At 45.6% G+C, this 72,089-nt stretch overlaps 1 protein-coding gene across 1 annotated transcript; it reads right to left on the bottom strand.

The window, feature by feature from the left end:
- Positions 1-46,774: 46,774 nt before the first annotated feature.
- Positions 46,775-50,853, bottom strand: hey1 (hes-related family bHLH transcription factor with YRPW motif 1). The gene is made up of 5 exons (XM_070875082.1): positions 50,278-50,853; positions 49,882-49,957; positions 49,677-49,760; positions 49,359-49,440; positions 46,775-48,510 (listed from the first exon to the last, which is right to left on the bottom strand). Exons 1-5 carry the CDS (start codon positions 50,361-50,363, stop codon positions 47,930-47,932), a joined length of 909 nt encoding a protein of 302 aa, XP_070731183.1. The 5' UTR covers positions 50,364-50,853; the 3' UTR covers positions 46,775-47,929.
- Between the last annotated feature and the right edge of the window lie 21,236 nt (positions 50,854-72,089).

Genomic DNA, 72,089 nt, shown 5'->3' with positions numbered 1-72,089 from the left:
CCAAGCAAATAATCCACACAGTCTCGAACCCGGCAGGCACTGTCCACAGGGTAGCGCCCACCATGGACAAAACTGCAGAACGTGGCTCTGCCCGGGGCAGAGAGCACGGACCTCGGGATCCTGGAGCTCAGAGTCCGCTGAGGGGGGCCAATCAAGCAGCACCATGCTGGCGCTGTGGAGGAAGCCATGGGGCTCACCGGTGCAGGTTTGCGGAGTACACGTGCAATACCTGCCACGTTAAGGGCCACCTTCAGCGTATGTGTAAAAGAGATCAGACTCACCATGTCGCTGAGGAGATGGGGGATGATCCACTGTTCAGCGAGGAGCAAGTAGAAGAAGATGAGGTGCTTGGACTGTATACGTGCACCGACGATTCACCCCCAGTGATAAGTGAAGTAAAAATCAACGGAGTCCCAGTGAGTATGGAAGTGGAAACGGGCTCGGGTCCGTCGTTGATGAGTCGGAGAACTTTTGATAAACTATGGATTAACCCAGCTGCACGACCCAAGCTGGTCCCGGTCACGGCGAAGCTGCGTACCTACACCAGGGAACTAATACCTGTTCTCGGCAGAGCGATGGTGCAGGTATCCCACGGGGACGAGACGCACGCTTTACCTTTGTGGGTCGTTGCAGGCGATGGGCCGACACTCCTCGGCCGGAGGTGGATGGGGGCGGTCTGTAGGAGCTGGGAAGACTTCATCACTCCACAGGCTGCTGCTCCCCGGGGTGCTGCCGTGCCCCGGGTTCCCAGAGAGCAGCTGGAGCTGCAGCCTCAATCCCCCCACAGGCAAGTCCCAGGCCCGGACCTCACACAGAGACCCTGCAGCCTTAATCCCCACAGGCAAGTCCCAGGCCCGGACCTCGCACAGAGACCCTGCAGCCTTAATCCCCACAGGCAAGTCCCAGGCCTGGATCTCACACAGAGACCCTGCAGCCTTAATCCCCACAGGCAAGTCCCAGGCCCTGACCTCAGGCCCCAGAGACCCTGCAGCCTCAGCCCCCACAGGCAAGCAGCCCTGCACAGAGGGGCCCAAGGGGGGGTGGGAGTTGAGCCGGCGGGGCGCTGCGGGCGGGGTGCTGAGGGATCCAGGGGCCGGCGGTTCGCAAGAGCCCCGCAGAGGAGCTGTTAGCGTCGGGCGGCGGCAGCAGGTGGAGGTCGAGGGCTACGGAGGCCGCGGGGGACGCGGCAACTGCGGCCGCTGGACAGGCCACGACGGCCGCAGGAAAGGCGGCAAGTCAGGTGGCAGCGGAGGGGAGCGGAGGCTGCGGCGGCGGAGAAGAAGATGGCGGCGGCATCGTGTCGGAGCTGCAGAGCATCAAAGATGGCGGCGCCCAAGGAGAAGCCTCGTGGAATCCTCCTGCATCAAAGATGGCGCCTTAAAGAGGAAATGCACCTGGGAGTCTTAAAAGGGCCTTACAAAGAGGTGGTCCCCACAAAGGACTTCTGTTTCGCAGAGCGAGTCTAAAATGAGCTATGTTAATGTGAGATAGTGAATTTATAATAAGAATTACTTTTTTTTATGCTGAATGGCCACTGTATTTGTGTAAAATAATGGATGAAGTACAATTAATGATAACGGCTAACAAGGAAATCAAGGTTCCGCTACCAGTCAATAACCAGTTAATGTACCAGATAAAATGTACCATACTAACGCACTGTCTATGCCCACCTGCCTTCCGTTGGACAAGTGTGATGTTATGTAATGATGGTGTATCGTTGTCCTGCGTCGAGGTGGACGGGGGGAAGGTGATGTTATGTAATGATGTGTGTATCGTTCCAGTACCTTAAATGTATTGTAAGTACTATGCCACAACACAGAGGGCGCTGCGGTGGGAAACCCTGGTAGTACCTGTAACAGGTGCTATATAAGGCTGACCACCACACCTGAGAGGCACTCTGGAGCTGAACAATAAAGGACGAAGGTCACAGCAGTTAGACTTACACCAGACCTTGTGGAGTCAGTGATTTGTGTGCTACATACACCACAAAGACCACTGCTCATTAAACCTATCCCACCCTGACAAAGTACAACCTACACACACCATTAACCCTTCACAGTCACACAATCTCTTGGGAGAGGCAAAAAGCAAAACAAACTTTCGACTAATTCAGGAAAAACTCCCCCAAATACAATCAAAAAAATTCCTAGAGAGAGTGGTGACTGATATCACTAGTCCCAGTTAACCCTCTATAACTTGAGATGTCTTCTACTTGCAGGAACCTATCCTTTTGGTTGACCTCCATCGAATCCACACGCACTATATACTGGCACCATATTCCAGAGGCCGACAATTGTCTGCGAAAAGAAGTACTTCTTGGCATGTAACTTTAAGCTTTCCCAACTTGCACTAAGGAACCCTTGTGGTCCACAATCTATTGAGTTCAAATCACAAAGCCATTTCAACAGAATCTAATCCTTTCATTATTTTAAAGATCTTAATCATATCCCATTGAAGTCAAAGCTTTTCTAATAGAAAGATAGTCGAGTTTTCTAACCCTGTCTGGATAAATAAGGGCCCTTAACCAATTCTGAGGCCCTCTTCTGAACCTATTCCACAGCCTCAATATCCTCCACCATGTGAGGGAACCAAAACTGGGCACAGTATTATACAAGTGGCTGAACCAAGGCATTATGCAAAGTAAGGATTATGCTTTGAGCTTGTCCTTAGTTATCAGGACAGACTTAGAAAAGTGTTTTTTTATGCTACTGAAGCTTAGACTTCGAGAGGATATGATTGAGAGCTTTAAAATAATGAAGGTAGTGGATTCTGTCCAAACGGATATGTGATTTGAGCTGAATTTGAGACTGGGGACCATGAGGGAACATCAGCGCAAGTAACAGCTTATTTGCTTGCACTATGACCTCGCAACACTGGTCATGGATCTTCAATGATTCAGGAGCTACAACCCACCAGGTCCTTCTCCCATTCAGCAGCCTTGAGCACACAACACTGCATGGCTTTTGCACAACCTCATCCAGTTCTTCAGCAGGCCTCTGACCTGCCATTTTATCCACTCTGGGGGGGTCAATTTTCCCCAATGACATTTTTTGGCGTATTGCCAGAGTGACGCCTGTTTATGTGAGTTGGCCGCAACTACTTCAAAAAAAAAGTAGCAAGTTTCCCCGCTTTTTTTTTAATTGGCACCGCGCAGCCTGTCCTGTAGCTTCGGGGGTGGAGCCTAATGTCTGACCCGAGAAAACGATACCGCGCCTTCTGTACACGCGCAAAAAAAAAGGACGTTTTTGACGAGATTGCTATGAACGCGTATGCCCAGTACAGCTCCCGGTCTGCATTCGGCCATTTCTAATGAGCCAGCTATGTGTGAGAACTTTAATTCTCATTGGAAAAATCAGAGCTGCAATACAAGATGCAACGTGGCGCAAGGACCAAGTATTTCTTACAGGATGAAGTGGAGGCACTAGTTACTGTAATTGAGAGCAGATGGCATGAGCTGGACACCAGCAGAGGTCACATAAAAGTTCCACCAAAAGAAATTAAGAAATGCTGGAACCAACGTTACTGTGCAATGGTGCCCACCCTGAGTTCTGGAAGCCAGTGCAAAAAGAAATGGCAGGACCTTGGTCAAGTCGTTAGTGTAAGTAGTATTTTCATTTATTCAATGGAATTGCAATTGTAAATTTGACCAGCTGTATATGTCCCACCCAGCAGAAAGACACCCTCTCTAAAAAGTTATGTTTTCATCTTTGCAGAGGAAAGTGGCACACAACAAATGAGAAAGAACTCGAACAGGAGGAGGCCCGGCAAATCTGCACCCACTGACACACTTGAAAGAGAGGGTCACTGCTTTGATGGGTCCTGCCTGGAGAAAAGCAATCACCACTGCACAAGCTGGGCCCACACTCGAGGGAGAGGGTAAGTCCTGCAAATTCCACAATCTGGTTTTGCTAAATGTTAAGTACTGTGCGGGCTAGCCAGGCTTCGGTTCCTGGGGATGTCTCCATCAGCTACGCTTCAGTTGATGCAATGTGCTATCATTCATCGTGGTCCTTCAAATCAACCTGCTGCCTGGCCTGTGTGAACCTACTCATGCCACCCACCCTGCCCTCTCCTCTGCTGCTAACCATTTGTCTGTTCCGTTATATTTTGCAGAACTCGAGGCCAACCCTAACGATGCAGAAGAAGATTCAGACACAGCCAACCTTGAATAGGAGAACATCTTCCATTCCCACCTTCTTGACCAAGAGCATGGGGGTGAGGAGGAGGGGGAGGGGGAGGGGATGGATGAAGACCCCACTGTTGTACTCACTCTGGAGGAGGTGCAGGTACCGCCCATTGAGGTGCCAGCCCCTTCCCTGAGTGGTTGAGTGTTGCTGGGACATTCCATGGTTTCCCACTGTCCAAGGCTGCGGGTCCCAGTGGGGTGCAGCGAGGCACACCCAGGGCCCCACCATCCGAGGCTGCGGGTCCCAGTGGGATGCAGCAAGGCAGACCTCGGGCCCCACCGTCCAAGGCTGCGGGTCCCAGTGGGGTGCAGCGAGGCACACCCAGGGCCCCACCGTCCAAGGCTGCGGGTCCCAGTGGGATGCAGCGAGGCACACCCAGGGCCCCACCATCCGAGGCTGCGGGTCCCAGTGGGATGCAGCAAGGCAGACCTCGGGCCCCACCGTCCAAGGCTGCGGGTCCCAGTGGGGTGCAGCGAGGCACACCCAGGGCCCCACCGTCCAAGGCTGCGGGTCCCAGTGGGGTGCAGCGAGGCACACCCAGGGCCCCACCATCCGAAGCTGGGGATTCCAGTGGGGCGCAGCGAGGCACATCCAGGGCCCCACCGTCCGAGGCTGCGGGTCCCAGTGGGATGCAGCAAGGCAGACCTCGGGCCCCACCGTCCAAGGCTGCGGGTCCCAGTGGGGTGCAGCGAGGCACACCCAGGGTGAGGAGGGGAAGGAGAACTCGACAGCGCTCTCCTGAGGTGCAGGATCTAACAGATGTGATTCAGGTGATGGCAATGAGTGCGGAGAGCATTGACCTTACCCGATCACTCCTGGACACCATCAGTGGGGTGGGTGATGAGGTATCGGGACTGTTGGGAGAAGTAACAACATTCTCACGAGAAATGGGAATGCTGTCCGGGCACATGACGGAGGGAATGTCTCAGTCAGCAAATACAATGTTGGAGCACGAGGGAGGGAATGTCGCAGGCATTTGATACGCTGTCATTGAACACGAGGGAGGGAATGTTTCAAGTAGTTTAAACAGTCAATGAACATGAGGGAGGGAATGTTGCAGGTAGTTGACACACTGTCGGGACACATGAGGGAGGGAATGTCAGAATTAGCTGCTGCAATAAGAGAACACGCCCAGACTCCGCGCCCATTGACAGAATCAACTGCCACTGCCACTTCAATCCCCAGACCAGCCTCTGAAGAGGCCTAAGTCGGGCCCTCCACATTACCGCCTGACACCCCCTGCTCCCCCCCCCCCCCCAATCAAGAAGTGCGTATTACCCGAGATGTTCAAAAGAATAAGCTTGGTACCAACCCGAGAAACACTGCGCCACCGCCTGCGGGCAGGGGTGGAGTCACCAAGACCAAGCGCAGTGGGCGATCTTAGAATAAGGTAGAGGAGAGATGGGTGCAGCCTTTCTTTACTGTTGTTGTTGTCATTATTATTGTTGTTACTGTTGTAACTGTTCTCAAATTAAAAGTTTTTTAAGTTCTGTAAATTTACAAGTTTTTAACTGATCTTAGAGTTTGTAAGTGATCCTAACTGAAAACTTTAAAGTTTGATACAAGAATATTTTTATTAAAGTTAAGTACAAACAAATATTTGGTAAATTTTGAATAAAATATATTTTACTTTATAACTGAATCATTTACATTATTTGTTCCATTATTAACAACTTTTTGAACTAAAGAAGAATCATTTCCATTATTTGTTCTATTATTAACACAACTTTTTGAAGTAAATGAGAATCATTTCCATCATTAGTTCTATTAACACAACACATTACAGAACAGCTCCAAACAGTAAACATGGTCCATTTGGAATAGTTGTTGCTGAGCCTTCAGGCAGTAAAGCATTCACAGATGAGCTGCTGGCGCAAGGCTCAAGCAATCGTTAAAGGGGCACGATGGCCCGCCCTCCTCTGCAGTCATGCTCCAGGTTCAGGTACTTGCATGACTTCTTCGTCCTCATCATCTGCATCTTCTGCATCATCATCAGCCACTCTCACCTCAGGTGGGTCTTCTACTACCAGCTGCTGCTGCCTCATGATGGCTAAGTTATGCAGCATGCAGCACACAACAGTGAACTGACTGACAATCTCAGGGGTGTATTGCAAGTAGCCTCTGAAATGGTCCAGACATCGGAAACACTGTTTCAAGATGCCAATGGTCCTCTCTATTATGCTGCGTGTCGCAATGTGTGATATGTTGTATTCCCGGTCAGCTTCCGTCCGAGTTACACTTAGGGGCGTCATGAGCCAGATGGCGAGATCATACCCTTTGTCTCCCAGTAGCCAGCTCTGCCCTTCTGACCGCTGCTGAATCATGGCAGATATAATGCTCTCATGTAGGATGAACGCATCATTGGTGCTCCCAGGGTATCTTGCATCAACTGATATGATTCAATGCATGTCGTCACACACGAGCTGCACATTAATGGAGTGGAAGCCTTTTCTGTTCCTGTACATCTCGGAATCCTCCAAAGGTGCTCGCAAGACGATGTGGGTACAATCAATGCAGCCCTGTACCTTTGGGAAGCCAGCAATCCTGGAGAAGCCCACAGTCCTTTCACGCATTGCCTGGGTAGTCATTGGGAACTTTATGTGGTCATTCCTCCGGGCATTTAGTGCAGCAGTCACCTGCTGAATGCAGATATATGTTGCATGTTGAGAAATGGCGCACACATCCCTAGTTGTAGCCTGGAACGAACCAGATGCATAGAATGAAAGTGCAGCTGTAACCTTCACTTCAACTGACAAAGCAGTCCTCCTGATGCTTCTAGGTTACAGGTCTGCTTTTACTAACTCACAGATCTCAATTAAAACTTCATTGTGGAAACGCAGCCTTCTGACAGTTTGCATCATTCAGGTGCAGGTACGAACGCCTGTCTCAATATACCCGATGTGGGTAAGGCCTCCTGCCCATCACTCTACGTGCTCTGAGGTTCCTCATGTGATGACATTGAATCAATTGTCTCCTCCGCAGCACCATTATGTAGAAGGCTTGCACAAGGTATGGCATTGTCAGTATTGCCCCCATGATTAAATTCTAACTTTGCAAGTAGCTCATAACGGTAGGCAGGACAAGGTTCTTTGTTCTCTCTCCCCAAGGTCGACGCCCTAGTATGGACCACACTCAGGTCTGAGCAGGCACAATGATCAGGAAACCCCGGGCTTCATTTGATGCATGCCTTCCGTTCGCCTTCCACAGCCCCCCACCCCACCTGGGTTTCTTTTCAAGCCAAGCCCTGAGCCCTGTGTTCGGGTGAGGGACCAATTCTGCCGGCCGATGCTCCAACCCTCGAGCCCGGTTTGGAGACGGTCGGTGGTGGCGTGTCAGTTTTTAAAAAAAAGAAAACTGAAAGAATTCCATTAAACTTCCATTTCCTGTGTTTTAAGTTTTAAATATTTAAGCTTGATTTATGGATATTTATGTGTTCTTGACTCCTTCCAAAATTTCGCATAAAAACAATGGCGTCTTTCTGTGCCAATTTTTTAATGTGCGCTGGTTTCTCTTAAGTGCCCAGAAGGTTTTTCGGGAGTGGTCACATACGTCGTCCTAGGAGAAATTAAAATTGGCCAAACTTCTGTAATTGTGAAAAACTGGCGCAGACATCAGGTTACGCCCCCTATGACACAAAAAAAACGAACCTAAAAAAATCATAACTAGCTGAGTTACACTGGCACACAAAGATTGGGGAAACTTAGATTTTTAAATTTAGGCCAAAAAAAGCTGTGTGCGTCAAAAAGACGGCGCAAATCACTGGGGATAATTGAGCCCCAAGTATCATCATAGACAGTCCCTCGAAATCGAGGAAGACATGCTTCCACACTAAAAGTGAGTTCTCAGGTGACTGTTAAGTCCGATATGGGAATTACAGTCTCTGTCACAGGTGGGAAAGACAGTGGATGAAGGAAAGGGTGGGTGGGGAGTCTGGTTTGCCCTCCCGGATGCTCTTCCTCTACTTAGGGCGGTCTTAGGTGTTAGATCTCTTAATTTCCAATGAAATACGATTGTAGTTTTAACTTCTTTATTTCTGGCAGAGAGCAACAACAAGCTTCTTGGCTTTAAGCCAGGTCTTTGTCCTTCTGGGACCACATGGTCAAAATGGCCGTACTTATACCTGGATCAATTTACAGAAAAGAACTCGCCTTCTTTGACCTTATTGGCTCAATTAATAGTCTTTTAACCTTTTAATTGGCTCGCTACCCAAGGGTCCTAAAATGTCAAGTTGATTGATGACTTAATGCAACATGCTGAACTGCATTTAGCAGCCTTGACTTGGGGGTCTGTGAATTTTCACAGTCTGTCTAAATGCAGCCTGTTTGAATTCTCTATCAATCCCCCCTTTGATTCTTTCACAAACTGAATCATAAAACATCAGGTATCACTGGTTAAACATTCTACAAAATAATTTCATACATGTTAATAGAGTTTCCTTCTAAAATTTGTTGATGTGTTTCGCCACATGTCCGGACTAGTAGCTTCCACACAAATTTACACCAACCCGAGTAGGTTAATTAACCTTATTCCAATTTAATCCAAATCAATATCTTAGTTCAACCAGTAAACAACCTTTCCTTAAGCATAACATACCCCTGTGCCATGTACAGACGGTCTGCTAGGACCTGCAAGGTGTCTCACATGCGGGACAGCAGCTACAGCCGCCTGGTCGCAACAACATTTAATCAACATAAACAAACAATATAAAAGTAAAACAATTACAACAAATATAATTAAACCTTCCACCAATGAAGCTCCTATTGAACCTAGCCATTCAGTGACTCCACTCCACAAAGTGAATGATGGGGGTTGCTTAAGTTTTTCTACCTCCTTTTGGACATGCGAGTAGGGCACAAGTAACTCCCTTTTCAGCCAGGGTGTAGTCAAGGGCCAGTCTATTCTGTCGGGCTACTGTGCGGATTGCTACCATTTCTGCATTGATTTTAACTAGGGCCTCTGAGGTATCATTGGCTACCCATTCCACAACGGATGCCATGTTAATGGATTCCCTTGCCAGTCTGGCAGTCCCACACCTGGGGATCAGAATGTCAAAGAACCTCTCCGTTTCTGTGATAGCTCTCTTAGGACGGTGTAAATGTTCCGACAGTGACTTTATATGATACATATAAGGCACAATGTGGGCTAAATAGCTGGATCCCATCCAATTCTGGGGCAGCCAAGGGTAGGCCTTGTGGCCACACACCCAATAGGTGCCATTATATGCAATGAATGTTAGTTGTTTCTTTGTCAGCAACACTCCGGGGCCTGTCCAGGCTTTTCCATCTGTTTTATTCAGAATCCCCGTTACGTTAAAAATTCCCACATCGGCCCAGTTTGGACGGTTCCGTGGCTTGATTATATTATAATTCTGGGAGCAGTTACTATACCCCATATTTTGGCCTCCTTTGATGTTTCTAATCAGACAGACCGATTCCCCCGGTCTTCCTATTCCCGTTGTATTAGTGATAACAAAAAATGGGGGCCGTTTGGAATTATTGTAGCACGGTTGGTATCCCCCTTCAAAGGTAGTCAGATTGTAACCTCCTGACTTCCATTTACGTGCCCAGTTTTCCGTATCCTGAAACGCATTGCCTGTTTTGTTTTGATGAATTATCCACTCAGCCATTTCCGAGATATTCAAGGGAACTGGCCTCAAGGGAATCCCTCCCTTTGAGTGAATAGGAATATGCGCACACACCCAACAACGAGAAATGTTACCTTGTTTGGCATAAATGTATGACATATATAAAAAGGTATTTACATGTAATTCCCTTGTTACCCTACTATTTCCCTTTGGTGCAGAAGGTCGGCTAGTAAGAAGTAGGCCTACGCTTAGAATACCTACAATCAATAATTCAGTAAATTTATACATTTTCGCAAAAAGTAATTGTCCTTATTAGATTTCAGCTTCAGTTATGGGTGCTCGTTTAACGTGTGAAGCGTGGATCCAGGCTTTCTTTCCTTGGACTTTGACAGCTGCCTGGGTGGTCAATAACACTTGATAAGGTCCCTCCCACTTGGCACCCAAAGGTTCTTTATGTAACTTTTTCACATACACCCAGACTCCCAGGATGATGTCGTGTCCTCCTTCGGGTGGATTACCCCAAGCTGCCAATACCTGTCGGGAAACAGAACTAATAGCATTGGTTAAGTTCTGACAGGATGATAACAAAGTGTCACTCATTAAGTGAACATCAGCTTTCCGTAAATCAATAGTTCCTGGCAGCGACATGGGTCTTCCTGTTTTAATTTCAAATGGGCTTAGACCTGTAGTTCTGTCTGGGGTTGCCCTAATGCTACATAGCACTATTGATAGTGCCTGGGGCCATGGTGTTCCTTCTTGGTGATATTTGGCAAGCCGTTGTTTCAGAGTTCGATTCATTCATTCTACTTGTCCTGATGATTGTAGATGATCAGGACAGTGTAAATCCCTCGTAACATTCAGCAACCTACAGACTTCTTGGCAGACAGCACCTGTGAAGTGTGTTCCCTGATCTGAGTCAATGCTACTCGGGACTCCTCATCGGGGAATGTAATCCTTACACAAGACCTTTGCAGTGTGATTGGCTGTGGCTCTTTTAGTTGGGACAGCTTCTACCCATCTAAAGAATCTGTCGACCATGACAAGAATGTTAGTGTATCCTTGGCATGGAGGGAGAGATATATAATCAACCTGCAGATGCTGGAATGGTCCGACAGTGGCAGGGGGCCTCAGTTGGGGCATTACCGTGATGGGTCCAGAATTATTTTTCTGGCAGACCACACAGCGGTCTGTTACCAGCTGGGCATGTTTTTTTAAATCCCTGACCCCACCAGCTTTTCTGGAACCGTGTCGTCATCTATTGTGAGGCCAAGTGTCCCCACGAGTGGATCTGTTGGGCTAAAAAAGGCATAAGCGCTTGTGGCGCGATTGGCTTGTTGGTAACTCTTTGTCTCCAGACACCATCTTCACATAGCTTAATTCCTGCCTCAATCCATGTCCATTTTTCCTCTCGGGAGCACTCGCCTTGCATTGTTTGAAGGTCTTGTGTCAGAGTCCTGAGTGCTTTCAATCTGCACATCTGTGTTGGTTTTTCTGGAGGAACGCCCTGTGAGGCGGCATCTTTAGCTGCCTGGTCGGCTAAGGCATTTCCCAGTGCTTCTGTGGTATTTTCCTTGATATGGGCCTTACACTTCAGGATGGACACTTCCTGAGGTAATTGTATGGCCTCCAGTAAGTCTCGGACTTCTTTTCCATTTCGGATAGGTGTACCAACAGCAGTGAGGAATCCTCTTTTCCGCCATAACATACCAAAGTCGTGAGCGACTCCAAAAGCATAACGCGAATCTGTGTAGACATTAGCTGTCTGTCCTTCAGCTATTCGACATGCTTCTGACAGGGCCCATAACCCGGCCTGTTGTGCTGACGTTCCTGAGGGTAAACATCCTTTTGCCACGACCTCATATAAGCTTGTAACTGCCCATCCTGCTTTTCTGGTACCATTGTCAACAAAGGAGGAACCATCTGTAAACAGGATGAGGTCTGGGTTGTGCAGAGGCTCCTCTGCTGCTAAGGCTGCTTCTTCTGTTTCTTTTAAAATCTCCACGCAGTCATGCTCTTCACATTCTCCCCCCTCTTGCTCCCTCGATTCTGACATCAGGAGCATAGTTGCGGGATTAACCGGGCTGGCCCGGACGATATGGAGATTAGGAGCTTCCAAAACTGCTGTCCAGCGGGTCCATCTAGCTGCCGTCACCTGAGACATTCTATTCATTGACAGCATAGCGTGTACGGTGTGGGGACACTTGACAATCAGCTTTTGGTCGAGGACTAGACCCGCAGTGGTCATTACCGCTCGACATGTAGCTTCCATGGCCCTTAGGCAACTTCCCCATCCGAGGGCTACCGCATCCAGTTTTGCCGAATAATAGCCAATAGATCTTTGCCGATCCCCATTTTCTTGAGTCAGTATAGCTGTCATATATCCGTCTTTCTCATGGACAAACAGGGTAAATGGCTTACCACTGTCGGGGATTCCCAGAGCCGGTGCCGAACACAAAGCCATTTTCAAACTCAGGAAGGTCTCTTGCTGTTCTTTCGTGAGGGTGACGTCTTCTTTAGAGGCATATTTCCCCTTTAAAATATCATTCAGTGGCTGAGCAAGCTGTGTGAAGGAGTCAATCCAATTTCTGTTAAAGTTACACAATCCCAAAAAAGACCTTAGTTCCTGAATAGTGGTGGGTTTTTTAGCAGTCGGAATGGCTGCAGTTCTATCCTGGGTAAGTTCTCTCTTTCCTTGTGAAATCCTTTGTCCCAGGTATACAACCTCTTCTTGGGATATTTGTGCTTTGTCGATGCTGGCTTTATGTCCTTTCAGCCGAAGGTGGTCCAGCAAAGCTCATAAATCTTGTTCATGCTGTTCCTCCGTGTTTGAAGCTAGCAAGATATCATCCACATATTGGATGACTGTGGATGACAGGGGAGGTAATTCTCGCAAATGGCTTTGTAAAGCCATGTGGAATACTGTAGGGCTGTTGTGGAAACCCTGCGGTAACCAGGTCCAAGTATACTGTTGTCCTTGGACCGTGAAAGCAAACCACTGTCGAACCTCCGGTGCCAGAGGCATCGACCAAAATCCATTGGCCATATCTATAACCGAGAAATATTTATGTTCCGGTTTGAGGGCATTAAAAATGGTGGAGGGATCTGCGACCAAAGGAGCTTTTTGACCAATACACTGGTTAGCTTTCCTATAATCGACAGTCAAACGCCAAGTCTCATTAGATTTCTGTACCAGCCACACGGGGCTATTGGAGGAGCTATGCGTTTTAATAAGCATCCCTTGTTTCTCCAATTGCTGAATAACCGGTAAGATTCCCACGATGGCAGTTGGACTGATGGGATACTGCTTAGTGCATGGAGGCTTGGTCCCGGTAAATGACACAGGCTCCATCTGGAGTAGGCCACAATCGTTCTTATCTTTAGCCCATATTGGGTGTTCCTTCAATTCTTCTTTCTTCAAAGTTCTAATTGACCATGTCACCCGACCATCCTCGAAATGCAACGGTGAATCTACTTGGATTAGAACGTCCATTCCCAAAAGGGGTTGATCTACTAGACCTATCCAGACCGGCGTGGTTAGTTCATGTGGATCCAGCCCTATAAGTACCGGTGTTGTCCTTTTAATTTCCATTTTATGGCCCCCAACTCCATAGGCTGTACGTGCCCGACCATCCAATGGCAAAAAGTCTCCATATTGTAGGGGTAAGCATGTTAATTCCGCCCCTGTGTCTAAAAGACAGTCCACATCCTTATCGCCCACCCTCACAGTTACATATAGCCCATCTCCCCTTTGTTGTATTAGTGCGAGGAGGGGGGCCAGGGTGGGCTCTAATCGTTTTTTGCTATCCCAAGTAACTCCTTCTGTTGTTGTATTGTCAGTCGCTTAAATGCTTCTATGAGGTCGTTATCTTGTGACAAGCCTGGCTTGTTGGCTGAATTGTATCCCTGGCTGCGTCCTCTTCCCCAGCCATGACCTTTCTGTTTTGCCCTGCATGTCTTGGCCCAGTGACCTTCTTTCCCACAATAATGACATTTTCCGGGTCATTTTCCTAATGACTGTTTATCGGAATCCTGGGATTTCCATCCCATAGCCTGTACAGCTCGGACATTAGCTCCCATATCCTGATCTAATTGGTTACATCGATCCACCAATGCTGCAAAGGTAGTTCCTCTACCTTCCCAGTCCGTTAACACTACCTTAAACATTTTGGACAGTTCTGGCTTTAGACCTGCCACGAAAGCTGCTTTCAGGGGTCCAAATACTTGTTAATCCATTTCCTCATCCGTATTATTCATACCCGAATGTTCTAGCCATGTGCATCTAAACCGCTCATCATACTCCAGGACCTCCTCTGTTCCTTTCTGTTGGCAGGCTGCAATTTTTCCCCAGTCTGTCTTAGCTGGACTGAAGGCTTGCAGCCAGTGTTTAATCGCCTCCCATCCTGCATCTAAATCTTGCTCATCCTGCCCCAAAGCTTCTTCTACCTTGTCGTGCAATTTTCTTCCCTGTGTTTTTGGCACCATTATGGTTAAAATTTGCACTCCGTCCCAGGGATGAAGTTGATATATATTTCTTAAGCGGTCCAATTGGTCCCACGTTTTTACTCCCCCTTTCTTTGGATTGGACAATTCCTTGGACCATTTATCAATTTTCTCTGGGATGCCCGATGATGAAATAAGTATTCTGCATACACCCTTTCCTTTGTTTTTTTGGTTCCGCCCTCTTCCACAGTCTCTTCTGATTTGACTACAACTCGTCTTTTTTTAAACGGGGTAAAGCGCACACCTAATTCTTCATCCTCCGACACTGTATTGTCGGAGAATTCAGAATCCGTATCTATTCCTCGGTCGTGTCTTCGGGTTTGCGCTTTTAATTTATCCAAACATGGGTACCCTGGGAATTGACCAATACATTTTTATTTTCCTATTACTGTCTCTTGACCTAATGATTTTTTCCATTCTTTAATTTCACCTTTAAGATCTTTAACTTCCGCTTCCAGCTTTTCAAGTTCAAGCTTTTTCTGTCGCAGCTGTGCACAAACAGCTTGCAATTGATCCTTTGTACTGGTCAGTTCTCGATCATGTTGGAAACGCATTATAATTTCATTTTGCTTTCAAATCTGGCCCATAACCGCTAGGGACCATCTAGTTTGCTCTTTATTTTTCATACGGGTCGTTTTTCCCCAGACCCTTTTAATCTCGTCCAAGGACCATTGTCCTTTGGAGGTTCCGTACTTTTGTTCGATCTTAATACAGGTTTTAGATAAATTGAATTGTTGCTCTATGTATTCTTTCAACTGTTCGAGAATTAAATCTAGCGAAACTTCAGGTGGTGCCCGCCCACCTTTAACAGTTGTAGGCAATTCTTTGCTCTTATCTCCTGCTGCCATAATACTGATTTCTTTACTGGGGTCTCGAGTCGTAGACTTTCTAGCCGATCAATAGGTTGGTGATTAATTAACTAACACACCGCCGAAGTTTAGACATCTATGGGACCTCGAGCCGACTACCAACCGGAGGGTTCGCAAACCGGAGGCTTTCGGAATCGCGTAGAAGGAGAGGCGAATTTAGACTTTTAAAAAAAGAGGTGTCCTTACCTCAGTATGTAGGTCCGATGTCCAAAATTCAGTTTCTTTCCTCAGCGATCCTGTTCGTGACACCAAAATTGTTAGATCTCTTAATTTCCAATGAAATACGAACTCCGATTGTAGTTTTAACTTCTTTATTTCTGGCAGAGAGCAACATCAAGCTTCTTGGCTTTAAGCCAGGTCTTTGTCCTTCTGGGACCACATGGTCAAAATGGCTGTACTTATACCTGGATCAATTTACAGAAAAGAACTCGCCTTCTTTGACCTTATTGGCTCAATTAATAGTCTTTTAACCTTTTAATTGGCTCGCTACCCAAGGGTCCTAAAATGTCAAGTTGATTGATGACTTAATGCAACATGCTGAACTGCATGTAGCAGCCTTGACTTGGGGGTCTGTGAATTTTCACAGTCTGTCTAAATGCAGCCTGTTTGAATTCTCTATCAATGGCCAGGGATTCCCAGGTGTCGGTGGGGATGTTCCACTTTATCAAAGAGGCTTTGAGGGTGTCCTTGAAATGTTTCCTCAGCGGGAGCCCTGAGTAATGGTTGATTTCAATAGCTGTGTCGTACACTAGCTCTGACTTCATTGGTGACAGGGCTTTGTCAGCAATGATAATCACAATTCAGTGCTGAGTTTATTTATTTTTTTCTGGAACCAAATACCCAGTGTTCAGCCACTTTGGAGACACTTTAGACGAATAGTTCTACCATTTCTCCCACTTTCTGACTGCTGAATAGCAGCTCCTTCATAAATTAAGTTGCGTTTTGAAACAAAATAATCATTGAATTTTTGCAGCAGTGTCACTTAATTTTCTGATATTCCAAAAAGTTTTACAAATATGCTCTGTTTCTGGTCTGTACCATACACAAGAACACTAACTTGTATGTCATCCTCGTTGTGAAGCTTTATTGCAGTCCTGAACTGTGGAAATCTTTTTTTTCATTCTGACCAGAGTAATTGCTGGTTGAAGTTATAATTTTCTTGTGCATTGAATTTAGAATCTGAGGGCTAGATTTTCCACTTTTGTGCAGATCACCCAAAAATGGGGGTTATTTCCGGCTTGGGCGGTAAATCTGGGTTTTTAGATAGCCGGATTATCGCCCATTTTCAAACCTCCTAGTTTCCATTTTTAAAAATGGGCGCTACCGCGAGCGATCTGAAATAGTCGTTAGCATTAAATCTTTCTGACCTTCTGCTGTAAAATGTCGCCGTCCTTAGCAACAGCATGGCAATGCTCATTTCCCACGATTCAGGAGGTCAGGGGTCATCATTACATGCGCAGAAGAGGAAACAGAGAGAGGGAGCAGAGAGGGATTGAAAGTGTGTGTGGGTGTGGTGTGTGCTTGTTTGGCTGTTGTGGGAGGCACAAGGGAGATTCACCAGCAGCAAAAAGCCTACTAAGCACCAAGTACATAGTTGGCTCCGAGTTTTTGTCCAACAAATAATATATAACATGGAAGGGATGGAGGAGGCCTTGGAGTTGTTAGCCAGGAACACTGGTGGCAGAGGGCTCCCAGAGCGCGGCACTGTACCCCAAGGTGCGGCACTCCCATTGCCAACGACACATGAGAACCAGAAGGAAGATCTTGCTTCTGGCTTGGAGCACATTCATAAGAACATAAGAACATAAGAATTAGAAACAGGAGTAGGCCATCTAGCCCCTCGAGCCTGCTCCACCATTCAACAAGATCATGGCTGATCTGGCCGTGGACTCAGCTCCACTTACCCGCCCGCTCCCCGTAACCCTTAATTCCCTTATTGGTTAAAAATCTATCTATCTGTGATTTGAATACATTCAATGAGCTAGCCTCAACTGCTTCCTTGGGCAGAGAATTCCACAGATTCACAACCCTCTGGGAGAAGAAATTCCTTCTCAACTCGGTTTTAAATTGGCTCCCCCATATTTTGAGGCTGTGCCCCCTAGTTCTAGTCTCCCCGACCAGTGGAAACAACCTCTCTGCCTCTATCTTGTCTATCCCTTTCATTATTTTAAATGTTTCTATAAGATCACCCCTCATCCTTCTGAACTCCAACGAGTAAAGACTCAGTCTACTCAATCTATCATCATAAGGTAACCCCCTCATCTCCGGAATCAGCCTAGTGAATCGTCTCTGTACCCCCTCCAAAGCTAGTATATACTTCCTTAAGTAAGGTGACCAAAACTGCACGCAGTACTCCAGGTGCAGCCTCACCAATACCCTATACAGTTGCAGCAGGACCTCCCTGCTTTTGTACTCCATCCCTCTCGCAATGAAGGCCAACATTCCATTCGCCTTCCTGATTACCTGCTGCACCTGCAAACTAAAGACCGTCCTCTCTCATATCTGTCCAAGCAGCGGTTCTGCTGTCATCCTCCCCAACGAAGCAGCACCTGAAGAGCTCCTCGGCCAGGCGGCTTGGAGTCAGGAGGGGAAGGCGAAGGGGTAGAGGTGGGGAGGAGAAGTGGGGGGGGGGGGGGGGGAGAAGGAAAGTGAGGTGCATGGCCGCAGGTATTGTCTGGGGCATATTTTTATGTTGTTGGTGCTATTTTGGTGGGAGGGTCGGGGCAAGGGGCGAGGGGGTTACCTTGTTGGTTTGCATTTGTGATCTGTTTTGCGGGAAATGGGGACCATTGTAATTATGTAAATGTGATAAATTTGTTGTGGGTGGGGTGTTTTTTTTAAGATATACTTATGATTTCAGAGAAATGGTCGCGTTAAATGTTTTTTATTTAATATAACCTTGTTGCGCATTGTCTCAGATAGCTGCACCGTTACACACTGGTGATTCCTTAACATGAATGGGTATAATTAAACTTAACTTGAATCAACTTAAACTTTAACTGTCACCAAGGTGATGCACACCATTGAAGTATGACCTGCACACCCAGCAGTGTTGCAGCTTTGTAAATACCACCAAAGTTTTTTCAAGCAAAGCGCTCATTTATGAGCTGCTGACGTAAGAGTCTTGCAGCTATGTGGCCACCACAGGCCCTTTCCTGCAGTCTAGACGGGGGCGGGGGCATGGTTTCAGCGTCATCCTGATTGTCTGGCCCGAGGTCCTCCTCTTCCTCTCTCTCGTGAGGTGGACTGTCAGACCCTTCTGGCAATTCTTGTCCCCTCCTGATAGCCAAGTTGTGCAGCATGGAGCACACCACCACGAATTGAGCTACCTGCTCAGGGTGGTATTGGAGTGGTCCAGGCATCTAAAGCGCTGTTTAAGCATTCCAATGGTTTTCTCGACGATATTGCGAGTGGATCAGTGGCTCTCATTGTATCGCTTCTCGGCTTCGGTATGGGTGTCACGCAGGGGAGTCATCAGCCAGCTGGCGAGGCCATATCCTTTGTCACCAACATCCAGCATTGACCTTGTGGCTGATTGGTAAACATGACAGATACAGTGCTCTCACACAGGATGTGAGCATCATGGATGCTGCCCGGAAATTTAGCATTCACTGCCATAATAATTTGCTGGTGGTCGACAACGAGTTGCACATTCAGGGACTGGAATCCCTTGCGGTTCCTAAAAACCTCTGTATCCTGAAAAGGTGCCCACATTGCAATGTGCGTACAGTCTATTGCTTCCTGCACCGTGGGGAAGTTAGCAATTCGGTAGAATGCTAAAGCCCTCTCAGTCTAAGCCTCCCTGGTCATAGGGAAGCTAATAAAGTCTATCCTGCGTGCATACAGGGCTTCGGTGACCTGTCTAATGGAGCAATGTGTGGCATGCTGAGATATGCCGCAAATGTCGCCAGCTGAGGCCTGAAAGGAACCCGACGCATAGAACGAAAGTGCCGCGGTCACCTTGACCGCGACGGACGGTGCGGTCTTGATGGTGCTGGCAGGCTGCAGATCTCCACTGATGAGCTGGCATATCTCACTGATAACCTCTTTGCGGAAGTGCAGTCTCCGAAGTCAGGTGGTGTCGCACAAGTTGAGGTAAGACTGCTTCTCCCTGTAAGTGCAGGGGATGTAACGTCTGGTCCTCCTCATCAATCTGGCATGTCTTACATTGGGTACATGATGCTGTCGAATGTACCTTCTGCCATCTTTAGTCTGCATGTGCGTGGTCATTAAGAGAGGCTGAGTAATGACAGACCCCATTCCAATAGCTATCTCTATTACACCGATTGTTCACTAACAATGAATGTCCCCACTAAGACACCTAAAGTAAATCCAATCGTCCACAGTATGATAAGATGTTTGTTCAGATGTTAACATCACCTCAAAACAGCTCCAGAGAACATCCAAACTCCCCCGAAGTTGAAGCAGAGCAGCCTTTTAAATGATGCAACCGGAGAAAATGACGTCCATACCGCTATGAGTAGTTCTGGTCAGTTCAACTTTTTCACAGCGGTTTTCTCGGTGAGCGATATTGTCAACGAGATGTGTGCCAGGTGCCGAAAGTAAGGATGGGCAATTTTCTGGGCGTTAATTTCGGCAAATGTGATCTTTACGACAAAAAACAGTGGGCATTAATTTTTATCAGCGTTACTTACATGCCGAAAGTAACGCTCAGCGATAAGTGACTGAGTAATGGACATTGCTTTCCATTTTGTGCCTAAATGGCCGCTATATGAGCGTTACACCTCATTTCAGCGTTAAAATGGACGTTAAGTGGGTGGTATGCAAGCAAAAATAATGGAAATTCTAGCCCTGAGAGATTTTGTTTTCTATGAGTACTACATTGTTTTTGTTTACTTCTGACATATATCACTAGGCCTGAGCCTTGCAAGAACACAACAACAACAACAACTTGTATTTATATAGCACCTTTACCAGGAGTATTATGAAACAAAACATTGGGCACCAAGCCACACAAGGAGAAATTAAGGCAGGTGACCAAAAGCTTGATCAAAGAGGTAGGTTTTAAGAAGCGTCTTGAAAGGGGAAAGAGAGGTTTAGCCAGGGAATTCCACAGCTTAGGGCCGAGGCAACAGGAGGCACGGCCACCAATGGTTGAGCGATTATAATCAGGGATGCTTAAGAAGGCAGAATTAGAGGAGCGCAGACATCTCCTGGTGTTGTGGGGCTGGAGGAGATTGCAGAGATAGGGAGGAATGTGAAAACAAGGATGAGAATTTTGAAATCGAGGCATTGCTTAACCGGGAGCCAATGTAGGTCAGCAAGCACAGGGGTGATGGGTGAGCAGGACTTGGTGCGAGTTAGGTCACGGGTAGCCGAGTTTTGTATCACCTCTAGTTTATATAGGATAGAATGTGGGAAGCAAGCCAGGAGTGTGTTGGAATAGTCAAGTATAGAGATAACAAAGGCACGGATGAGGGCTTCAGCAGCGGAGGAGCTGAGGCAAAGGCGGAGATGGGCAATGTTATGGAGGTGAAAATAGACCGTCTTAGGTTATGCTGTGGATATGTGGCCAAAAGCCAATTTCAGGGTCAAATATGACACCAAAGTTGCGAGCAGTCTGGTTCAGCCTCAGACAGAATGTCGGGGAGAGGGATGGAGTCAGTGGCTAGGGAACGGACTTTGTGGTGGGGACCGAAAAGAATGGCTTCGGTCTTCCCAATATTCAATTGGAGAAAATTTCTGCTCATCCAAAACTGGGTGTTAGACAAGCAGTCTGACAATTTAGAGACCGAGGAGTCGAGAGAAGTGGTAGTGAGGTAGAGCTGGGTGTTATCAGTGTATATATGGAAATTGATGCTGTGTTTTTGGATGATGTTGCCAAAGGGCAACATGTAGATGAGAAATAAGAGGGGGCCAAGGATAGATCCTTGGGGGACACCAGAGGTAAAGATGCGGGAGTGGGAAGAAAAGCCATTGCAGGTGATTCTCTGGCTACAATTAGATAGATAAGAATGGAACCAGGCGAGTGCAGTTCCACCCAGCTGGACGACAGTGAATAGGTGTTGGAGAAGGATAGAGTGGTCAACCGTGTCAAAGGCTGCAGACTAGTCAAGAAGGATGAGGAGAGATAATTTGGCTTTGTCACAGTCACAAAGGATGTAATTTGTGAGTTTGATGAGAGCGTTTCGGCGCGGAAATCGGATGGGAGGGATTCAAACATGGAATTGCGGGAAAGACGGGCATGGATTTGGAAGGCGACAACACATTCAAGGAGAATTAGGAGCAGGAGTAGGCCATACGGCCCCTTGAACCTGCTCCGCCATTCAAAAAGATCATGGCTGATCTTCGACCTCAACTTCACTTTCCGGCCCGATCCCCATATCCCTTGATTCCTCTTGAGTCCAAAAACCTATCTAAGCCTTGAATATGACTCAACATCCATAGCCCATGCAGGTAGAGAATTTCAAATATTCACAACCCTCTGAGTGAAGAAATTCCTCCTCATCTCAATCTTAAATGGTCAACCCCATATCCTGAGACCATGACCCCTAGTTCTAGACTCTCCAGCCAGGAGAAGCACCCTCTCTGCATTTACCCTGTCATTCCCCTTCAGAATTTTATATGTTTCAATAAGATCACCTCTCATTCTTCTAAACACCAGAGACTATACACCCAATCTACTCAATCCCGCCTGATAGGACAATCCTCTCATCCTAGGAATTAATCTAGTGAACCTTCGTTCCCAGGCCTCTAAAGCAAGATAAGGAGACCAAAACTGTGCAAACTACTCCAGGTGTGGTCTCACCAAAACCCTGTACAATTGTAGTAAGACTTCCTTCCTCTTATACTCCAACCCCCTTGCAATAAAGACCAACATGCCATATGTCTTCCTAATTGCTTGCTGTACCTGTATGCTAAATTTCTGTGTTTCCTGTACGAGGACATCTAAATTTCTCTGAACACCAACATTTAATAGTTTCTCACCATTTAAAAATATTCTGTTTTTCTATTATTCCTACCAAAGTGAATAACCTCACATTTTTCCACATTATACTCAATCTTCCACTTTATTGCCCACTCACTTAACCTGTCTATATCCCTTTGCTGGCGTTCTGTATCCTCCTCAAAGCTTACCTTCCCACCTATCTTTGTATTGTCAGCAAACTTGAATACACTGTACTCGGTCCCTTCATCTAAGCCATTAATCTAGATTGTAAATAGCTGAGACCCCAGCACACTAGTTACAGCCTGCCAATCGGAAAATGACCTGTTTATCCCTACTCTTTGTTTTCTGTCCGTTAACCAATCCTCTATTCATGCTAATATATTACCCCCAACCCCATGAGCCCTTATCTTGTATAGCAATCTTTTATGTGGCACTGTATCAAATGTCTTTTGGAAATCTAAATATACTACATCCACTGGTCCCCCTTTATTTACCCTGCTAATTACATCCTTAAAAAAACTCTAATAAATTTGTTAAACATAATTTCCCTTTCATAAAACCAAGTTGACTCTGTCTATTATTATTTTCTAAGTGCCCTGATACCAGTTCTTTAATAATTGATTCCAGCATTTTCCTGACCACTGATGTCAGGCTAACTGGCCTATAGTTCCCTGTTTTTTCTCTCCCTCCTTTCTTGAATAGCAGGGTTATATTTGCTACCTTCAAATCTGCTGGGACCGTTCTAGAATGTAAGGAATTTTGAAAGATCACAACCAATGCATCCACTATTTCTGCAACCACCTCTTTTAGATCCTAGGATGTAGGCTGTCCAGTCCAGGGGATGTGTTGGCTTTTAGTCTCATTAGCTTCTCAAGTATTTTTTCTCTACTGATATTAATTATTTTAAGTTCCTCACTCTTATTAGCCCCTTGGTTCCCCACTATTTTTGGCAGGAAAAAAAAATATTTGATTAAAATCTCTGCCATTTCCTTAATCCCCACTATAATTTCACCTGTTTCAGCCTCTGAGGGACCAATGCTTACTTTTGCTATTCTCTTCCTTTTTACATTCTGGTAAAAGCTCTTACAATCTGTTTTTATATTTCTTGCTAGTTTACTCTCATATTCTATTTTCTCCCTTTTTATAAGTTTTTTGGTCATCCTTTGCTGGTTTCTAAACCTCTCCTAATCCTTAGGCTTACTACTATTCTTCACAACATGATAAGTCTCTTTTAATCGAATACAATGCTTGACTTCTTTAATTAGCCACGGATGGATCACTTTTCCCATGGAGTTTTTGGTGCCGAAATTGCCCCCCTCCTTAAGCTCCATTACCACCTCGAAGAGAGAAATTGCCCCGCCGGAGCAACGCTGCCGCCGGACGGTGTCACTGACAGCTTTCCCCACTGGAAAGCTCTGCCCTTAAAGGGAATGACACACTGCCGGCACCTCCATTTTCTTTTAATTGTCGGGCCGACTCCAAGGTCAGCCTGACAGTGGTGGCCACGGGTTCGGCCAGGCCGTCAACAGGCAGCCCGGTACTTCCTCTTGGGTATTAGGCCTCTGCCAAAACCCTCCCTGGTGGCCCAGTGGGCCTAACTAAACCCCATGCAGAGTTCGCAGCGGCCCTCGCCTTTAATCGAAGAAGAGGGACGTTGTGATGCGTCTGCGCGATGCGGCACGTCCACGTTGTGCTGACGTCAACAGCGACACATAGAAAACATAGAAACATAGAAAATAGGTGCAGGAGTAGGCCATTCGGCCCTTCGAGCCTGCACCGCCATTCAATGAGTTCATGCCTGAACATGCAACTTCAGTACCCCATTCCTGCTTTCTCGCCATACCCCTTGATCCCCCTAGTAGTAAGGACTACAACTAACTCCTTTTTGAATATATTTAGTGAATTGGCCTCAACAACTTTCTGTGGTAGAGAATTGCACAGGTTCACCACTCTCTGGGTGAAGAAGTTTCTCCTCATCTCGGTCCTAAATGGCTTACCCCTTATCCTTAGACTGTGACCCCTGGTTCTGGACTTCCCCAACATTGGGAACATTCTTCCTACATCTAATCTGTCTAAACCCGTCAGAATTTTAAACGTTTCTATGAGATCCCCTGTCATTCTTCTGAACTCCAGTGAATACAAGCCCAGTTGATCCAGTCTTTCTTGATAGGTCAGTCCTGCCATCCCGGGAATCAGTCTGGTGAACCTTCGCTGCACTCTCTCAATAGCAAGAATGTCCTTCCTCAAGTTAGGAGACCAAAACTGTACACAATACTCCAGGTGTGGCTTCACCAAGGCTCTGTACAACTGTAGTAACACCTCCCTGCCCCTGTATTCAAATCCCCTCGCTATGAAGGCCAACATACCATTTGCTTTCTTAACCGCCTGCTGTACCTGTATGCTAACCTTCAATGACTGATGTACCATGACACCCAGGTCTCGTTGCACCTTCCCTTTTCCTAATCTGTCACCATTCAGATAATAGTCTGTCTCTCTGTTTTTATCACCAAAGTGGATAACCTCACATTTATCCACATTATACTTCATCTGCCATGCATTTGCCCACTCACCTAACCTATCCAAGTCACTCTGCAGCCTCATAGCATCCTCCTCGCAGCTCACACTGCCACCCAACTTAGTGTCATCCGCAAATTTGGAGATACTACATTTAATCCCCTCGTCCAAATCATTAATGTACAATGTAAACAGCTGGGGGCCCAGCACAGAAACTAGTCACTGCCTGCCATTCTGAAAAGTACCCATTTACTCCTACTCTTTGCTTCCTGCCTGACAACCAGTTCTCAATCCATGTCAGCACACTACCCCCAATCCCATGTGCTTTAACTTTGCACATTAATCTCTTGTGTGGGACACACTGATGTCATCAGCAACACTCTGATGATTCGTTAGGATGGCCGACCTGCTGCAAGGGCACTACCGCCTCTCAACACTGTCCCAATTGGAAATGCAGAACAAAGCCCTGAAGATCCGCCATATGGATTGGGGTGGAGAAAATCTTCAAGATCGGTAAGTTTGCTTACTTTTTGGTTGGGGATCAATGTTTATTTCTTTATTTCTCAATGGAATATATATTTGTTGAGAATTTTGGAATATTTATTTAAATGTTTGCCACTGTTTATCTAACCATTTAATCTAATTTACCAATCTACCATAACCAACTTGCCCCTCACACCTATGTAATTGTCTTGGTTGTGAACAAATTTATGTTGAGAATAATTTAGCAACTGTAGAGTAAACAGTAAGCATGCCAGTTTTAGTCACATGACTTTTTTAAACGAATTCTCTGAAAGTGGAATTAGATTTTCATCACTCAATGATTGGATCACATGCGATTCCCCCTCCATCGGTTGGATAATCTGTGGCCACTTGGTTGAGGTATTGGGGAACCACTGGCAATTGTGTGACCATATGTGAAAATGAGATAGTGTCTCAGAAGGGGAGGGGAGAAAATCAGAGGAGAAAAATCATCAGGAACATCAGGTAGCTGATGCATCACCAAACAATTTCAGATTTAAAAGAGATGAATATCCTGTATGTATATACACATGTTTCCAGGTCCAAAGAACCTTTGAAGGACTTCTTTTCTTTTCCAGTCTGTGACTGGGAAAGGAAATAGCCTCTTACACTCCTTGCACAGTATTAGGTCACTTCTTAATGCAACTCAGGCACGATTAGCGTGGCACCGAGATTGAAAGCACATTAGAAATATAGTTAAATTACCAAATCAATATTACTGAACAGTGTTAAATAAAATAGCCATTAAACAGCATAGACTAAGGCCCCAAGTTTCCACACGCGGCAAAACAGGCGCCCCTCCGAGCTGGGCGCCCGTTTTTCGCGCCGAAAACGGCGCCTGAAAAAAAACGCACTATTCTCAAGCGCTTTGCAGCTCGATGTCAGCTTGGCGCGGCGCCCAGGGGGCGGAGCCTACCACTCGCGCCGATTTTGTAAGTAGGAGGGGGCGGGTACCATTTAAATCGTTTTTTTTCATGCCGGCAACCCTGCGCATGCGCGTTGGAGCGTTCGCGCACACGCAGTGTGAAGGAAACATTGGCACTCGCCCATTTTTGTAGTTCTTTGTAGCTGTTCAATTTTTAACATTTTTTAATAAAACCACATTGCCCTTCCATGATCAGCACTGAGGCTTCTTGCAGCAGTGAGAAGGCTGCAGGAAGCCTCAGAAGTTGAGGCAGCTGTTTCCCGACTGGCCCGACTGACGGCAGGGGAGCCTCCCCCCCCCCCCCGCCATCGGGAATGGCTGCCTCAACTTCTGAGGCTTCCTGCAGCCTTCTCACTGCCTCCCCCCTGTTGCCTCCCCCCCTCCTGCCGTCGGGAATGGCTGCCTCCTCCCTGCCTCCCCCCCGCTGCCGTTGGTCGGGTCCTTACTGCCTCCCCTCCCCCCCGCCGTCGGGAACGGCTGCTGCTGTCGGTCGGGCCCTTACTGCCTTCCCCCCCTGCCGTCGGGAACGGCTGCCTCAACTTGTGAGGCTTCCTGCAGCCTTCTCCCTGCCTGAAGCACTTTCACACAGGTAGGAACATGGTTTTTTTAATCTTTTCTTTGCTTATAAATTTTTATTCAGGTTGGAATTATTTGTATAATATTTGTATAAGTATAACTAAGGATTTATTGTAGAATGTAATGACTTCCCTTCCCCCGCCCCCCCCCCCCACCTCGTTCCGGACGCCTAATTTGTAACCTGCGCCTGATTTTTTAATGTGTAGACAAGGTTTTTCAGGCCTACAAAAATCTTCACTTGCTCCATTCTAAGTTAGTTTGGAGTACATTTTCACTGTGGAAACTTTCAAATCAGGCGTCAGTGGCCGGACACGCCCCCTTTTGAAAAAAAATTCTGTTCAAAAGTGAAACTGTTCTACCTGACTAGAACTGCAGAAAACGTGGAGAATTGCGATTTCTAAGATACTCCGTTCTCCACCAGTTGCTCCTAAAACTCAGGAGCAAATCATGTGGAAACTTGGGGCCTATGTGACTATACTTCGTACCAGCATTTACACTAGCACAAAAAGCACAAATATGCCTCACCATTCCACAAAGCAACTCTTTACCTCACCGCACCACCTAGTCAAGATGTGAATTTAAATCTAGCCATAGAGAATTTTTAATTCTTGATTGGAGAACAACTTACTGTGAAGAATCTTTTGGACAAACATTAGAATCAAAACAGTATCAGCTAAGTTTCTGAATGACTTCATTATTGTAGCTTCCCATGTGTAACAGGACAAACATTTAATCAATTGCTTGTCTACAAAGTACAGGATATCCTCTTTGTCTTTGATAGTTTCCTAACATCATAGGATAAAAGTTAACTGTAAAATATTTCCAAAGGACGGTTCCAGAAATTGGAGGTCAGACGAGTTACTTGAGACAAAATGCTTTGATTTCTGTGCTGATGCCCTTCCATTTGTTAGATAACCTGTTACATGTAGTTGTAAAATATGTGGGGGCCAATTTTTGATTTGGCAAACACCGGGCAGATGGCGAGTGAAGGGTGCCTGCTGCCCGCCGTCGATGCCACCGACAAGAGGCCCAACCAACTTTCATGGTCGAGCGTCAATACCATCCCGTCGGCGAGCTGCCCACGTGTTTAGAATGCTGATAAACAGCTCGCCGATCTGGGGGTGGGAAGGGGGAGGGAGGGGGTCCAAGTGAACCGACAGCTCCTCCACAGAGCCACGTCTGCAGAATTTATTAAAGGGCGAAGGGGAAGGATGAGGTGGAGGGGGAAGGTGGAGGGGTAGGGAGCAGAGAAGGGAGCAAGGAAGGGGGCAGAGGGAGAAAGATATGGAACTGGGGCAGAGAATAAGAGTGAGCTGAGGCAGGTCAGTGCAGCAAACTCTCACGTCAGGGGGCAGGGGTGGAGTTATACTCTCTTAGGGGGGGTGAGGGAGGGGGTTAGGTTGGCCTTCCAAAACACGCCCTGGCAGATTAAAGTGAAGTGTGCAGGACACCAAAAGGGGATACTATGTTGGCAATCTGGCAGTGGGATACAGCACTGTGAACAGTGGCACAATATATCGCCAGAGATAAGCGATTGGGAAGGAGGTGAAGGAATGTGAGGAGGAAAAGCAGGCAAGGGAGTTAATGGGGAACATAGGACTAGGAGTAGGCCATTTAGCCCCTCGAGCCTGTTCTGCCATTCAATGAGATGTGCGACCTAACTCCATATACCTGCCTTCGGCCTTTAATACCTTTGGTTAACAGAAATCTATCAATCTCAGATTTAAAATTAACAATTGATCTAGCATTAATTGACGTTTGCGGAAGAGAGTTCCAAACTTCTACCACTTTTGTGTGTAGAAGTGTTTCCTAATTTCACTACTGAAAGGTCTGGCTTTAATTTTTAGACTATGCCACATAGTCCGAGATTCCCCAACCAGCAGAAATAGTCTCACAACAGGGGATTTCAGAACACAGGGAGAGACCAGGCCAACTACATTGAACTTTTTGTAGTCAAGGACCTCAGAGTGGGCCCAGAGGCCAAAGGAAGAAACTGAACCCAAGGAGCAATATTGAGCTTAGAGGGAAAATGGCCAAAAGCTAAACTGGGTGAGGCAAAATTTTACAAAATAGGTTTAAACTTACATTTACAATTTGTGGTATCACCACCTTCTCAGAGCAACTAGGGTAGCGTTGCCAACCCTCCAGGATTGTCATGGAGTCTCCAGATATTAAAGATTAATCTCCAGGATAGTGCTGCGAGCAATCCAAGTGAAAAATCATTGGGGCATTAAAACAAATGCGGGTTTTTTTTTCATTTTATTTGAACACTTTTGTTTATTAGTCATAATAATATTGCAATGGGAAAAATGGCTGTTTGACTGTCAGTCAAGATTCATCCAATCATAGGATTGATAGACAACAAGGGAGTTTGGCAGTGCTAAATGGTATATACTTCAATGCAAGGAATCTAGGGAATAAGATAGATGAGTTGAGGGCAAAGATAGACATGTGGAAGTATGATATTACAGCTATTACTGAGCCATGGCTGAAAGAAGGGCAGGAATGGCAGCTCAACATTCCTGGTTACAGAGTTTTCAGAAGGGATAGAGAGGGGAATATAAAAGGAGGGGGGTCGCAGTATTGATTCTTCATCATCATCATAGGCGGTCTCTCAAATGAGGATGACTTGCTTCCACAAGAATTCACAAATGTTTCAATGAAGGACCCGATGTTCCAGTCCTAAACTTCAATTGAGGGGGTGGAAGATGCCTGTGCGTGGATCTTTTTAATGTGTGGTGACCGTTGCACATCAGCCACCACACGGGCTTGACAGAGCTAGGCCTTTATTCAGTGGCAAGATTTGAACCAGGACGACTGGAGACCCGTCATGCTACACCTTACATCACCTGCAGCAAACAGCATATTATACCCGCAGAGTCACTTATCTGTGTGTTTTGTTTCTGATTGTACTCCTAAATAAATATTAATTAAAGAAACAATCACAGCTGTGAGGAGGGATGATATGTGAGAAGCATCATAAAATGAGGCCATATGGATTGAACTGAAGAACAAAAAAGGAGCAATCACACTGCTGGGAGTGTACTATAGACCCCCAAACAATCAGAGGGAGATAGAAGAGCAAATATGTAAGCACATTTCTGTGAAGTGCAAAAACTATAGGACTGTAATGGTATGGGATTTCAATTACCCTAATTTTTAACTGGAATAGAAATAGTATGAAAGGTATAGAGGGTGCAGAATTCCTAAAAAGCATTTGGGAGAACTTTTTAAGTCAGTATGTAGTAAGCCCAACAAGGGAGGGGGTGGTTTTGGACTTTATTTTAGGGAATGAAGCTGGGCAGATGGAAGGGGTATCAGTGGGAGAGCATCTTGGTACTAGTGATCATACTTCAGTTAGATTTAGGGTAGTTATGGAAAAGGACAAAGATAGACCAGGAATAAAAGTTCTCAATTGGGGAAAAGCCAATTTTATTAAGCTGAGGTGTGATTTAGCCAAAGTGGACTGGAAATAACTACTTGAAGGTAAATCAATGTCAGAGCAGTGGGAGGCATTCAAGGAGGAGATCCTGAGGGTTCCGAGCAAGTACGTTCCCTTAAAGAAAATAGATGGGACTAACAAATCTGGAGCCCCCTGGATGTCAAGGGGCATACAGGGTAGGATAAAGAAAAAAAGGCAGGCTTATGACAGATACCGAGGGCTCAATACTGTCGAAACTCTAGAGGAGTATAGAAAGTGCAGGAGTGAAATTAAAAAGGAAATTAGGAAAGCAATGAAAGAGCATGAAAACATTTTGACAAGTAAAATCAGGGAAAACCCAAAGATGTTTTATAAATACATTAAGAGCAAAAAGATAATTAAAGAAAGAGTATGGCCTGTTAGACATGATAAATCTGTGTGGAGGCTGAAGACATGGGTATGGTTCTTAATGAATACTTTGCGTCTGTTTTCACAAAAGAGAAAGAGGCGATGCAGATATTGTAATCAGGGAGGCGGAGTGTGAAATGTTAGGTGTAATAAACATAGAGAGAGAGGAAGTTTTAAGGCGTTTAGCATCTCTGAAAGTGGATAACTCCCCAGGTCCAGATGAAATGTATCCCAAACTGTTAAGAGAAGCAAGAAAATTGCACGACAAGGTAGATGAAGCTTTGGGGCAGAATGAGCAAGAATTAGACGCAGGATGGGAGGCGATTAAACACTGGCTGCAAGCCTTCAGTCCAGCTAAGACAGACTGGGGGAAAATTGCAGCTTGCCAACAGAAAGGAACAGAGGAGGTCCTGGAGTATGACGAGCGGTTTAGATGCACGTGGCTAGAACATTCGGGTATGAATAATACGGATGAGGAAATGGATGAACAAGTGTTTGGACCCTTGAAAGCAGCTTTCGTGGCAGGTCTAAAGCCAGAACTGTCCAAAATGTTTAAGGTAGTGTTACCGGACTGGGAAGGTAGAGGAACCACCTTTGCAGCATTGGTGGATCGATGTAACCAATTAGATCGCGATATGGGAGCTAAAGTCCGAGCTGTACAGGCTATGGGATGGAAATCCCAGGATTCCTATAAACAGTCATTAGGAAAATTACCGGAAAATGTCATTATTGTGGGAAAGAAAGTCACTGGGCCAAGACGTGCAGGGCAAAACAGCAAGGTCGTGGCTGGGGAAGAGGACGCAGCCAGGGATACAATTCAGCCAATAAACCAGGCTTGTCACAAGATAACGACCTCATAGAAGTATTTAAGCGACTGACAATACAACAACAGAAGGAGTTACTTGGGATAGCAAAAAACGATTGGAGCCCACCCTGGCCCCCCTCCTCGCACTAATACAACAAAGGGGAGATGGGCTATATGTAACTGTGAGGGTGGGCGATAAGGATGTGGACTGTCTTTTAGACACAGGGGCGGAATTAACATGCTTACCCCTACAATATGGAGACTTTTTGCCGTTGGGTGGTAGGGTACGTACAGCCTATGGAGTTGGGGGCCATAAAATGGAAATTAAAAGGACAACACCGGTACTTATAGGGCTGGGTCCACATGAACTAACCACGCCGGTCTGGATAGGCCCAGTAGATCAACCCCTTTTGGGAATGGACGTTCTAATCCAAATAGATTCATCGTTGCATTTCGAGGATGGTCGGGTGACATAGTCAATTAGAACTTTGAAGAAAGAAGAATTGAAGGAACACCCGATATGGGCTAAAGATAAGAACGATTGTGGCCTACTCCAGATGGAACCTGCGTCATTTACAGGGACCAAGCCTCAATGCATTAAACAGTATCCCATCAGTCCAACTGCCATCGCGGGAATCTTACTGGTTATTCAGCAATTGGAGAAACAAGGGATGCTTATTAAAATGCATAGCTCCTCCAATAGCCCCGTGTGGCCGGTACAGAAATCTAATGAGACTTGGCGTTTGACTGTCGATTATAGGAAAGTTAACCAGTGTATTGGTCAAAAAGCTCCTTTGGTCGCAGATCCCTCCACCATTTTTAATGCCCTCAAACCGGAACATAAATATTTCTCGGTTATAGATATGGCCAACGGATTTTGGTCGGTGCCTCTGGCACCGGAGGTTCGACAGTGGTTTGCTTTCATGGTCCAAGGACAACAGTATACTTGGACCCGGTTACCGCAGAGTTTCCACAACAGCCCTACGGTATTCCACATGGCTTTACAAAGCCATTTGCGAGAATTACCTCCCCTGTCATCCACAGTCATCCAATATGTAGACGATATCCTGCTAGTTTCAAACACGGAAGAACAGCATGAACAAGATTTACGAGCTTTGCTGGATCACCTTCGGCTGAAAGGACATAAAGCCAGCATCGACAAAGCACAAATATCCCAAGAAGAGGTTGTATACCTGGGACAAAAGATTTCATAAGGAAAGAGAGAACTTACCCAGGATAGAACTGCAGCCATTCGGGCTGCTAAAAAACCCACCACTATTCAGGAACTAAGGTCTTTTTTGGGATTGTGTAACTTTAACAGAAATTGGATTGACTCCTTCACACAGCTTGCTCAGCCACTGAATGATATTTTAAAGGGGAAACGTGCCTCTAAAGAAGCCATCACCCTCACGAAAGAACAGCAAGAGGCCTTCCTGAGTTTGAAAAAGGCTTTGTGTTCGGCACCGGCTCTGGGAATCCCCGACAGTGGTAAGCCATTTACCCTGTTTGTCCATGAGAAAGAAGGATATATGACAGCTATACTGACACAAGAATATGGAGATCGGCAAAGACCTATTGGCTATTATTCGGCAAAACTGGATGCGGTAGCCCTCGGATAGGGAAGTTGCCTAAGGGCCATGGAAGCTACATGTCGAGCGGTAATGACCAAAAGCTGATTGTCAAGTGTCCCCACACCGTACACGCTTTGCTGTCTATGAATAGAATGTCTCAGGTGACAGCAGCAAGATGGACCCGCTGGACAGCAGTTTTGGAAGCTCCTAATCTCCATATCGTCCGGGCCAGCCCGGTTAATCCCGCAACTATGCTCCCAATGTCAGAATCGAGGGAGCAAGAGGGGGGAGAATGTGAAGAGCATGACTGCGTGGAGATTTTAAAAGAAAAAGAAGAAGCAGCCTTAGCAGCAGAGGAGCCTCTGCACAACCCAGACCTCATCCTGTTTACAGATGGTTCCTCCTTTGTTGACAATGGTACCAGAAAAGCAGGATGGGCAGTTACAACCTTATATGAGGTCGTGGCAAAACGATGTTTACCCTCAGGAACGTCAGCACAACAGGTCGAGTTACGGGCCCTGTCAGAAGCATGTCGAATAGCAGAAGGACAGACAGCTAATGTCTACAAAGATTCGCGTTATGCTTTTGGAGTCGCTCACGACTTTGGTATGTTATGGCGGAAAAGAGGATTCCTCACTGCTGCTGGTACACCTATCCGAAATGGAAAAGAAGTCCGAGACTTACTGGAGGCCATACAATTACATCAGGAAGTGTCCATCCTGAAGTGTAAGGCCCATATCAAGGAAAATACCACAGAAGCACAGGGAAATGCCCTAGCCGACCAGGCAGCTAAAGATGCCGTCTCACAGGGCGTTCCTCCAGAAGAACCAACACAGATGTGCAGATTGAAAGCACTCAGGACTCTGACACGAGACCTTCAAACAATGCAAGGCGAGTGCTCCCGAGAGGAAAAATGGACATGGATCGAGGCAGGAATTAAGCTATGCGAAGATGGTGTCTGGAGACAAAGAGTTACCGACAAGCCAGTCGCGCCACAAGCGCTTATGCCTTTTTTAGCCCAACAGATCCACTTGTGGGGACACTTGGCCTCACAACAGATGACGGCACGGTTCCAGAAAAGCTGGTGGGGTTGGGGATTTAAAAAACATGCCCAGCTGGTAACAGACCGCTGTGTGGTCTGCCAGAAAAATAATTCTGGACCCATCACGGTAATGCCCCAACTGAGGACCCCTGCCCCTGTCGGACCATTCCAGCATCTGCAGGTTGATTATATATCTCTCCCTTCATGCCAAGGATACACTAACATTCTTGTCATGGTCGACAGATTCTCTCGATGGGTAGAAGCTGTCCCAACTAAAAGAGCCACAGCTAATCACACTGCAAAGGTCTTGTGTAAGGATTACATTCCCCGATGGGGAGTCTCGAGTAGTATTGACTCAGATCAGGGAACACACTTCACAGGTGCTGTCTGCCAAGAAGTCTGTAGGTTACTGAACATTACGTGGGATTTACACTGTCCTTATCATCCACAATCATCAGGACAAGTAGAGCGAATGAATCGAACTTTGAAACAACAGCTTGCCAAATATCACCAAGAAGGAACACCATGGCCCCAGGCACTACCAATAGTGCTATGTAGCATTAGTGCAACCCCGGACAGAACTACAGGTCTAAGCCCATTTGAAATTATAACAGGAAGACCCATGTCGCTGCCAGGAACTATCGATTTACGGAAAGCTGATGTTCACTTAATGAGTGACACTCTGTCATCATACTGTCAGAACCTAACCAATGCTATTAGTTCTGTTTCCCGACAGGTATCGGCAGCTTGGGGTAATCCACGCGAAGGAGGACACGACATCATCCCGGGAGTCTGGGTGTATGTGAAAAAGTTGCATAAAGAACCTTTGGGTGCCAAGTGGGAGGGACCTTATCAAGTGTTATTGACTACCCAGGCAGCTGTTAAAGTCCAAGGAAAGAAAGCCTGGATCCACGCTTCACACGTTAAACGAGCACCCGTAACTGAAGCTGAAATCTAATAAGGACAATTACTTTTTGCGAAAATGTATAAATTTACTGTATTATTGATTGTAGGTATTCTAGGCATAGGCCTACTTCTTACTAGCCGACCCTCTGCACCAAAGGGAAATAGTAGGGTAGCAAGGAAATTACATGTAAAAACTTTTTTATATATGTCATACATTTATGGCAAACAAGGTAAAATTTCTAGTTGTTGGGTATGTGCGCATATTCAGCGTTGTAAGAAGACCTGATGTCATTACGTGACTTCACGTAATCATCTGGAAAAAAAAAGTCTTTGTGCTTTCAAACTTGCTTAGAAATTAGGAATCCGTTAAAACTCCAATGTTTTCTTAACTTCTAATTCAAGTACTTGCCAAAGAAATCTTTTTTTTTAAATTGATATAAAACGAGACCACACATTTCTAATAGCAATATTGTTTACTGAAATTAAATTTTTTTTTAAATTTCTCTCTTTCTCCTCGTTATCTTCAAAACCCTCCTGCTTGTTTAGACTGTTCGGGACTTTTCTTGATAAACACTGTCCATTTTGGAAATCTTTTCAAACTGCATTGAAACTTTCTCATAATTTAAAATCATTTTGTTTTTTTCAAAGTGGCGTCTTTATCTTTTTTTTTTCTCCATAATTGGAATGGAGTCCTGCTTTGAGGGTTTGAGGGCTGCTTTTCGTTATCTCAAAATGCTCCAGTTTCAAAGTCGTTACTAAAGCTTGCTGTTTTTAACATTTTCCAAAAGTCCCTTTTACACCTTCGCAGATAGCTCGCCACTTGCCCAGGAGTTTGACCTGATCAGATTTAATTTAATAATAATAATTTTTTTTTTTTTTAATCCACCTCAGTATTTTCTGTGCATTCTCTGAATATCTCAAAATCCCAATTCAAACTTTGTAATTTCAATCTTTATTTAAAACCTTTTTTTGTTTTGAGCTAGAAGCTTTCTTAAAAGGCATTCTTTATCTCATTCTTTATCTCAAGACTAAATTTATGTCTTTCAATCCAATGTAATCAATCATTGCACGTTTTCTTTCGACAAGTAAATTCTTTTTTTTTAACCACCGGGACCATGTATTTATTATGTTTTACTCAACAAACCTATCCTTTGTACATTTCCTAGCTCCGTAACTTATCATCCGAATAAATCCACACCTGCGTTTCTAACTTAAAATGTCTTAAAACTTCCCACATACAGGACAACACTACAAAGGGTTAGCTAAAATAAACAGACACTTACATTCCTCTTCCAACCAGGCTTTCAGAAAAATTAATTCCGCAGTCACAAAATCACACAGGGACTCTCACTCAACGACCAGACATTTACAACAGTCTCTCTTCTTTCCTATAAATTTTTGGATCCATTGAAACTTTCAGGGAATTCGTAGTTTTATCTAAATAATTCCTCACATAACTTTTGTAGTGGACTACCGGTATTGTTTTTTTTTTCGTTCCTTCACCCACCATTCCCATTGGGCTGCTGGCAGGTCCCACCCTGCTCTAATCATTTTCTCCATTAGTTTATTTTGCTTTTCCGCCAGATGGCGGGTAATGGATCCTTCTGATCCCCACTCGAGTTTACTTGCTTTCATGGCCATTCCTGGGTAGGACTAGAACCGTTAGGAATCTACTCTCAGAGGTTTGCCTTTTACCTCGCACAACTTGTAGTGGACCGTGTCTGGGCTGCTGTCAGGTCACAAGTTCTGCTGTTACACAAACTTATACAATTCTTAAAATGCGTTTAAGCAATTCCCGCAGTGCTCTACGTATCCTTAACGACTAACTACCACCGCTCTGCCCGTTGGTCCGACCCTGTTCACAGGTTTGGATTCCGTTAGCCGCTGTACACCGCTTGGTTCTACCCCGGGGTATATTTCAAATTACACTACTGGGTCCGGAAGATGTCTCTCGGTATCACGATCCCACGGTCTAAGTGTGTTCCCTACGCCTACTTGGTTCCTGGCCGTCACGTGGGACAAAAGTCCTCTTAATTCAGGCTCAGGCTAGGCGTTTGAAATATTAGACCGTCTCCTCGTGTCGATCAACCAGCTTCCACCTTCCGCACCCTTTATACTTAAAAATCGTTTTTTGATACTCACCCGGGTTTTTCCAAGGGCGTCCAGCGACTCCGGGGAATCCTGCCGACTACGCCACTGATGGCGTGAATGTTTTCTCAGAAGAATCACTCAACACTCAGAGTCGGTTCCAATGCCAGTGTGGCCTTTATTAAAGCTCAGCGGGGAGGAAGTCACAGGACTGGATCGAGGCTTCTCTCCGCTGAACAAAGGGTTTCATGGATCTTTATATGTTTTACAACAGTTTACTACAGTTACATACAACAGTTTACTACAGTTACATTAGACCAATAGCGTTAGTCTCTAAACGTAAAGTGGCTCATGTGTTGCCAAGAGATGTGTTGCTAAGGGGTGTGTTGCTGGGGATGACGCATGTGTCTTGTAACATGGCCTAGGCCTCTCTTATCTTATTGTCCTTGGATGCTGGCATTGGGTAGCCTCCTTATTAGAGTTACATATTCGGTTCTTGTCAGCTCGGGCTGACTCATGCCCTCGTTATGTGATGTAGGCCCCTCTTATCTCTATTTCTCGGGGCTCTGCTGTGTGGAGTTATAATGGTTTGTTATAGTTATCTTGTATCCAAGGCATTCCTGGCAGTGGGCCTCACAGAGTTATTGCTCGGTCAGCCTCAGTCAATAGTTCACAGCTTGACTACCTGATTTCCCATCATGCCTGGGCAGCCATTTTATGTGTGGCCACTTTAAACTTATATGAGTTTAGATACATTCAGCAGGTGCCTAATGCCTACAACACTTCATGAAAACAGAACCAAAGTATTTGTTTAACTGGTCCGCCATTTCTTTGTTCCCCATTATAAATTCACCTGAATCTGACTGCAAGGGATCTATGTTTGTTTTCACTAATCTTTTTCTCTTCACATATCTATGGAAGCTTTTGCAGTCAGTTTTTATGTTCCCAGCAAGCTTCCTCTCATACTTAAATTCTTATGTTCTTATTAAGTGCAGTCAGCCTTAAAAACATGCTCATAGTAGTGAATGAATTAAGGTTTTACGATATGCTTGACAAAATGCATATATATTATAAAAGTTCCATAGAAGAGAGGATAGTGCCAGAGATCTGGCAGATAGCTAATGTTGTTCCTTTATACAAAAAGGGAGAACAAAACCTGCGATCTATAAACCAGTCAGTTTAACACTCTGCTCACTAACCTACATTGGCTCCCGGTCCGGCAAAGCCTCAATTTTAAAATTCTCATCCTTATTTTCAAATCCTTATATTCAAATAATTATCCTCGCGCCTCCCTATCTCTGTAATCGCCTCCAGCTTTACAATCCTCCGAGATCTCTGCACTCCTCCAATTCTGGCCTCTTGCAAAGTCCCAATTTTAATAGCTCCAGCATTGGTGGGCGTTTCTTCAGCTACCATGGTCCGAAGTTCTGGAATCTCCTCCCTAAACCTTTCCACCTCTCTACTGCTCTTTCCTACTTTAAGATGCTGCTTAAAACCTACCTCTCATCTGTCCTAATATCTCCGCATGTGGCTTGGTGTCAAATTCTGCTGATAAAGCTCATGTGAAGTACGTTGGGACATTTAACTACGTTAAAGGCGCTATATAAATGCAAGTTGTTGTAGTAGTGAAAGGCAAGATACTGGAATCTATACTAAAAGAAATGATAGAAGAGCATCTAGAAACAGAAAATACAATTGGCAGCATGGATTCCAAAAGGCTAAGTCATGCTTAACTAACCTGAAAGAATTCTTTGAACAGCTAACAGAAAGAGTAAACAAGGATAATGCAGTAGATGTCATATAATTGGATTTCAAAATGACTTTGATAAGGAACCACACAGTAGGCTCATGACAAAGGGTAGGGCATATGGAGTCAGGGGATAAATAGTTCAAGGGCTAGCAAATTGATTAAAAAATAGAAAGCCGAGAGTTGGGGTAAAGCGTAGTTCTTCAAATTGGAGGAAGGTAGAAAATGATATTCCACAAGGATCAGTGCTGGTATCACTGTTATTCATAATTTATATTACTGATTTGGACTTAGGAACAAGTAACTCAATATGAAAATTTATAGATGATACCAATCTGGGGGTATAGCTAACACTGAGGAAGAATGCAACATAATACAGGAATACATTAGAAACTGGGCAGTTAAGAAAAAGAAAGACTTTCATCACCACTGGTTATCCCAAAGCGTCAATGAAGTACTTTTGAAGTGTAGTTACTGTAGGAAATGGAGCAGCCAATTTGCACACAGCAAGCTCCCACAAACAGCAATGTGATAATGATCAGATAATCTGTTTTTGTTATGTTGATTGAGGGATAAATATTGGCCAGGGATAACTTCCCTGCTCTTCTTCGAAATAGTGCCATGGAATCGTTTATGTCCACATGAGACCTCGGTTTAACATTTCATCAGAAAGATTCCACCTCCAACAGTGCAGCATTCTCTCAGCACTGCATTGAGTGTCAACCTAAATTTTTGTGCTCAAGTCTCTGAAGTGAGACTTGAACCCACAACCTTCTGACTCAGAGGTGAGAGTGCTACTCACTGAGCCACAGCTGACACATGAGATAAATGGACTGGGAGAAGCCTCATGTGGCATATCAACACCAGCACAGACTAGTTGGACTGAATGGCCTGTTTCTGTGCTGTATATTCTCATCACTGACATCAATTGCAAATTACTACTTTGCAGTAACTCTGGGCATAAATAATGGGTTTGACCAGCAGAGGGCACACAATACCTTGCACAGTAAATGCACTTATCAAGTAAAAAACAAAATACTGAATGAAGCTGCTGGGAATCTGAAGCAAAAACTGAAAATACTCCAAACACATAGTAGGCCAATGAGCATGTGTGGCGAGAACAGATATGGTTACGTTACAGTTGCACACCCTTCTTCGGAACTGAAAAACTAGAGGCAATCAGTTAGAAAAGAGAGAAGTGAATTCAAATTACAGTAAATTCATCAAATCATGCCACATTAAAATTATTTGCAATGATACCATTCCCTCCGTTATACCCTGGTTCACTCTTCCACCAGTTCTACTTCCATTCTCCGATATCTTTCCATTGTACATCCCTATCTGGAGTAAAAATAAAACGGGGAAGGTGGCTCAACTGTGTCGAACAAGGGAAATTAAGGATAGTATTAAATCCAAGGAAGAGGCATATAAATTGGCCAGAAAAAGCAGCAAACCTGAGGACTGGGAGAAATTTAGAATTCAGCAGAGGAGGACAAAGGGTTTAATTAGAAGGGAGAAAATAGAGTATGAGAGGAAGCTTGCTGGGAACATAAAAACTGACTGCAAAAGCTGCAATAGATATGTGAAGAGAAAAAGATTAGTGAAGACAAACGTAGGTCCCATGCAATCAGATTCAGGTGAATTTATAATGGGGAACAAAGAAATGGCAGACCAGTTGAACAAATACTTTGGTTCTGTCTTCAAAATTAAAGCAGATGGTATTGGAGGTAATGTACTGACCGTGGATAGAGAACTGGTTGGCAGACAGGAAGCAGAGAGTAGGGATAAGCCGGTCCTTCTCAGAATGGCAGGCAGTGACTAGTGGGGTGCCGCAGGGCTCAGTGCTGGGACCCCAGCTATTGACAATATACATTAATGATTTAGCTGAAGGAATTGAGTGTAATATCTCCAAGTTTGCAGATGACACTAAACTGGGCGGCGGTGTGAGCTATGAGGAGGACGCTAAGAGGCTGCAGGGTGACTTGGACAGGTTAGGTGAGTGGGCAAATGCATAGCAGATGCAGTATAATATGGATAAATGTGAGGTTATCCACTTTGGGGGCAAAAACATGAAGGCAGAATATTATTTGAATGGCGGCAGGCTAGGAAAAGGGGAGGTACAATGAGATCTGGGTGTCATGGTACATCAGTCATTGAAAGTTGGCATGCAGGAACAGCAGGTGGTGAAGAAGGCAAATTGTATATTGGTATTCATAGCTAGGGGATTTGAGTATAGGAGCAGGGAGGTCTTGCTGCACCTGGAATATTGTGTTCCGTTTTGGTCTGCTAATTTGAGGAAGGATATTCTTGCTATTGAGGGAGTGCAGCGAAGGTTCACCAGACTGATTCCCGGGATGGCAGGACTGACATATGAGGAGAGACTGGATCGACTGGGTCTTTATTCACTGTTGTTTAGAAGGATGAGAGGGGATCTCATAGAAACGTATAAAATTCTGACGGGATTGGACAGGTTAGATGCAGGAAGAATGTTCCCGATGTTGGGGAAGTCCAGAACCAGGGGACATAGTCTAAGGATTAGGGGTAAGCCATTTAGGACTGAGATGAGGAGAAACTTCTTAACTCAGAGAGCTGTTAACCTGTGGAATTCCCTACCACAGAGAGTTGTTGATGCCAGTTCATTGGATATATTCAAGAGAGAGTTAGATATGGCCCTTATGGCTAAAGGGATCAAGGGATATGGAGAGAAAGCAGGAAAGGGGTACTGAGGTGAATGATCAGCCATGATCTTATTGAATGGTGGTGCAGGCTCAAAGGGCCGAATGGCCTACTCCTGCACCTATTTTCTATGTTTCTATGAACCATGTAAATGCAAGAGACAATGCCATGTTTGAATCCCTCCCCGCCACAGTACTGAAACAGCCCTTATCAAAGTCACAAATGACATTCTGATATAAGGTCAATGAGCTGAAACGTTATTAAACTATTAAGCTGATTCTCTCTCCACAGGTGCTGCCTGACCTGTTGATTATTTCCAGCATTTTCTGTTTTTATCACAAATGACATCCTATGTGATTGTGACCGTGGTAAACTATCCCTCGTCATCTGTCTCGACTTATATACAGCCTTTGACATGGTCGAACACACCATCCTCCTCCAACGCCTCTCCTCCATTGTCCAGCCGGTTGGGACTGCCCTCACCTGGTTACATTCTTATTTATCCAATCATAGCCAGAGAATCATCTGCAATCGTTCCCGCATCGTTAGCTCTGGTGTTCCCGATGGATCTACCCTTGGCCCCCTCTTATTTCTCATCTATAAGCTGCCCCTCAGCAAACTCATCCAAAATTGCAACATCAGGTTCCACATAAAATGCTTTGGGATGCCCCGAGGTTGTGAAAGACATGATATAAATGCATTTTTTTCTTCCTTAAAAATTGCTTTACATCTGTAACAAAGTACGACACTTTGAAGTGTGACGTCTGGAGTGTGAAAGACACAATAGAAGCAAGACTTTTTATTTTTGTACTAAAGGATTTCCCATGATGTTGCTCATAACAAGTTGGAGTACACGATCTTTCTGTTAGCTGTCGGTGTTGTTTTCTATCTCTCTCTTCCTCTCTTTATTCTTTCCTATCAGATGAGAAGTGCTGGGTAGCGATGGTGCAATGAATCAGGTAAGGCCAATGCCAAGGCCAAACCTCTTGGTCCCAGCTGTGGGGCACTGATCACAGAAGTGATTCAGGCAGGGCCACAGGCTGGCAGGTCAGGGCAAAGGGTCCCAATGGATGTAGGGTTCCTGCCAGGGTCACAAGATTGCTTTTGCAGTCATGTTTCTGGTTGTGGGTAGCAGCTGCCAGGTGTGGCAAGAGATCCTTACAGGGATGTAAGCCTGAATTTGAGCTGTGGGTGGGGTAAGGAGATCCAACCAGGACTGCAAACAGGTTTCAGGTCATAGGTTAGGAATGGATCTGGCTGGGATGCAGGGCAACAACAGAAAGGAATGCAAAGGAAGTGTTTTCCAGCCCCTTGCCTGACATTTGCTCTACAGACTCCCCCCATCCCATCGACTCCCTTTCCCCTTTTCCCAAATGAACATTGGACATTGGGGCGTGTGTTAGGCCCTGACATCCAGTATTGCAAGATCAGCTGCAGGGGTCTTGGCCAACGAAGAAGGGCCTGTTGAAATACTCTTAGAACACAGCCTTCACAGGCCCTCTCAACCTTTCATTCCCAATGCCTCCCCTACACCATGATCTTTGTATTTTCTTTCTTTTTTAAATTTGTTCCTGGCATGTGGGCGTCCAACATTTATTGCCCATTCTTAATTGCCCTTGAGAAGGTGGTGGTGAGCTGCCTTCTTGAACTGCTAAAGTCCATGTGGTGAAGATACTACCATAGTGTTGTTAAGGAGGGAGTTCCAGGATTTTGACCCAGCAACGATGAAGGAATGACGATATATTTCCAAGTCAGGATAGTGTGTGACTTGGAGGGCGTAATGTATTTGTTTCATCGGTTCTTTGCTTAAGAATTCATAGCAACACATTACTATTAAGATCCAGTTGGTTTATTAACAAAGGTTTAACAATCACACTACACATTACCAGTTTATCAACCAGGCTCATAACCACATACTATGAACCCAACTGCCTGGCGTTTTATTGAGTCTTGTGAACATCATGTGACTAGCTAAGCCATTCACAGCTCAACAGTTCTACAACTATTCTGTTGTCAACAGTTCTTCAAACCTGTGAGCATACTCACAGGTGCATACATTACAGAGGGGAATGTGGAGCTAATAATATTCGCATACGCCTGATGCCCTTGTCCTTCTAGGTGGTAGACATCGCAGGTTTTGGAGGTGCAGCTGAAGAAGCCTTAGCGAGTTGCTGCAGTGCATCTTATAGATAATACACACTGCAGCCACGGTGCGCTGGTGGTGGAGAGGGTGAATGTTTAAGGTGCTGGATGGGGTGCCAATCAAGCCGGTTGCTTTGTCCTTTTTTTTTGTTCTGGGATGTGGGTGTCGCTGGCAATGCCAGCATTTATTTTCCATCCCTAATTGCCCTTGAGAAGGTGGTGGTGAGCCGCCTTCTTGAACCGCTGCAGTCCTTGTGGTGAATATACTCCCAGAGTGCTGTTAGGGAGGGAATTCCAGGATTTTGACCCAAAACAAAAAGGACAAAGTGGCTCGCTTGATTGGCACCCCATCCACCACCTTAAACATTAATTCCCTCCACCACTGGTGCACTGTGGTTGCAGTGGGCACCATCTACAAGATGCACTGCAGCAACTCGCCAAGGCTTCTTCAGCATCACCTCCCAAACCTGCGACCTCTACCACCTAGAAGGATAAGGGCAGCAGGCACACGGGAACATCATCACCTTCATGTTCAACTCCAAGACACACACCATCCTGACTTGGAAATATATCACCGTTCATTCATCAGCACTGTGTCAAAATCCTGGAACTACCTCCCTAACAGCATTGTGGAAGTACCTTCACCACACAGACTGGAGTGGTCCTGGATGGTGTCCAGCTTCTTGGGAGCTGTTGGATCTGCACTCATCCAGGCAAGTGGAGAGTATTCCATCACACTCCTGACTTGTGCCTTTTAGATGGTAGAAAGGCTTTGGGGAGTCAGGAAGTGAGACACTTGTCACGGAATACCCAGCCTCTGACCTGCTCTTGTGGCCACAGTATTTATGTGGCTAGTCCAGTTAAGTTTCCAGTCAATGGTAACCCCCAAGATGTTGATGGATGGTAATGCCGTTGAATGTCAAAGTGAGGTGGTTAGACTCACACTTGTTGGAGATAGTCATTGCCTGGCACTTGTGTGGCACGAATGTTACTTGTCACTTATCAACCCAAGCCTGAATGTTGTCCAGGTCTTGCTGCATTCGGGCATGGACTGCTTCATTATCTGAGGAATTGCAAATGGAATTTAATACTGTGCACTAATCAGCGAATATCCCCAATTCTGACCTTATGATGGAGGGAAGGTCATTGATGAAGCAGCTGAAGATGATTGGACCTGTCCTGAAGAACTCCTGCAGCACTGTCCTGGGGCTACAATGATTGACGTCCAACAACCACAACCATCTTCCTTTGTGCGAGGTATGACTCCAGCCAGTGGAGAGGTTCCCCCCTGATTCCCATTGACATCAATTTTCCTAGGACTCCTTGATGCCACACTCAGTTAAATGATGTCTTGATGTCAAGGGCAGTCACTCTCACCTCACCCCTGCCCCTTGCTCTGCTCTGCTGTTGTCTCCCCTCTCCCTCACCATTACCATTAATCCCCTCATACTCAGCCTCATCAACTCCCCTCATTGTCACTGCTGCTTTGTCCTAACCACTTGTTCCTGTCGCTTCTGCTAACCATCCCCACCAACCCCATATCCCCTCCTTCTCATTCTTCTGAAGCTTTCATCATTCCCTCACCAAGTTTCACACTCCCTTTATCTCCCTTTGTGTCAACCCTTCAGCCTTCAGTTCTTTTCCCACATCTCCCATCCCCATCATGTCCTTACATTCCCTCCTCCCTTTCATAGTGAGTTACAGCAGCTCTTTTACAAGTTTCAAAAGGTCCACAGCTCACCAGTCTGCTTAAGGGACAGATTATCTCCCCATCCTCCCTCATTGATTTTTCAGCAGATCTGAGGCAGGCACGGGCAGACACATGCTCAGGGATGAACTCCACTGCATCCCCACTCCCTCCATTTCCTGGGGGCCAGATCTAGAGATCTAAAAGATGCCCATCCATATTGGGACAGGCACCTGTCAATTAAATTAAAATGAGGAAAACACAGGGGGCGAAATTGTCCTGCGCCCCGATTGGGGACGGTGGCCTGGCGCAGAAGTCCCACCCCCTCCACGGTATTGCCTTTACCATCCCTCAAAGGAAGCAGAGCTCAATTTTACACGCTCCACTTCCTTTGGGGGCGGTAACCGGGGTGCTGAAGGAAGCACTAAGCGGATGCTCCGCGTAGCGCTGACGCGTTTCAACACCCCTCCCCTTCGATTAAAGGGAAGGACTATTGCACACTCTGCAAGGCCTCTGATGGCCTCCACTAGCCACCTGGGCAGTGTGTAACCGGGTCTGCAGCCTGGCACCCACCAAGACGGAGTGGCGGGCTGCGCGATGGCAGCCTGGAGCACGCTAGGGCTGCTATCATTGAACCGGCCCGAGAGTCAGCAGTCAAAATAAGATGGCGGCCTGGGGCGCTGGCGCCCTCCCCTTTAAGGAGCGCCTCGAGAGTGTATATCAGCCAACTTCGTCAGCCTCGTGACCCATAGGGCAATTTCCTCCATGGGGCGTTAAAGGGTCGGCGCGGGGGCTGCCATGCCAGCCCCTCTGCAAACTCCCAGGCAATTTCCCAGGAGGCAATAGTGCCCCCTCCCCCGGGCAAAGTGTCTTGCGCCCCCCGGAGGAAATTTCAGCCCCACAATCTCTGACAATATTTTTCCTGCTTGTCGAGAATGAACATTGGGCATTGGGGCCTTGACATTCAGTTTTGCAAGGTCAGCAGCAGGGGCCTTGGCTAACGAAGAGGGGCCTGTTGAAGGACTCTTAGCACACAGTCATTCTCAGGCCCTATCAACATCCTGCAAATACAATTTTTTTTGTTGTTTTTGCAGTCCAGTATGGCACAAGTTGGCAGCAGAAATTGGGGAACCCTCCTACCCTATTCAATGGAAATACAGCCAAGGTCAGGGGGGCATTTCCAGCATCGGCTCAAGTCCCACCCAGCCAGAGATACTCTTCCATTGGAAAAGCCATGATAATATTTGGACAGTCTTTTACTTGTAGCATTCTCTGCTGTGGGTGACACATCTTGCTTACCATGTGCATCAGTATCTCTAATATAGAATTTAAAACCTGTTTAGGAAACACATTCAATCCGAACATATGCGTACTGCCGTTGACCATCAAATCTTACTTATGTGTGCAAACTAATTTGTATTGACTGGTATGATTTCACTCTTCAGAGCCAGAGGGAAAATAACAGAATGTAATTTTAATGTGGTCCTACTGTAGGGCCAAAATATCATTGCTAATGAAAGATAAAGAGAATTAGAAGCTGCTCCTTTGTAATGACACAGAACTTGCCAGCATTACAATGAAACCTACTGAAATTCCGCCATTAAATAATACCAGTTTATGTACTTTAATACTGCACATAATCGTGAATCGCAAACAGAAATAGTTCTCCGAAAATAAGATACACAAACATGGAATTATACTCAATTGCACATGTAATTTATTATTTCATCTGTTTAGTAAAGTCAACACAAACCAGTACACAGTAACCAAACACTGCACCTTGCTACTACCTTCCAAAAATTAGGAGCTGCAGCACCGGAAAATACTTCAGCATTTAATACTCGCTGAAACAAAGCTGGAAATCTGATTTGTCATCGCTCCATTCAGCAACATAAAATATAAAATATTACTGAAAAAAATTAATATTTACATTACTTAAACAGGTTTTTTTAATAACTCAAGAAACCAGTGTATTGATCTCATCAAGTTGACCTTATTGGTTTTACCTTTATTGTCAGGTTTAAGGCATGTAATGTTGACTTTGTAGCTACTTATGTACAGTACAGATGTACGTATGTAATAAATAGATGTATATCACTGCTGATTTTAAAAAATTGCTACGTTTGAAATATTTGAAGGGTAGTAAGTTAATATTTTCAGGCAATATATAACCAACCAAATAAGCAAGACATGGAAAAAAAATCTCCTAACCTCAGGCTGTGCTTGATGCCACACACACACAGGCCTGATTATTTAACACAGGCCTTTGTAGTGAAAGACCTTACTGTGGCTGAACACAACCTGCCTTGATTTCAAAATGTAGCCTTGTTAAACACACTACTACCTATTCTTTTTGGAATAAAGAATAAAAATTTAAGTCACTTAAGACAAATAAATTTTATCCAATTTTTATATTAGACTTTTTTTTAAATGAATAACTTTATACTCAAAGCTTCAAGGAAGCTGATAAAATGATGTCTGAAAATGATCTCTAGAGTCTTGAAACAAACCTGCATACTGCTTGTTGAGACTAATCTGACTACTAAAATGAACTGCTAGAACTTTTTGATTGAATGTAGGCTACTTCAGGAATGAAAGGGTCAGACTGCTCACATAAGAATATATTGAATATTATTTATAATACTATGAGCTAACGAGGCAATCTATGTAGCCAGATTCACTGGATTTCAGATTGATAAGCAGTTGTACACTATTTGCCTGCAGTGAACTGAAGTACATCCTTAACATTCCATGGCAGTTATATTGGTAATAGCTCAGCTCAGCTGAGTTTAAACTAAAAATTCACCAGTTCTGTCAGTTTAAGGGAAGAAAATCCTTCAGGAGAGTCTTTAGAAAGCGCCGATCTCTGTCCCCCAGGGTCTGTAGGGCTTGCCAATGCTGCTCGTCGGAGTCTGAGCTGATGAACTGAATGTGCTAGGAGAAATCAAGGGGAAAGTACTGAAAGACAGAGGGAATGCAGACAAGGATGACATTGAGAACAAAGGTGGGGACAGTTTGGTGGAGGAGACCACTGGGATGACTGGACCAACACTGCAATTAGGAGCCACTCTAAGTGGAGAGGTATCTGTGTGCGAGGAGGTGGCGATCCTGTTCTGGTGATGAGGCTCCGTTGAAGCAGTATTGCTATTGTTATTATGGGCGGCCTGTGGCAGCAGGAGCGGATGCAGATGGTGATGTGGGTGGTGGCTGAAGCCAGTGCCCCAGGAAAGGTGTCCAATGCTAGGGGGTGCAGTACTTGCAGCTTCCCTCTGAGATGCATAGTTATTGAGGTGAGAGACCAAACGCACACGGAGAGGATCAGAGTTCTCCAGGCCTTCGATAATACTCAAGTACCGAGCCACTTCAGCCAAACATTCTCGAAATCCCAGGCTGCGGTAGTCCATAGCCAGTGCCTGAGCATCAAAATAACCTATAAAATCAGATAAAATTAAAATAAATGTTATTTTCGAAGTTACAAATACTGTAGTAATTTCACAGTCACTTCAGGAGACCTCTGACGTTTTGCATTATAAAAGGAGCATTCTTACAAAAGGAATCTCCTTTACCTATTCTACAACAACAACCAATTGCAATTATATAGTGCCTTTAATGTAGTAAAACGTTCATGCATAAGAAATAGGAAATAGGAACAGGAGTAGGCCATTTGACCCCTCGAGCCTGCTCCGCCATTTAATAAGATCATTAAGATCATGGCTGATCTGATCATGGACTCAGCTTCACTTCCCTGTCTGCTCAAAGGAGCGTAATCAGACAAAAAGTGGCATTGAGCCAAAAAAGGAGATATTAGGATGGCTTGGTCAAAGAGGTAGGTTTTAAGAGTGTCTTAAAGGAGAGAGAAGTAGAGATATTCTAATAAAAATAAATCTCAGATATTCTTTGAGATTTATCTTTGGCTAATCAACATTAATAAAATTAAAATATTCATCTCAAAAATACCCTGGCCGTATTTTATAAAATCTGTAAACATTAATTGTATTTTCAACACTAAAACTGTACTGTGGTAGAAAAAAAGTAAATTGAGGAGTCTGTGATAGACGATTATACTGAGATATGGTTTAGGAAGTTTTGGTTCTCTAGCGTTTTGCACAGCAGAAATGCTATACTGAAACAAACTAGAAATGAAAAATGTATTTCAATTTCAAATGAAAACCTATCTAACAGTTGGGGGGTCCTACACTCTTCAAGTATCTCCCAGCTTTCACAAAGTATATATTAACCTCTGGCATTTGCAAGAAATAGCAACAAACAAAATGTTACCTTTGCCACCGGCCGCATGCAGCATCTTCAAATGATCAACGGTCATTTGCAAAATTTCTGCCTTTTCTAGTTTGGCGGATCCCTGCCAACAGAAATAAGGAGCAACAATTAAAAACCTGTATGAAACCGACTTTTCCAAGTCAGGGACCTGCACTAATTCACTATGTGATTTACATATTATTTATTGTAACAGTAATTTAATTGTGAATTAGTTTTATTCGACTATAGAAAATACTTAAATTATTTTTAATAAAGCACGTTGGCCGCTTGTTTGTGCTTAAGTTACTTTTTATTGAGAATTAAAACTTTTACTCGTACTTGTTTCTCATATGCACTGGGGACCAGTCTTCGCAGTTCTGACAAGCTGTTGTTAATACGATCCCGCCGGCGTTTCTCTATGATCTGTTTAAAACAAAAGGGTTTTTTTAAGACTTAGCCAGACAGAACACGTGTAAACAATTGTCGTTTAGACTACACACAGCAAAAGCGATCTTGTAAGTCAGCATGATTGTGTGAAACTTACCCCTCGCCTCCTTTTCCTAGCCAGGACCTGAGAGGATGTACTGGGGGACATGGAGCCTGTGGCTGTGCTGGAGTTCCTGAAATTCAATCCATCAAACCGGCATCAGCAGCCAAGCACAAACAGAAAGTTCTGCAAAAAGTTTACTTCAATCGGAAATTTACAAACCGAAGCTCATTTAAAGAAATACATCAATATCATATACTGCAATTTCCAGAAATGAATTAGATGTTAAATATGTTGCAGCAAAACTTTTATGATTATTTTACTGCATGGTATAAATGCGTTTCAATAGTTAAAAATGTTCCTAATCAATTCTATGCACTCTTCAGATTTCAGAATAAGCTCACAGTTCTTTGTCACTTGCAAGTATTGAGTTCTACTAATATTAAACATTACCCATTTTCATCGGCGCTTTCTTTCTCCACTTCGATCGTTTCGTCCAGTTCGCTGTCCGACGAGCTGTAATCGTGAGTTCTCTTCATGTTTGGTTCAATTGTTCCCGTGTGTCCGATAACATTAATGAAGCTCCCACCAGATATTGTCCGCTCGGCTGCCTACAGGAGACTGCTCGCCTTTCCCACGGTATTGCACTTACCAACTCCACCAGTGACCTGTCAAATCCCCGCCAGCCGCGCCGATTGACAGCTCGCGCGGCCCATTTGCGGGGCGGCTGGGCTGAGATTGACGGCGCCCGCGCGCCAGTGCCAGAACGCCGGGCGCTGATTGACAGCTCCGCCCTGCACTCAGGACGCGGCGGGTCGGGGCCGCTGCCCTGCCATTGGCTGAGATCGCTGCCAGCTCGCGGCGGCCAATCGGCTCGCGCTGTCGGCGGCCCAAACGTCAAACACGCGCAGGTCGTGGGAAGCGTGGGAAAGTTCTGGCGGCGAGCGGCGCGGGCCAATCAGAGCGGCCGGCGGTCGGGCGTTCGAATGAAAGTAGCAATCGGCCTGGGCGACTGTGGGTCTGCGGCGGACCGTGTGAACAGTAACATTAGCCGGCTCAGAGCCACGCCAGCCAATTCCACTCCATTTATACTGCTCATCGACAGGGAGGGTGCCGCCCCTCCCCATTCTACCTACATTTATGATCCGCTTTACACAGGCTGAGGTCACTCACCACAAACAGATTCGTTTTGTGCACAGGGATCCGTACTGTCGAGAGAGAGAGCCAAGCCAAACCGCCCTCTCCCCTCCAAGTCTATTTATACAAAGGAATTGCAATGGAAACTGTGCAATACAACACTTTATTGCGTGTGGTTAGCCCTGATTAAAGTCGACAGTTGAGATACAGCAAACCCGCGCAACTCGAAACCATGGTTCATTAAAAGAAACAAGGTGCTTGAGCCCGAAGGGTTATGATGATCAACATCACAGAGGAATAATATTCTAGACCAACTTTATGTATTTGATTTATAACCACGCTTAAATAAGGACTTGCGTCAAGGGTCAAGATCTGTATTTGACACAACACTACTCTGCACCTGATCTGCCAAGTCGTGGCACAAAAATATATACTGTGTTATAACCCACTAAAACATAGACACAACACGACAGAGCACCAACAATGTTCACATTCCATTGAGTTCCCTACCTCAGCCATATCACCATAGAAAGACCTGGAGGGCAGGTTTTGGCACTTCGCCGGCAGGAGGGAAGGAAATTGAAGAGGGAACTATACCTGGGTTGCTCTCACACACACACACACACACGTTACTGAATCTGAGCAGCAATGTTAATAACTGGAAACAGATTATCCCATCTACTCTCTTGTCATAGATGGGGTATGGCCTTAGTAGAGAAAAGAAAATATGCATAAAAAGACAACTGCACATTATTGTGTATGTAGGCACTCTGTTAATAACTCCACAAAGCAGGGGTATGGTACTTAAACTGTGAAGACTGTAGTCCTTTATTGCAGCTCCTAGAGTGAGGACACCAAGAGGTGAGCTCCCTTTTATACTGGGTTACCTGCAGTGTACAGGTGACCCTTCGTTCTCCAGCAGCAGCGCCCTCTGGTATACAGGTAAGGTGTGTACAAGGTGAAGGTACATTCAGTGTTACAGTACAACATAATACTATAAGCATGCATACATAACAACACTCCCCCCTAAGCATTTTACAAGTCCTTATTGCCATGACCTGGGGAGGTGATCAGTAGTGGGCTGTGGGAGGGTGTAGTGAGGGTTCTGTGGGTGCCAGGTGTGATCCCTGTGCTTGAGACTGGCCTCACACATCCCCCCGCCCCACATACACAGACCAGGTGGGTGTCACTGCTGTGGGATCCCTCAGTGGGGGAGCCAGTGCAGCAGTGGGTAGGGTACATACTCTGTAGCGTGTGTAAGTGTGTGGTGGTGGGCAGGACCACAGGACTGTGTGGGCTCCTATTCCTCCATTTGTGATGAAAGTCTGGTCATCCCAGGGTCCACCAGGAAAGTTGGAGGGTACTGGCCTCTCGCGCCTGGTGTTGGCCCTGATGTCCAGGGGTTGTAGGGCCGATCTGGGGCAGGTTGCCAGTGGTGATGGCTGTGCTGCCCATTGACTGCTGTCCCTGCAGTGGGTCTGCTCCCATTGGGTGTGTGTGAGCCCTTCCTGGGGCATCACATTTGTCCCAAAAGTCCAGGCTACATGGTTGGGTAGCCTTCTGGACCTGGGGGTCTCCCACGGGGGGATTCCTCTGGCATTTACATTGTCCCTGTAGAACCCGGTATCCTTTAACAGTCTACTACCTGTATACATGACACGTTGGCTCCGATCATACATAGTCAAATCTACACTGTCATCTCTGTTTACATTGTTACTTACAGCATTTATATCACTTTCTTATATCTTAGTCTCTCCATACATGGTTGCATTTGTCATTTTAAAATTTTTATCACCAGCATTAAGCATTACAAACTTGTTCTTAACATCGCTTATACAAGCATACATTACATTTTTCTCATCAGTTACTCCGGCATCACAATTCCATGTTAAATTATCATACCTACATTCACTAACTGCATTTTTAACTTTAAAATCCTTGTCATCTTTAGAGTGAAACTGTCCCTTTAAATTCTTTGGGTTACCGGTCTCCTTTAAGGGGGCCTTCCAATCCGGTTCACCGCTCGGTGCCACGTGTCACTCCTCCAATGCTGCCCATCGTGGTCTGGTCGCGGCCATTTTGATTTTAGGTTCTTTGCCTCGTGGTGCGGCCGCCATCTTCTCACTCTCCTCCAGGTAGGCTGTGGTGATCTTTTCCTTCTCAGGTTCAGCCACAGACATCGGGAATCCACTTTTTTCAACGATGTTCTTCCCTTGGAGTCCTGCCACGACCCAGAAGGTGAAGTCTGGTCGTTCGGTTTTGGTGATCTCGCCATGGTGTTGTGTAGTCATCACCGCGCAGTCGAGCTGGACGGTAGGATTTCTAGGTGCAGCGATGGATCCATGTTCGGGACTGCGTGAGATGTCGATTGCTGGAGCCCAGAGGCCATCATCACTTTGACTGACTTAGACCTGCTTCATCCAACTTCTTCCCAGCAACGTTGGATCATCACCGGCAACAATCCACAGGGGGAGTTTGTTCATCACGTCGCCCTGGGAGACTTGGACGCTGCCAACGACTGGGATTTTACCTTTGGTGTAGGTGAGCAGCTTTGCCTGGACAGGAGACAGTTTTGGTCATTTGGTGGGATTGATCCAAAGTTTTTCAAAGGTCAGCTGGCTCATCAAAGACTGGCTCGCCCCTGTGTAGATTTCCATTGAAACTGGAACTCCGTTGATGTCTACTTCCATCTTCCACGGGGAGCTTTCAGTGGAGCAGGTATAAATTCCATACTCTTCTTCCAGGGGTTGAGCAGCTTCGTCTTCATCTGTGTCAGACCCCAGGTGATCAGCCAACTCATCAGCGACGCGGTAAGTAAAGCTTTTTCTGCACATTCTCTGAAGGTGACCTTTCGCGTTGCAGCCTTTGCAGGTATAGTCCTTGTAGCTGCACTGGTGGGCCCTGTGGTTTCCTCCACATCGTCAGCACGGGGCTAGCCGGTTGGCCCCATGTGCAGACTCAGGGTTGCGGGACTCGGGGCAGCATTTCTGCCTTTAGAAGTCATCATTCGGTTCACTGCGCTCGTTAGTTTAGAGTCCTAGGTGTGGGTCATCATTCGCCTGAAGTCGCCGACCGAAATCATGTAGGCCTGGCTCACTTTAATTGCCTTCTGCAAGGTGACTGTGATGTCCGCAGAGAGCAATTTTTGGAGGAGGCCCTCGTGGCCGATTCCGATAACAAATATGTCCCTTAGTGCTTCGTTAAGGTGGTCGCCAAAATCACACAATGCATCCAATCTTCTTAAATCAGCAGCATTCTTAACAATTTCTTGGCCTTCGGGTCGCCAATGAGTGTAGAACTGGTGCCTGGCTGTGAGGATGCTTTCTTTGGGTTTTAGTTGCTCTTGTATTAAGGTTACAAGTTCCCCATAGCTCTTGGTTGTTGTCTTTGCTGGGGCTAGCAAGTCCCTGATGAGGCCATGGATAGTGGGCCCACAACTACTAAGCAGGATGGTCCTGCGCTTGTTCCGCAGTGTAGCCGGTGAGTCCCCATCCAGGTCGTTAGCTATGAAGAAGTGTTCCAATCTTTCCACGAAGGCATCCCAATCTTCCCCATCGGTGAATTGTTGAAAGTTGCTGAGATTCGACATGTTGTGCATGTAGTTCGTGACCTCGTCATCAGTTATTGTGTATGTAAGCACTCTGTTAATAACTCCATGAGGCAGGGGAATGGTATTTAAACTGTGAAGACGGTAGTCCTTTATTGCAGCTCCTAGAGTGAGGACACCAAGAGGTGAGCTGCCTTTTATACTGGGTTACCTGCAGTGTACAGGTGACCCTTAGGTCTCCAGCAGCAGCACCCTCTGGTGTACAGGTAAGATGTATACAGGGTGAAGGTACATTCAGTGTTACATAACATCATAACATTATAAGCATGCATACATAACAACCATGATTTTCCACTAATTCACTTTAATGGTAGAAAATTACAGACTGGCAAATGCACAAGTGGAAAACCCTAGCCTCACTGTCGAGGTTTACACATGAAGAAGGGATACTTGGGTAAGCTACCAGCTTCATTGTGAAAAATAAGAAAAATACATTAAAAAAATGTGAAAATGATAGTGCTTGGATCGCCATCACTGGTAAACAATTTATTTTAGAGTAAGGTAAAGTTCAACAGGCACAGACTGACAGACCTCAAGCCATCATTCTTCATGTGTAAAGCTAGATAGTAAATCTTGGCAGGCTATTATACTGAGAAGATCATCAAGGCCAAGACATGTCCTGTTCATTACAAACACCCACACATGAACATTTCCAAGGACGTCCCTGGATGGTCATCATGAGCAGCTCTAGGCTAGGCTAAGCTGTGATGCTGTACAGTCAAATATGCTGCCAACGCGAGGACTGTTTTTTTTTGTGCTTGCCAGACCATAATTTTCCACTAATTCACTTTAATGGCAGAAAATTAGACTGCCAATTGCACAAGTAGAAAATTCTAGCCTCACTGTCTAGGTTTACATATGAAGAATGGTTACTTGGGTAAGTTACCAGAGGGTTGATCAGGCCCATGGAAGTATACCAGCTTCATTGGGAAAAGAGAAGAAAAATAAATAAAAGCATGTAAAAATGATAGTGCTTGGATTGCTATCATTATACTCCCAAGGTGATTAAGAGTTTCAAATGAAAGTCAGTAGTAAGCTACCTCCCTTGGTGCTGCTCCATGGGCACTGCCAGCCCTCTGCAGCTGCACAAAGCCCTGGCGAGACCACACCTGGAGCACTGCGGGGAAGTAGAGGCCCAGTTGTTTCCGAAGGGGGCCCGAATGCCTGGACGTCGCCGGGGAGAGGTCTGGACACCGCCAGGGGCCCGAACGCCTTGGCCTGCTGCAATCCCGGGCCAAATGGCCCCCCCGCACCTGGCCCACTGCAATTAGGGATAGTGTTAAATCCAAGGAAGAGGCACATAAATTGGCCAGAAAAAGCAGCAAACCTGAGGACTGGGAGAAATTTAAAATTCAGCAGAGCAGGACAAAGGGTTTAATTAGGAGGGGGAAAATAGAGTATGAGAGTAAGCTTGCAGGGAACATAAAAACTGACTGCAAAAGCTTCTATAGATATGTGAAGAGATAAAGATTAGTGAAGACTAATGTAGGTCCCTTGCAATCAGAATCAAGTGAATTTATAATGGGGAACAAAGAAATGGCAGACCAATTGAACAAATACTTTGGTTCTGTCTTCACGAAGGAAGACACAAATAACCTTCCGGAAATACAAGGCAATCGAGCGTCTAGCGAGAAGGGGGAACTGAAGGAAATCCTTATTAGTCAGGAAATTGTGTTAGGGAAATTGATGGGATTGAAGGCCAATAAATCCTCAGGGCCTGATAGTCTGCATCCCAGAGTACTTAAGGAAGTGGCCCTAGAAATAGTGGATGCATTGGTGATCATTTTCCAACATCCTATAGACTCTGGATCAGTTCCTGTGGATTGGAGGGTAGCGAATGTAACCTCACTTTTTAAAAAAGGAGGGAGAGAGAAAAAGGGGAATTATAGACCGGTTAGCCTGACATCAGTAGTGGGGAAAATGTTGCAATCAATTATTGAAGGTGCAAGAGTAGCGCATTTGGAAAGCAGTGACAGGATCGGTCCAAGTCAGCATGGATTTATGAAAGGGAAATCATGCTTGCTAAATCTTCTAGAATTTTTTGATGTAACTAGTAGAGTGGACAAGGGAGAACCAGTGGATGTGGTGTATTTGGACTTTCAAAAGGCTTTTGACAAGGTCCCACACAAGAGATTAGTGTGCAAAATTAAAGCACATGGTATTGGGGGTAATGTATCGACATGGATAGAGAACTGGTTGGCAGACAGGAAGCAAAGAGTAGGAATAAACGGGTCCTTTTCAGAATGGCAGGCAGTGACGAGTGGGGTGCCGCAGGTTTCAGTGCTGGGACCCCAGCTATTTACAATATACATTAATGATTTAGACGAAGGAATTAAATGTAATATCTCCAAGTTTGCAGATGACACTAAGCTGGGTGGCAGTGTGAGCTGTGAGGAGGATGCTAAGAGGCTGCAGGGTGACTTGGACAGGTTAGGTGAATGGGCAAATGCATGGCAGATGAAGTATAATGTGGATAAGTGTGAGGTTATCCATTTTGGTGGCAAAAACAGGAAGGCAGAGTATTATCTGAATGGTGACAGATTTGTAAAAGGGGAGTGCAATGAGACCTGGGTGTCATGGTACATCAATCATTGAAGGTAGGCATGCAGGTACAGCAGGCGGTGAAGAAAGCAAATGGCATGCTGGCCTTCATAGCGAGGGGATTTGAGTATAGGAGCAGGGAGGTCTTGCTGCAGTTGTACAGGGCCTTGGTGAGACCACACCTTGAGTATTGTGTGCAGTTTTGGTCTCCTAATCTGAGGAAGGACGTGCTTGCTATTGAGGGAGTGCAGCGAAGGTTCACCAAATTGATTCCCGGGATGACAGGACTGACATATGAGGAAAGACTGGATCGGCTAGGCTTATACTCACTGGAATTTAGAAGAATGAGAGGGGATCTCATGGAAACGTATAAAATTCTGACGGGACTGGACAGGTTAGATGCAGGAAGAATGTTCCCGATGTTGGGGCAGTCCAGAACCAGGGGACACAGTCTAAGAGTAAGGGGTAAGCCATTTAGGACCGAGATGAGTAGAAACTTTTTCGCCCAGAGAGTTGTGAACCTGTGGAATTCTTTGCCATGGAAAGTTGTTAAGTCCAGTTCGTTGGACATATTCAAGAGGGAGTTAGATGTGGCCCATACAGCTAAAGGGATCAGGGGGTATGGAGAGAAGGCTGGGGTGGGATACTGAGGTTGAATGATCAGCCATGATCATATGAATGGCTGTACAGGCTCGAAGGGCCGAATGGCCTGCTCCTGCACCTATTTTGTATATTTCTATGTTTCTAATCATGGGCCGAATGGCCTCCCCACACCTGGCCTGCTGCCTATGATGATGTTGAGGCTAACATCCCCAGCATTGAAGCACTGACCACATGCGATCCGCTCCGCTGGGCAGGCCACATAGTTCGTATGCCGGACACGAGACTGCCAAAACAAGTGCTTTATGCGGAGCTCCTTCATGGCAAATGAGCCAAAGGTGGGCAGTGGAAACATTACAAGGACACCCTCAAAGCCTCTCTGATAAAGTGCGACATCCCCACTAACATCTGGGAGTCTCTGGCCAAAGACCGCCCTAAGTGGAGAAAGTGCATCCGGGAGGGCGCTCGACGCTGAGAGCGTGCAGAAATCAAGCGCAGGCAGCAGAAAGAATGTGCAGCAAACCAGTCCCACCTATCTCTTCCCACCACGACTATCTGTCCCACCTGTGACAGAGTCTGTGGCTCTCGTATTGGACTGTTCAGTCACTTCAGGAGTGGAAGCAAGTCTTCCTCGATTCCGAGGGACTGCCTATAATGATGATGATGATGATCACTGTACTCAGTTATGCTGGATCCAAGTACAAGTAGTGTATTAGGAGAATGCGCCATTAATAAGTGAGCACTGTTGTTATATATGTAAACCTGTATATACCTTGTGTAGCCACCAGAGGGCTCATCCCCTGGAATCCAATGGGATCCCACAATCCCTTGGGAGCACCTATACTTAAGGAGGCCTCACAAGCTGGAGAGGCACTCTGGAGACCTGCAATAAAAGATTACGGTCACACTTTACTTTGAGCTCACAGTATCCAGTCAGACTCTTTATTCATTCATAATAACTACTGTTTAGGTAAAATATATGAACTACATATCATAAATTACAATTGTCACTGGTACTAATATGCTGGGGATAGGTATAGCAGCTACTGGACAAATGTATGATTATGTGGCTTACCATATAGTGAAAGATTTTGTGTCATTTTGTTGGAATAAGGGCATGTACCAGAAATAACAATTAAACATTGTTTTCCTTGTATCCAAAAAAAGTTTATCTGACAGATAATCTTTATATATATATATGTAAAAAATTTCATTTATATAAATTCATCATCATCATATGCAGTTTCTCGAAATCGAGGAAGACTTGCTTGCACTCCAAAAGTGAGTTCTCAGGTGACTGAACAGTCCAATATGGGAATTACAGTCTCTGTCACAGGTGGGACAGACAGTCGTTGGAGGAAAGGGTGGATGGGGAGTCTGGTATGCCGCACGCTCCTTCCGATGTCTGCGCTTGTTTTCTGCATACTCTCGCCGACGAGACTCGAGGTGCTCAGCGCCCTCCCGGATGCTCTTCCTCCACTTAGGGCAGTCTTTGGCCAGGGATTCCCAGGTGTCGGTGGCGTTGTTGCACTTTATCAAGGAGGCTTTGAGGGTGTCCTTGAATCATTTCCTCTGCCCAGCTGGGGCTCGCTTGTCATGTAAGAGTTCCAAGTAGAATGCTTGCTTTGGGAGTCTTGTGTCCGGCATGCAGACAATGTGGCCCGCCCAAGGGAGCTGGCCGAGTGTGGTCAGTGCTTCAATGCTGGGGATGTTGGTCTGATCGAGAATACTGACGTTGGTGCGTCTATCCTCCCAGGGGATTTGCAGGATCTTGCGGAGGCATCGTTGGTGGTATTTCTCCAGCGATTTGCTGATAATATAGGCTCCCGAGGTATGGAAAGTGGTCCACGTTGTCCAGGGCTGCGCCGTGGATCTTGATGACTAGGGGGCAGTGCTGTGTGGTGGGATCAGGTTGGTGGATCACTAATGTACCTGTCAAAAATTATTCTCCCAAATATTCAGAAAGTGTTTTTTAATCATACAAACGAAGGTTTGCTAAATAAGCACATTGTCACTTTGAGTCCTTTTGCAATATTCTGTACGATAATCATTCAATCAATGATGGGAAGACATTTCTTAAAAGTATGTTGTACACCATCTCCATAAAAATCCACTGAAAACATCTCAATAGTATTCGCAAAATCCCTAACAGTAGGGAACAATAAGTTACTACAAGAAGAAATTGCCGAATTAGAGATAACTGCAAGTTCAGAAGATCATACAGCTCCCGGAAGACTGTCAGCAAGTCCAGACTAAGACTACTGGGCTGCCAAGAATCAAGTAAGTAATTTCCTTTCTTCACAAAGCTCAACAACTTTGTTTCCTAATTTGTAATTATCCTCTTTGTACCAGTACGACAGATCTTAAGCTTAAGTTTTCCAATCGTGTCCTAGGACAACTGTTTGCCAGATTTAGATGGCAGCTCAGTTTCTGCAAATTGCTTGTATTTTATCTCCCCTTTTGCTTGTGCAATAGCTTGAACCATGCTTGCCTAACTTTTTATTTGTTTGCCTAACTGCATGTGTAACATGTAATCTTATGAAAGCTGTTTTAAGTTATGAATAAATAAAACAGTTTTATTCAACCATAATTCGTGTCTTGCCCACTTTGCATTTTAATAAAGGCATACACTACACAAACAAGTCATTTTGCAAGACTCCTCTCTTGGCACAGAAACTCAGAAGACATATCCAAGGGTCAGAGATCACCCGCCATCAGAGGGGGTGGTAATTACATGGTGGAAATAGACTGCAAGGGAGGAAAAGGAACAGAAATCAGTAACAGAAATAGATGTCTCAGTGGCTTCTGCAATCTCATAATTCTAAAGTTTTGGATATGGAATCTAGAATTGGCATGTACCTGAAATATTAGGGTCATCAGAAAATGTTCTACTTTTTAACCTTTCTCTGAAAATTTTGTCATTGGAACACTTTTATCTCTGGTTAAAGCTTTCCTATATGGCAACTATCAGCATTCATGCTGATGATCAGTGTGTCTGCATTTGCTGATAAAAATCGGCCTCCTCTCCCTTCAGCACCACTCTAGTCCTGCCATAATATAGACTGGATTGAGGTCATCTCCCATCAGCACCAATCCACAAGGGTGCTCCAGTGGAAGGTATCATCTCACTTGCGTACTGTAAGCAGGAACTCCTGCTCTCAGGAGAATTCCTGTTCACGGTATGCAGCAGCTGGATTTTTGTCAAGCAGCATTGATGGCAGTGGGAAGGGAGCTGCAATGTATAGTAATGAACGAGCAAGGAAAGGAGGATGGAATGACAATGAAGAGACGAGAAAAGGGGAGAGTGGATGAAGGGGAGAATGGATGAAGGGGAAATGGAAGTGGGAAATGGATGGCAATAAAAGGAGAGAAGAAATGATAGGAGAGGGTAAAAGCAGATGCTGGGCACAGTGCTTCTTGGTGGGGAGGAAGGAGACTATCCATATTAACTAAGGGGAGAAGAATGTCAGCATGAAATGAGTGAGAAAGAATGTCAGCTTGAAAAAGAGAGGGGTGCTGAAGGAAGACTACCAACATGAATTGAGGGGTTGGAAGAAGGGTACCAACTTAGAATGGGTTGGAGGAGGGGGGCGGAGAGAAGTGATAGTATGAAGTGGAAAGTTGAAGGAGGAGAAAATGTTTAAGTGAACAGGTGGATGGGAAGTTGGATGCAGTTCAGTGTCTCTGTGAACTGGGAAAGAAGGGTGGCGAATATGGGAGAGTAACTTTTAGGGAATTGACAGTCTGGTGGGTCTCTTGCTTTTCCTTTTTAAGATTAAAAATCTAGTAATTGTAAAGTGTAAAAGTGTTTGAAATTGGTACATTCTGGTTAATTTTAATGTAAATTGTGTCTGCGGGGAGAATATCGCTGAACCTTCTAGAAATGCAGCGCCAATTTGGATTTATTCCTTCCTGTGCTTTTCTTTCCTCCAAGGGATGTTGTGTACACCCACAAGTTTAAGTTACAAAATCCATGTAGCCACTTGTTTTCACATCATAGGCTTATAATCAGAGTTGTTCTTAAGTTGTCAGCTTGTTTGAAGCTCTACACAGGCTATCCTGGTTTCCTAGGCTGGCAAGTATGAGCTTTCTAGCTCCCCCCCACCCCGCCCCCTACAGTACTTAGAAGAATAGATTATACTCTCTTTATTCACTTGGGGAATTAACATTCCTCAAACATAGTAAAGAGAAAATACAGACAGAGACCTGTCGCATCAGGTCTTTACATCGCTGTCCCCACACTATCCTAGAATGTCCTTGAGCTTTCTCCTGAGAGACATGTAGCCTGCAGTAAGCACAGGCCTAGCATTGCAATTATAATGAGGCAGGAGGGAGCTTTCCCAGTCTTCTGTCTCATGTTCCTATGAATACGATTATTGGATGTCCCAGCGTAGGGCTGCTTGACGATACCTGGTACAGGACCTGCTCAGGATTCCCACAGACCAGAGGGCCTACAGACACTGGAGCTGCACATGGATTCACTCTGGAGCATCTGCGATGCTGAGGATGTCGTGAATAGCACGTTTAGTGAGTTGGTCACACCGCAGCTAATGGTTACTCAGGTAACGAGGAAACGGGTGACCATCAGGCAGAGCAGTGGAAGGAAGGTAGTACAGGGGTCCCCTGCGGTCATCCCCCTCCAACACAGATACGCCGTTTTGGGTACTGTTGGGGGGGAGGACTCACCAGGGGAGGACAGCAGCAGCCAAGTTCATGGGACCATGGGATTCTCTGCTGCACAGGAGGGCAGGAAAAAGAGAGGGAGAGCTATAGTGGTAGGGGATTCTATTGTAAGAGGAATAGATAGACGTTTCTGTGACCGCAATCGAGACTCCAGGATGGCATGTTGCCTCCCTGGTGCAAGGGTCAAGGATGTCTCGGAGCGGCTGCAGGACATTTTGGAGGGGGAGGGTGAACAGCCAGTTGTCGTGGTGCATATAGGTACCCACAATATAGGTAAAAAATGGGATGAGGTCCTACAAGCTGAATTTAGGGAGCTAGGAGTTAAATTAAAAAGTAGAAACATAGAAACATAGAAAATAGGTGCAGGAGTAGGCCATTCGGCCCTTCTAGCCTGCACCGCCATTCAATGAGTTCATGGCTGAACATGCAACTTCAGTACCCCCTTCCTGCTTTCTCGCCATACCCCTTGATCCCCCTAGTAGTAAGGACTTCATCTAACTCCCTTTTGAATATATTTAGTGAATTGGCCTCAACTACTTTCTGTGGTAGAGAATTCCACAGGTTCACCACTCTCTGGGTGAAGAAGTTTCTCCTCATCTCGGTCCTAAATGGCTTACCCCTTATCCTTAGGCTGTGACCCCTGGTTCTAGACTTCCCCAACATTGGGAACATTCTTCCTGCATCTAACCTGTCTAAACCCATCAGAATTTTAAACGTTTCTATGAGGTCCCCTCTCATTCTTCTGAACTCCAGTGAATACAAGCCCAGTTGATCCAGTCTTTCTTGATAGGTCAGTCCCACCATCCAGGGAATCAGTCTGGTGAATCTTCGCTGCACTCCCTCAATAGCAAGAATGTCCTTCCTCAAGTTAGGAGACCAAAACAATACTCCAGGTGTGGCCTCACCAAGGCCCTGTACAACTGTAGCAACACCTCCCTGCCCCTGTACTCAAATCCCCTCGCTATGAAGGCCAACATGCCATTTGCTTTCTTAACCGCCTGCTGTACCTGCATGCCAACCTTCAATGACTGATGTACCATGACACCCAGGTCTCGTTGCACCTCCCCTTTTCCTAATCTGTCACCATTCAGATAATAGTCTGTCTCTGTTTTTACCACCAAAGTGGATAACCTCACATTTATCCACATTATACTTCATCTGCCATGCATTTTCCCACTCACCTAACCTATCCAAGTCACTCTGCAGCCTCATAGCATCCTCCTCGCAGCTCACACTGCCACCCAACTTAGTGTCATCCGCAAATTTGGAGATACTACATTTAATCCCCTCGTCTAAATCATTAATGTACAATGTAAACAGCTGGGGTCCCAGCACAGAACCTTGCGGTACCCCACTAGTCACTGCCTGCCATTCTGAAAAGTACCCATTTACTCCTACTCTTTGCTTCCTGTCTGACAACCAGTTCTCAATCCATGTCAGCACACTACCCCCAATCCCATGTGCTTTAACTTTGCACATTAATCTCTTGTGTGGGACCTTGTCGAAAGCCTTCTGAAAGTCTAAATATACCACATCAACTGGTTCTCCCTTGTCCACTTTACTGGAAACATCCTCAAAAAATTCCAGAAGATTTGTCAAGCATGATTCCCCTTTCACAAATCCATGCTGACTTGGACCTATCATGTCACCTCTTTCCAAATGCGCTGCTATGACATTCTTAATAAGTGATTCCATCATTTTACCCACTACTGAGGTCAGGCTGACCGGTCTATAATTCCCTGTTTTCTCTCTCCCTCCTTTTTTAAAAAGGAGGACCTCAAAGATAGTAATCTCAGGATTGCTACCAGTGCCAAGTGCTAGTCAGAGGTGGAATTGCAGGGTAGCTAAGATGAATATGTGGCTTGAGGAATGGTGCAAGAGGGAGGGATTCAAATTCCTGGAACATTGGAACCGGTTCTGGGGGAGGTGGGACCAGTTAAACCGGACGGTCTGCACCTGGGCAGGACTGGAACCAATGTCCTTGGGGGAGTATTTGCTAGTGCTGTTGGGGAAGGGTTAAACTAATATGGCAGGGGCATGGGAATCTATGCAGGGAGACAGAGGGAAGTAGAATGGGGGCAGAAGCAAAAGATAGAAAAGAGAACAATAAAAGTAGAAGGCAGAGAAACCCAAGGCAAAAATCAAAAAAGGGCCACATTACAGCAAAATTCTAAAGGGGCAAAGTGTGTTAAAAAGACAAGCCTGAAGGCTCTGTGCCTCAATGCAAGGAGTATTCATAATAAGGTGGACGAATTAACTGCACAGGCAGCTATTAACGAATATGATATAATTGGGATTATGGTGACATGGCTCCAGGGTGACCAAGGCTGGGAACTCAATATCCAAGGATATTCAACATTCAGGAGGATAGACAGAACGGAAAAGGAGGTGATGTAGCATTGCTGGTTAAAGAGGAAATTAACATAATAGTAATGAAGGACATTAGCTTGGATGAAGTGGAATCTGTATGGGTAGAGCTGTGGAACACCAAAGGGAAGAAAACGCTAGTGGGAGTTGTGTACAGACCACCAAACAGTAGTAATGAGGTTGGGGACAGCATCAAACAAGAAATTAGGGATGAATGCAATAAGGATACAGCAGTTAACATGGGCGACTTTAATCTACATATAGATTGGGCTAACCAAACTGGTAGCAATACGGTGGAGGAGGATTTCCTGGAATGTATTAGGGATGATTTTCGAGACCAATATGTCGAGGAAGCAACTAGAGGGCTGGCCATTCTAGACTGGGTGATGTGTAATGAGAAAGGACTAATTAGCAATCTTGTTGTGCGAGGACCCTTGAGGAAGAGTGACCATAAAATAGTAGAATTCTTTATTAAGATGGAGAGTGACACAGTTAACTCAGAGACTAGGATCCTGAACTTAAGGAAAGGTAACTTCGATGGTATGAGACGTGAATTGGTTAAAATAGACTGGTGAACGATACTTAAGGGGTTGACGGTGGATAGGCAATGGCAAATATTTAAAGATCACATGGATGAACTTCAACAATTGTACATCCCGGTCTGGAATAAAAATAAAACAGGGAAGGTGGCTCAACCGTGGCTAACAAGGGAAATTAAGGATAGCGCTAAACGCAAGGAAGAGGCATATAAATTGGCCAGAAAAAGCAGCAAACCTGAGGACTGGGAGAAAGTTAGAATTCAGCAGAGGAGGACAAATTAGGTTTAATTAGGAGGGGGAAAATAGAGTATGAGAGGAAGCTTGGTAGGAACATAAAAACTGACTGCAAAAGCTTCTATAGACATGTGAAGAGAAAAAGATTAGTGAAGACAAACGTAGGTCCCTTGCAGTCAGAATCAGGTGAATTTATAATGGGGAACAAAGAAATGGCAGCCCAATTGAACAAATACTTTGGTTCTGTCTTCAAGAGGGAAGACACAAATAACCTTCCGGAAATACTAGGGGACCGAGGGTCTAGTGAGAAGGAGGAACTGAAGGAAATCCTTATTAGTCAGGAAATTGTGTTAGGGAAATTGATGGGATTGAAGGCCGATAAATCCCCAGGGCCTGACAGTCTGCATCCCAGAGTACTTAACAAAGTGGCCCTAGAAATAGTGGATGCATTGATGATCATTTTCCAGCAGTCTATCAACTCTAGATCAGTTTCTATGGACTGGAGGGTAGCTAATGTAACCTCATTTTTTAAAAAAGGAGGGAGAGAGAAAACGGGGAATTATAGACCGGTTAGCCTGACATCAGTAGTGGGGAAAATGTTGGAATCAATTATTAAAGATGAAATAGCAGCATATTTGGAAAGCAGTGACAGAATCGGTCCATATCAGCATGGATTTATGAAAGGGAAATCATGCTTGACAAATCTTCTAGAATTTTTTGAGGATGTAACTAGTAGAGTGGACAAGGGGGAGCCAGTGGATTTGGTGTATTTGGACTTTCAAAAGGCTTTTGACAAGGTCCCACACACGAGATTAGTGTGCAAAATTAAAGCACATGATATTGGGGGAAATGTATTGACATGGATAGAGAACTGGTTGGTAGACAGGAAGCAGAGAGTCGGGATAAACGGGTCCTTTTCAGAATAGCAGGCAGTGACTAGTGGGGTGCCGCAGGGCTCAGTGCTGAGACCGCAGCTGTTTGCAATATATATCAATGATTTAGATGAAGGAATTGAGTGTAATATCTCCAAGTTTGCAGATGACACTAAGCTGATTGGCGGTGTGAGCTGTGAGGAGGATGCTAAGAGGCTGCAGGGTGACTTGGACAGGTTAGGTGAGTGGGCAAATGCATGGCAGATGTAGTATAATGTGGATAAATGTGAGGTTATCCAATTTGGTGACAAAAACACGAAGGCAGAACATTATCTGAATGGCGGCAGATCAGGAAAAGGGGAGTGCAATGAGACTTGGGTGTCATGGTACATCAGTCATTGAAAGTTGGCATGCAGGTACAGCAGGCGGTGAAGAAGGCAAATGGCATGTTGGCCTTCATAGCTAGGGGATTTGAGTATAGGAGCAGGGAGGTCTTACTGCAGTTGTACAGGGCCTTGGTGAGGCCTCACCTGGAATATTGTGTTTAGTTTTGGTCTCCTAATCTGAGGAAGGATGTTCTTGCTTTTGAGGGAGTGCAGCGAAGGTTCACCAGACTGAATCCCGGGATGGCAGGACTGACATATGAGGAGAGGCTGGATCGACTGGGCCTGTATTCACTGGAGTTTAGAAGGATGAGAGGGGATCTCATAGAAAATTCTGACAGGACTGGACAGGTTAGATGCAGGAAGAATGTTCCCAATGTTGGGGAAGTCCAAGGGAACACAGTGTAAGGATAAGTGATAAGCCATTTAGGACCGAGATGAGGAGAAACTATTTCACTCAGTTATTAACCTGTGGAATTCCCTACCGCAGAGAGTTGTTGATGCCAGGTCATTGGATATATTCAAGTGGGAGTTAGATATGGCCCTTACAGCTAAAGGGATCAAGGGATATGGAGAGAAAGCAGGAAAGGGGTACTGAGGTGATGATCAGCCATGATCTTATCGAATGGTGGTGCAGGCTTGAAGGGCCTAATGGCCTACTCCTGCACCTATTTTCTATGTTTCTATGTTTCTATGCGATCAGATTCACAAAAATGCTGAATAATCAAAGTAACCTAATCACAACACTAGTGAACTGTAATAAAAAAACACCCAAAGCAAGTGTTTTGCCACTGGCACACATCACTAAAATGAAACAGTGCAGATTAACCCTTTTGAGTATTGGGTTTATATTGGACCTTGCATATTTATTAACTGCCCAAAATGATTTTTCTTCCCAGGAACAGACAAGAAAGATGCTGGCAAGTTTGAAATCTTATTTAACACCCCACCCCCCCGTCCAACAGCAAATCCCATAGCATCAGGTCCTTCTCACATCTGCTGGCCAGCAACATCCAGATTGCCCCAGTGGTGGCAGGCCGGAGTGCACCCTGATTTCCTACCTAATATTTCAATGCAGGTCCCAGCCGTGGGTAGGGCTGTGCCTGGCACATGCAAATAGCGTGGGGCAAGTAAGATATGAGCAACTGCTTCCTGTCAGGTACAGCATATTGTAATTGCCTCTCAGGAGTCCAGCCACGAACCATTAGGGAAAAATCTAGCCCGATCTATCTTCTGCAGAAAACACTGGCCAAATAGTTGCTTACTGTCTAGTTGAGCCCATCATGGACTACTTCTAAATTGAATGCTGCAGAAAATTGTAGTCTCTTTAAACCTGTCCCTGTTGACATAGATTTTTTTATTTAAGAGATCCCAGCTTACTGATCCTAAACTTGGAGTATAAAAGCAGGGAAGTCTTGCTACAGTTGTACGGGGTATTGGTGAGGCCACACCTGGAATAATGCGTGCAGTTTTGGTTTCCATATTTACGAAAGGATATACTTGCTTTGGAGGCAGTTCAGAGAGGGTTCACAAGGTTGATTCCAGAGATGACGGGGTTGACTTATGAGGAAGGGTTGAGTAGGTTAGGCCTCTACTCGTTGGAATTCAGAAGAATAGGGATGATCTTATCGAAGCGTATAAGATTATGAGGGGGCTTGACAAGGTGGATGCAGAGAGGATGTTTCGGCTGATGGGGGGGACTGGAACTGGGGGGGCATGGTCTTAAGTGGGGAGCCGCCCATTTGAAGATGGGATGAGGAGAAATTTCTTCTCTCGGAGGGTTGTGGATCTGTGGAATTCGCTGCCTCAGAGAGCTGTGGAGGCTGGGACATTGAATAAATTTGAGACAGAAAAAGACAGTTTCTTAAACGATGAGGGAGATAAGGGGTTATGGAGAGCGGGCGGGGAAGTGGACCTGAGTCCATGATCGGATCAGCCATGGCGGAGCAGGCTCGAGGGGCTGTATGGCCTACTCCTGCTCCTATTTCTTATGTTCTTATGTTCTAAAGGATGTTGCTCCCCAATGTAATTAAAATTATAGGGACCTTTTGGTCTGCCCTGGATTTCATTTCTGTAAACCTGAAAAAAGCACTAAACAGGACTCTACAATGTCTGAGCCAACCCATCCCTTCAATTTCAGTGCAGGGGTAGATGTTACAAATTAGTGCTTCTGGCATAGAACTTCGTGTGACAGGAATGATTTTTTTTTGTGAATTTGATTGCAGACACAATTTTCTATCAACTGAAAGTGATGAATGCAAAATTGTGCAAGCCATACTGACCTCTGCATGATAATTCCCGATATGTACTCCGCTGGAAGGACTAAATATGAAATTTACCTCCAGATGTCAAGGTCATCATTAGCTGGAATTCTTGAGCGTTTTGTTTAAAACCTTGCTTTTATCGTCTCTTTTTCTGAATTGGTGACTCGTGTATCAGTCCTCCGATAGCTCACAAGGTAAATGCAGAGGAGTAAGTTCATTTGGCCCATTTTACTTCATACCTTCAGAAAGGCCCTCCATTCCTTCTGCTGTAACACATTATTTTTCCTAAGTAATTCCAGAGTTTTCACTATCATTAATTTACCTGCAAGTCCATTCCAAATGTTGATTAATCTGTGTAACAAAAAATTTCCTCTCAGCAGTCCTAAATTTGGTTTGAACTGATGTCCCCTTGTTCTATTGCAATTTAATTGAAGTTTAATTCTGGATTTATATTTTCCATTCCATTTATAATCCTTTATACAGTACCTCAATACAATCACCTCTTTGGGCTGGATTTTCCTTTTAAATCGCCCACGCCCGATCCTTAGCGGTGTCCCGGCGGTTGCATCTTTTGCAACAGGCGGAATGCCGCTGGTGCGCGCTCCGCGGTTTTCGGGTGCTCCATGTCGGCAGCGGCGGAGCGGTGCGGGAGCGGAGTGCAGCGGGTGGTGTGCGGCAGAGGAAGCCTTCGCCTCGGGAATCTTCAGCTTCCAAGTTGTGCGCACGGCTGTCAAGCTCGGCCCCCCCGAGAGGCACGCTGTGGTGGGGGGGGAGAGTGAGATCGCTCGGAGGTGAGATCACTGCAGGGGTGAGACAGACTAGGAGGCGAGATACGCTGGGGTGGACTGGAGGGAGGAGGGGGGGGGGGGGGGGAGAGAGAGAGAGACTGGGGAAGGAGAGGGAGGGAGAGAGAAACTGGGGGGAGGAGAGGGGGAGAGAGAGAGACTGTGGGGAGGAGAGAGAGGGGGAGACTGGGGGTGAGAGAGACTGGGGAGAGGAGGGGGGGTGAGAGAGACTGGGGGGAGGAGAGGGGGGGAAGAGAGAGACTGTGGGGAGGAGAGAGAGGGGAAGACTGGGGGTGAGAGAGACTGGGGGGAGTGAGAGAGACTGGGGGGAGGAGAGGGAGGACAAGGTGAGAGAGACTGGGGGGAGGAGAGAGGGGGGAGACTGAGGGGAGGGGGGAGACGAGAGGAGAGAGACTGGAGGGAGGAGAGAGACTGGGGGGAGGAGGGAGGGGCGGAGATTGGGGGTGAGAGAGACTGGGGGGAGGAGAGAGACTGGGGGGAGGAGAGAGACTGTGGGGGATTAGAGAGACTGGGGGGAGGAGAGAGGGGGGAGGGGGGAGAGGAGAAAGGGGGGGAGGAGAGGGGGGTGGAGAGAGGGGCGGATACTGGGGGTGTTGGAGACTGGGGGGAGGAGAGAGACTGGGGGGGGGTGAGATCACTGTAGAGGTGAGACAGACTGGGAGGTGAGATACACTGGGGGGTGAGAGAGACTGGGGGTTGGAGAGAGACTGGGGGTTGGAGAGAGACTGGGGGGTGGAGAGAGACTGGGGGGAGGGACTGGTGGTGAGAGAGACTGGGGGGTAAGTGAGACTAATGTGAGTGAGACTAGTGAGTGAGACTAGTGAGTGAGAGAGACTAAAGGAGTAAATAAGGCTTTATTAGACCATTTATATTATTGCATAACACTAGAAAATACTACAATCCATTTAAAAATACATCAAACTGTGGAGAACTATAAAGATCTGTGTAATATCAAACAAACCTGTCAGAGCTTTGTCCATACCGCCCACTTAAGATCCACTTAAGATCCAGTAAGACCTGCTTTTTCAGGACGGTATTAAGGTCCGGTGGTAAACGGATCTTCATGATGAAACTTCCATTTTGCGCGGTGTTTGGGCGGTAATATATGGCAGACAGTATCGAATACTGCCCGGTGGGCGGCATCTGGGCGGTAAATGGACGATTTGAGAGGAAACTCTAGCCCTTCATCATCATAGGCGGTCCCTCGAACGAGGATGACTTGCTTCCACAAGAGTTCACAGATGTTTCAATGAAGGATCCAATGTTCCAGTCCTGAACTTCAGTTGAGGGGGTGGAAAATGCCTGTGCGTGGATTTTTTTAACGTGTGGTGACAGTTGTACATCAGCCACCACATGGGCTTGACAGAGCTAGGCCTTTATCCAGTGGCAAGGATTAACCAGGACAACTGGAGACCTGCTCTGCTGCACGGACCTAGTGCGCACACATCGCAGTGTGGGCAGGTCCATGCTGCCCCTGGGCCCTCAGCTCTTCTGGGCCTCCTACCCTCATTCGCCGCACCTCCACCACGATGTTCCAGGGCCCGGCGCTCCAACTCTATTTTTAGCCCCGACCTGCGGTGGTGTTCTCGCACAGGTGGGGGCGGCCCATTAATACGAAGACAGACTTGAAAATTGGGGCTTTTTCATTGGGACTTCGCAGATTAGGGAGTGATATAATGGAAATGTTTTAAATTATGAAAGGTTGGGACAGGTTAGATGGAAGCAGACGGTTTCCAGTATTTGAAGGTCTAGAACAAAAGACCAAATATAAAATGAAGTGTATGAGACTTGGAACAGAGGGAGTTGTGAGGCTATGGAATTCACTACCAGGGTTAGCAGTTGAGGTAAAAACTTCTGGGTAGAATTTTAAACTTTGGCATGGATGGTCTCTTACTGAACCATCAACATCTGCAGAGGCAAGTGCTGCTCTATGGCAGACATCCACCAAACGTCCTACTCTTGGGAAACATTTAGAAGAATCGGTAAATGGAAGACACACACAATACACTGTTACAAAGAGGAAACAAAGAGGAAAATACACTGAACACTGTTAAGATAAATAAAATTTGGCTTAACGGGTAAACTAATGTGTTGTGAAAGTTAATTTGGGATGGGACAGAATAAGATAGCTGGAGAGAAATTCTGTTGTATTTATGGGTCCTGATGTGAGTTTGTGGTGGTGAAACCTGATTTGATGAGGGCATTAAGCATTAAGGTGCACGGCCAGTCAGC

Source organism: Pristiophorus japonicus, chromosome 1 (assembly GCF_044704955.1).
Source record: "Pristiophorus japonicus isolate sPriJap1 chromosome 1, sPriJap1.hap1, whole genome shotgun sequence".
Taxonomy (NCBI): Eukaryota; Metazoa; Chordata; class Chondrichthyes; family Pristiophoridae; genus Pristiophorus; species Pristiophorus japonicus.
The sequence above is the reverse complement of the archived record's forward strand: the minus strand, read 5'-3'. Positions and strand labels throughout refer to the sequence as shown.

What these genes read in the sequence shown, in the direction of transcription:
- hey1 (XM_070875082.1), bottom strand. Translation starts at nt 50,363, where the DNA reads ATGAAGAGAACTCACGATTACAGCTCGTCGGACAGCGAACTGGACGAA. An exon ending in CTAGGAAAAGGAGGCGAGGG is followed by an intron (nt 49,761 to 49,881) that starts GTAAGTTTCACA and finishes TGTTTTAAACAG; the next exon opens with ATCATAGAGAAACGCCGGCG. An exon ending in GCATGCGGCCGGTGGCAAAG is followed by an intron (nt 48,511 to 49,358) that starts GTAACATTTTGT and finishes CTGATTTTATAG; the next exon opens with GTTATTTTGATGCTCAGGCA.